Source organism: Dipteris shenzhenensis, chromosome 21 (genome assembly GCF_047967505.1).
Source record: "Dipteris shenzhenensis isolate YYH24624 ecotype China chromosome 21, Dip_SZ_1.0, whole genome shotgun sequence".
Lineage (NCBI taxonomy): Eukaryota > Viridiplantae > Streptophyta > Polypodiopsida > Gleicheniales > Dipteridaceae > Dipteris > Dipteris shenzhenensis.
In genome coordinates, this window is record NC_141616.1 from 35294343 (window position 1) to 35366431 (window position 72089).

The 72089-nt window shown below is 41.6% G+C and overlaps 1 protein-coding gene across 2 annotated transcripts; it reads right to left on the bottom strand.

Moving 5' to 3' along the window:
* Nucleotides 1-980: 980 nt before the first annotated feature.
* Nucleotides 981-17926, bottom strand: LOC147888786 (putative prolyl 4-hydroxylase 9). Of its 2 annotated transcripts, none has more exons than XM_087392992.1 (9): nt 17805-17926; nt 17173-17393; nt 16349-16480; nt 13306-13463; nt 9449-9551; nt 3996-4091; nt 2231-2296; nt 1999-2118; nt 981-1861 (listed from the first exon to the last, which is right to left on the bottom strand). In XM_087392992.1, the coding sequence occupies exons 2-9, from the start codon at nt 17293-17295 to the stop codon at nt 1778-1780; spliced, it is 882 nt and encodes a 293-aa protein (XP_087249118.1). In that variant the 5' UTR covers nt 17296-17393; nt 17805-17926; the 3' UTR covers nt 981-1777. The 2 variants fall into 2 exon arrangements, with proteins under 2 accessions (XP_087249118.1, XP_087249119.1); XM_087392993.1 differs by having other exon boundaries at nt 1829-1886.
* Nucleotides 17927-72089: the final 54163 nt, after the last annotated feature.

A 72089-nucleotide genomic window follows, 5' to 3' on the forward strand; every position in this document is an offset into this window, starting at 1 on the left:
AGGAACAGTGGTGTTCTTTATAGATTAAATGACTAGAACATTGGAAAATCCATAATGCATCAGTCAATTGAAACCATTCAAGGGGCATGTTTATGAAGACACTGAGCTATAGTTGATGACAGGCAAATACTTGAACCTCGATGTATTGAAGTTCATCAGCAAATTGCCACACAAACAGGAAATGTATGTAAAATATTTGGTAAATTATAAGGATCATATGCTAGAGATGATGCTCAATGGATGCCTAAATGATTTTTTTCTTTTTTGGCTTTTCCAAAACTCGTTAGTTCCTATGATCAGAAGTGCAACTAAAGTTACTGAAATTGGTTTTCATTTCTTGCTTACAGCCATATATATTCTCTATGAATGGCCTATTTCTCACTAGATCATCAGTAGCATAAAAAAATATTCTCGAACTTAGTGTATATACAAATCAACGTAGTGATGTTCTTAACGTAGTGATGTTCTAAAGACAAAACCAGGCTAACCATTATAAAGACACTCCATTGAAGTAAGAACTAAATGCAACGTACACAAACTCATTCAACTAGTAGAGAAACCATTTTCATTAACTTAGAAATTAGAATGCTTGCTCACACAAAAACCCCCAAAAAAACGAGAGCACAGAAATGATTGGGAAAATGGACTGCTAACAATGGAAAGGACAAAAACAATTAGCATAATTCAGTAGCCATAATGTCAACAAAAATGTCAGAAGAGCAGTTTGTGATACACTTGGACTCGCCTGCAATATTAAATGCAGCCTACACAAACTCATCCAACTAGACCTTGTAGAGTGACCGTTTCATATTTTAGAATGCTTGCCGCCCCCCCCCCCTCTCCCCCTTTTAAAAAAAAACCAAAAGTGAAACAGTTGCTCGAAAAAATGGACTGCAAACAAATGGAAGGAAAAAAATAATTAACATAATCCAGTGGTCATAATGTGGACAAAATGTCAGAACTATTAAATGCCTTCATTAGCTCTGGGCTCCAGTCCCCACGAATGGTAGATATTTCACCATTAGGCCTGACATGAAATAAATGGCTTATAACTGTCCACATTTCTAACAATATCGTCGAAATGTACAACTAACTGCAGTGCAACATGCAAAAATTACGTACTTATCCCAAATAGAAGGAGAACAGTTAAGATGCCATGACAAGAATTGCTTCAAAGGTCTTTATCTGCTGATAGCAAATGCAAGACCCTTGATCCATTGGATATGGTATTTCTTGAGAGTGATGATTAAGCTAGATTGCTTGTGCTTCTGTAAATGGCAATTAATACATTTCTCTGCTTGAAGTTATCGACAGCGAAGAAAAATGGGATATGGAACTCCAGTCCAAATCTACTGGACTTTTGCCTAACATGTACTAAGACATCATTTATGAGGACTCGCTTTACATCAGCACTCATCTGAAGTTTACATCTAGATTTTGACCCGCCGAGAAAAAATATCATCCTTACCCAAAAAACTGGTATTGCCAAATGATCTCATAATTGTAAATTTATTAAACAAGCTAAGAGACCATCATCGTTATCTGTACCTTAAGCATGCACTGGCCTTAGAATACTACGTATTGAGCCTTGAGATGTTGAATCCCCCAAAATTGAGCACTTGCAGTTAATGATTGAGCATATTTACCATTACATAGCTATTACAAGCCTGATGTAACTGAACAACTAAGCCAGCAACTGTATACAAAGCTTGACCTCTTGACCTCGATTCTCATGCAAGATAGCTGAGCTCCTACCTCAAACATGCAAAGGATCATTTCACCAACGATCTTGATCTCTAATCCACTTAGTGGCAACCCATTTCTCACCTTTGATGACTGGGCAGCTACCATGTAAAGAAGTCTGTTCAAGTGCACGAATCATTGCTCTGTTAAGGCATTAAACAAACCTATGGGAGTATTACATGTTTTTAAAGGACTGCAATTCCTACACTTGAAGCAGCAGTGGAGTTGTGATACTATTGACAATGGTACGCTTACCTTATCAAAAGTTCCATTAGGGAACATTGAATAGAAAAGCAAGGCATCTCCTTGCTGAGGTTTCACTTTGAGTCCAATGCATTGCCTGTAGTCGTAATTAATATTCATATTTTGATACCCCTGCAGATCATGAAAACAATAACACACACTTGATTTTACTTAAGAGGATCATGCTTTGTATCACAGAGGTCCATTTCCAAGAAGTTCTAAATAGAGATACAGTTGCTTTTACCTCAAATGGAAACATAGTCTCTCCTCCTTCCGCTACATCGGAAAGATAAAGAAGAAACGATGCCATCTGTATGGACAAATTCATCACATTAAGACAAAAAAGTCATATTTCAATTACAAAAAGGCCTGAAACATACACATCAAGAGCCCATAATCTCCTTGAACAAGCCATGAGGTGAAGACAGAGAAGATAGGACGGACTGTAAATTTGAAAGAAAAATATAGGTTATTTAGGATTAAATTGACATGTAATTTTCACATGGGTTTCTGGTATTCCATGCATCAAATAAAACTATAGAAAGAATGAAAATCATGAGGAAAATAGTTGAATGTACGACTTTAAAGAATGTTTATGGCAAAATTGAGAGCTATCAAGCAGTGATACAAATTTCCCCAAAAAGCTTCTTAGCTGCAACAATGATGAATTCTTGATATCTCAAACTCCACTAGAACTATGTCCAATGCAAATCAGACTCTGACGAGTCAAGCTCAATCTACTATTTATGAGTAGCAGCTTAAATAAAAAATTTAATCCTTGTCCTTAAGCTCTTAGGTTTTTAAAACCAGACCCTATCTCTCTCAAGCCTGAATCAGCAAGGATACCACGACTTAATTGTACAAAAAGATAAGAGAGGATCTTGGTTTATGGATGGTTTTAGAGGTTGGAAAATGGGCACTTGAAATCTCGTGTGGTTAAGTGAAAAAGACTGTTCTATTCTGCAAAAGTCGACTTTGGACTTTTACATGAATGAATTTACGAAGGGATCCAACTTTTGCACCAAACATGTTGACTTTCACGATACACGCACCTGACATGTTGACTTTCACATGTGTTGTTCTTAACACTCTTTCTAACAGAAGAGACCTATACAGCATTGCTACCTCCTATGTCTCCACTGTCCTTACAATCAGGACCTTACTCTGAAGAATGGTATTCTTTTGTTCTATTACTCAAGATCAATCTTCCCTCTTTCCCCTGGGAGATTTTCTTGTATAGGCAGATGCCTTCAGACTCTTACCCAGATGATCATACATCCTTCTGGAAACCGCCTATAGAATCCTGGCAAAGCCTGCTGCCCTCTGATTACTCCCTTTGAGTCCCCATACCATGTAAGAAAGGCTCAGGATAGCTCTGTTGGGGATGATTTTTAGCACATTTTCACATTCACAAAATAAGTGTGAAAATTGGACTTTAACAAAGCAAAATTTTGGTAAGTTCAGCATGTAATGGGTCCCATTTCTTCGTTCCTGCACTCTATTTCATAGCTTATAAAAGGCACTTTGGATTGGTACGTCAAAACTCAACTCTTCAGTTCATCTCTCGAGATGAATGACCAACACAATGCATACGAGAAGATCTGCGTTACAATAAAACCATATGGCTCACACATGTACAGTAATAGGCCGGCTCCTCAGGTTCCAACACAGGTGAGATGTACCACCATCTGCTAGCAACATGCATCAAATGCTTCCCCTACCACCCTTTTTATGGATAGCAGTTTATATTGGTCCAGAGTCAAGGAAACTTGCCTCAGGTGGACATCAACTTCCCAATCAAGGTAGCCTATTCTTGGTTTAAAGATATTATCAACTTACACATTGAAGATCTTTAACAGTGGCGGACATGGATTCTCATCATCATGCTTACAAACAATGTAGTGTAAATGTCACCTATATTTTCATCACAATTAGATGCTCATGAATGAAAGCTATGGCAGATCAATTTGAGGTGTTATTGAAAAATGTTTAAGTTGATTAGAACTTACCCTTTGACTCTTTTGAGGCCCATATTCAGCTGGGTTGAAAAAATCGTAATGACTGTTGTACTTCTGGCCTATTTCATACCGTAGAACATTGAATGCCTGCAAGTTCAAGTACAAACACAGGAAATAGTGTACAAAAATAATTAATTGGTGACATACATTTACTCTACACAGTAGATTAAGTAGAAACTAGTAGAGTAAGTAGCTAAGTAAGCAGGTCGATTTGTATGTCTCATGTAAATTTATGCACCTTCACAAGACTATAATGTATTCAATCTTCCAAATGAGAAATTTTTTAGAGAACCAGGGCAAGAAAGAAAATACACACACACAAAGAGAATAGAAAAGAAAAAAAGATTGAGGTAGCTTGTATGTCTCATGTGTGTGCATGAGTGCATGCAAACATGCATGTGCACAACTTTACAAGACCAATATATTCAATCTTGTGAGTGACAATTAGAAGAACATAAGCATAGCTTTACTTTCCACTTGATAGATTTTGCATAGATGAAATATTCTAGAATCTTGTATGTATATGCATCTCTCTCTCTCTCTCTCTCTCTCTGAAGCTCAGCTTCTATCGGGACCACTGCTTACACATTTCAGCAGAGGGTTTCATCATTCCACCAGGATACACCCAGATCTACCTACCACATTCACTCAGGATTGCCCTTGGGCAGTTACGTGTGTCATCGCACCGGCTTCGTATCAAGAGCAGGCGTGCAGAGGGGATACCCAGGGAGAGTCGCATCTGCACATTGTGTGGGTGCCATGAGGTGGAGTCAAAGGAGCACTTTCTTTTCCGTTGCCCAGTCTACTATGAGATTCGTGGACGATAACATTGCCTTTTCAAAGACGGGTTCAAGGGCCTCTCCAGACGATGACTCCTATACCCAGACCAGAGATGCCTGACAGCTTTTATTCACGAGGCAGTCCGACATAGAGATCGTCTTATCAGATCGAGGAGACAAGAACATGAGACCGTGCCTCACATAGTTCTTCCAGGCAGAGCAGGTTGCTGTCACGGTTAGCAGGAGAAGCAGAGACCCTGAGACCGAGACGTGACACACCAAGTAGAGACGCACATATCACACTCACTGACATCTCTCTCTTCGGGCCTGGGAGGCAACCGACCGGGGTTACAGTGGCGCTCGTCAGACACCGAGTAGCGGCCGAGAGGACACAACATGTTACTCATCCAAATAGCAGACAACGATCCATTACTCGCTTCCTGCCTACACTGCCTAGTCAGCCGTCGGGTGTATCTTGATGTTCTATATGCCTATTGTATTGTATTGGATCCATAGTTGCACGAAACGCACGTTTCGTGACACGAAACGGAAACGGAAACGCCGTTTCGTCAAGAAACGGCGTTTCGTTTTTGCTGTTTTTCCCAGAAACCCTAAAAACGGGTTTTCTCTGTTTTCTTTCAGAATTTTGCCGCGGCCTGCTCCGTTCTTCGCCGCCTCCCGCTTTCTTTCAGCCTCCTTCCAGAATCCAACCTCCTTCCAGCATCCTTTCAGCATCCTTCAAGCTCTCTCCATCCCATCCTTTGCTCTTGGACCTGCCCTCACCTCCATCCTTCTCTGAGCTCTCTCCATCCTCTTCATCCTTTGCTCCATCTTCTCCATCCTTGGCAGCCTGCTGTCCTGACTCCATCCCTCCATCCTTCTTCTCTCCATCCTCTCTTTAATCTTACCTTCTACCTCTCCATCCTCCTCCTCTCCTTTCTCCTTCACTTCTACCTCTCCATCCTCTTTTACCTCTATCTCTCCATCCTCCTTCTACAGTCTACCTCCCATCCTTTCTCACGAGTCACTTGTGACCTCTCCATCCTCCTCCTCACCTCTCCATCCTCCTCAATGCCGAGAGATGCTTATTGGGTCCATGTCTCCCTCCTGGATAGTTATAAAGGAGGCGGTGGCTCCAAGAAGTGGAGATGCAACTATTGCGGCATAAGCAAGATGGGGTCTGTCACACGGGTGAAAGACCATCTAGCAGGTGTTCCCTGCAAGGATGTAGGACCTTGTGAGTTCGTGCCTACTGCAGTGAAAGGTGGCCTAGCAGAATGGAAGCGTGCGCGTATGGCAACCTTGGCTGCAAAAAGTGGAGGACAAAGGCTACAAGATGAAGAAGAGGATGCTGACACTGAGCCATTGGATGATGCCAGCACATTGGGTTCTGCAAAGAGAAGTAGAGGGGCATCAACTACATCGAGCGCAGGTCCTAGTGCCACAAGAACACCCTTGCCACATGGATCAATTAGTGTGGATGCCAGTGCGGGGAAAAGAGGACCACTGCAAAGGTCTAGCATTCAAGCACGCTTGCAAAAGCAAGCAGTGAAGGAGGCCACTAGTGAGCTCACAAAGCTCTTCATACAATGTGCAATACCCTTTCATGTGGCGAAGACTACACGATGGAGGAAGGCCATGAGAGCCGTAAGCCGCATTGGGTATGAATGGGAAGGGCCTACATATGAGGCCTTGCGGACAAGAGAGCTAAGAAGAGAGAGGGAATGTGTGGAAGACCAAATGAAGCCCTTGAAAGAGACTTGGAAAAAATATGGATGCACACTCTTATGCGATGGATGGTCAGATGCACGCAAGAGGAATGTGTACAATATTTTAGTATCTTCTTGCAAGGGAACCATGTTCTTGAAAGCCATAGACGCTTCCACTGCAAGTACAGTGATTACAGGGCTGTATATTTTGGAGCATTTACGGGCAGCCATTATGGAGATAGGTGTTGAGTATGTGGTGCAGGTGGTGACAGATAATGGCAGCAATTGTGTGTCAATGGGTGCCATGTTAGAAGATGAGTTCCCTAAGATTGTGTGGACACCCTGTGCCTCACATTGCCTTGATCTTTTGATCGAGGACATAGGGAAGATACCTTGGATTGATGCCATCTTCTCCACAGCCCGCAGTATCGTGAAGTTTGTCACGAAGAGACCCAAAGTCCTCAGCATCTATCGGGCTTACAGTGACCTTGAGCTATTGAAACCTCCAACCACAAGGTTTGCTTACATGTTCATAGTGGTGGAGAGGCTTGTGCGAGTGCGCCAGGGCTTGTTGCACACGGTTGTGTCTCGGGAGTGGGGAGATTGGGATGATAGAGGCCAAGCAAAGTCTATCAAATTTTTTCGCATGATCATGGATGAGTCTTGGTGGAATGAGGCGGAGGCATTAATCAAATCGATTAATCCTATCTACACGGTGCTTCGCATCACAGACATGGAGGGAAGCACATTAAGGCTCTTGTACGAGTTTATGGACAAGATTGGAGAGGCCCTCAACAGAAACACTTCCCTATCGCCTGATAAGTAAGACTTTTTACTTTTGTAATATGTATAATTATTGCAGTTACTAAATGGCAATTTGTTATCATGAAGCCTGGAATTTTCAGATATATATTATGTATGTACTATTATCTATAGTCTATGAATTTTGCATGCATAATGCATTCTAATTTCTTGTGGCATGATTTAGGGTTGAGTCCATCCGTGCTATATGGAATAAGCAGTGGAATTGGTTCCACCGCCCAATCCATGCGGTGGCACATGTATTGCATCCGCTCTGGCGCAGTCAAGAGCAATATGAGAATGACGAGTTGGAGGAGGGGATGCAACAATATCTACAAAATTGGACGGGTGGTGACTTGGAGATGCAACGAAGACTGGAGGATGAACTTCTATTGTTCCGCAATCATAGCCTCTCCTTTGGTCGACCTACAGCTAGGCTCCGAGAGACACAGTTGCAACCTGTCTCCTGGTGGGAGAAATATGGCAACTGTACTCCTACTTTGGTAAGAGTCTAAGAGACAAGTTCCAACGCCACTAGTTGGAGCTTAGTCGTTAAGTAATTTGAAGTTTTATCTACTACAAATATGTTTAAAGTTATCAAGTTCCTGATACTTATCTCGGCTTAATTGGCTTATGGCAAAAACGCCTTGCTATACGTGTTCTCTCACAGGACTGCAGTTCCGGTCCTTGTGAGAGGAACTGGAGCACTTGGGCCCTCTTTCACACAAAGAAGAGGAACAGATTGAGCACGGCTCAATTGGAGCGGTTGGTGTTTTGTCATTGCAACCTCCGTCTCCTTGAGTTCACCGCCGGCTGCCCCGAACCTCGCCAAGTGAATGTAGACAAGGTGGACGTGGAGAAGATGGAGGTCATACCAGATATCCCACGGGAGGAGCTGGACATATACACCATGTTGTATGAGGAGCTGTCAGCACCAGCACACCACACACGATCATACACTCAACCATCTGGAGATGGTGCTAGTACTTCAGTTGCACCCGATGGTCCTGATCCTGATGTTGATGATTCTTCTTCAGACAGTGACACAGATGCCTCGAACTTATCTGAGGACGCAGAGGATGACGATGACGAGGAGGCCATGGATGATGCAGATGATCAGTAGTCCTGCTGTTTTTTTATATCATCCATGAGTGCTTTTATTTTGAGTCTTGCATGACTCATGAGTCATGAGTCATGAATCATGATCATGAAATTTGTGGACCATGAATCATGATCATCTATGGAGTCTGGACATTGAATACTTTCAAGTTTCAAGTTTCAAGTTTCAACTTGTGTGCTAAGTTTAAACTTTTAAGTACTTCAAACTTCTAAATTTCAGATTCTTGTAATGCCAAACTTGTTAGTCATGACTCATGATACATGTTGATTTCAGATTATTGAAGCATCATTCAAGAATTTAGAATCATAGAGGCATGAATCATGAATGATGCATTGATGCTTGAAGGCTGAAGCCTGAAGCTTCAGCCTTCAAGTATAGATAATTGTAATTTGTATTATGTATGATTTGCACTCTATTGATAATTATATTATGTATAAAAAATAAATTTTTATACATAAATTGTATCATATTGCCGTTTCTTCCGTTTCCGTTTCGGCGGGGCCCGGAAACTCCGTTTCTTCTGTTTCTTCCGTTTCCGTTTCGGCTGGTAACTATGATTGGATCAGACTGTGTCTCCACATGAGGATGATGATGCCAGGATGGCTGTTTAGGTTTTTTGGTGGACATGTACTATGATATCACTGACTATGTCTACACAATTTTCTAGCATGGGTTAGAATGCTCGCTTAGTAGCTCCACCCTTTTGCTCACTGTATCAGGTTTTTCTTCAATCTCATAGACCCATCGGTCTTTCGCAAACTTTAATAAACTCTCTCTCTCTCTCTCTGTATGTGTGTGTACATGTATGTATGTCTGTATGCGTGGGTGCGTGTGTGTGTGTGTGTGTGTACATAGTGCATATATTATTTATTTATTTATTTGATTATTTACATATTTTTTAATATCTGAATATGTAGCACCTCAAAGAATAAAATCAATGTTTTAAATAAACATTGGAAAGATTCAAACAAAATTCTCAAAATCACCAAAGATGCATCACATCATGTAAATTCAGTCAAAGCACCTATATCATACCTCCCCGTGAGATATGGGAACCATAGTAGCTCTAGCCATCTTTTCTTCTACCCAACGCAAGGTCCCTGTCTTGTCCTGCTTTGCAATCAAGAAAGTGCCTGAGCTGCCATGTAAGCAATAACTAGTGTCAATCTCTATTTATGCAAATCTCTCTCTCTCTCTGTGTGCGCGTGTGCCTGTGCCTGTGTGCATTGATTCTATATAGATGCCATGCTTGGGCTTCAATGCCTCACAAGGGAATATTGGAAGAGAGCAGAAAGGTGTAAGAGATTGAAAATTGGTAGCTAAAGTACAAACACCCTGTACAAACACCCTACCCATTCTACTGGCTGCCACAGGCATGCTACCATTGGAGGCAGAACTACTTTGTTACTCTGTACAAGAAATGGATACAGACAGACTTCTGCACCATGCAATGGAGGCAACTAAAAACAAAGCCTGGTACAGGGCAGGAATTGACTGTTGGAAAGACACTATGGAAGACAGCAATGTCTTAGTGACAACATCTCTCTCTTAAAGAGACAGCTAATACACAATCTAACGACTAGCTCTCATGAACTTGAAATGTACAGGCAGATGGGAAGAAGAGAATAGTGTTTGCACAATATGCCCACTAGAAAACATTGAAGATGAATGTATCATATGAAGGACATAACAGCACATCAGGCAGAAATACACCATATGAGTCCTCTCACCCATAAATCTATACAGCCTTTTTGGGCAGCTAGCCAAAATGGTAGGTACCTACATAATGAAAGCCTTGGAACACTGGAGCAAGATATAGCTCACACAATAGCAAGATCACAACCACATAATGAATGAGGTTTTGAGCTGCAACTTGTAATATTTGATACAGCACCACTCTTGGTCCCATAGGTCCTATTAGGTCCCTAGTGAACATTATTAAAATCATATCATTATCCTCTCTCTCTCTCTCTCACACACACACACACACACGTGTTTGTGTGTGTGCGTGTGCACGCGCGCGTGCACGCACATGCGCATGAATTCAAGAAGATCCAAGAAAAAGTAAATAATGTAATGAACGGAAAACCATTGGGAATTCCACGAGAGCAGGGACCTAACTCTTAAAGGATACCTTAAGGTTATGTAAAAAAAAATTGGTATACCTGGAAGTTCCATACTAGAACAGCTAATGGACAGCAAGAGAGTACGAACTGGCAGGCTTAGTTAAAACAGCTCAAAACAGAAACGCAGACTTGATACATGAGATTAAAGACCTTAAGGCAACTAAGCAGAAGAAAATAATTCAAATGTCTAAACATGACACAATGCAATGGAGGGGGGAGGTGGGATTTTGTTCTCTTTCTCAAAAAGGACAATGAGGGACTCAGCTTCACTCAAAAAAGATTAAGAAAGAGAGCCAGAATTGTTATTTCTCAAACCAATGCTATAACAAGTCGAAACCAGGCCAAAGTGGCTTTTTCTTAGGTGAAGGTAGCCAAAAAGGAGATTAAAGAAGTCCCCCTGTGTATAAATTCAAGAAGATCCAAGAAAAAGTAAATAATGTAATGAACGGAAAACCATTGGGAATTCCACGAGAGAAGGGACCTAACTCTTAAAGGATACCTTAAGGTTATGTAAAAAAAAATTGGTATACCTGGAAGTTCCATACTAGAACAGCTAATGGACAGCAAGAGAGTACGAACTGGCAGGCTTAGTTAAAACAGCTCAAAACAGAAACGCAGACTTGATACATGAGATTAAAGACCTTAAGGCAACTAAGCAGAAGAAAATAATTCAAATGTCTAAACATGACACAATGCAATGGAGGGGGGAGGTGGGATTTTGTTCTCTTTCTCAAAAAGGACAATGAGGGACTCAGCTTCACTCAAAAAAGATTAAGAAAGAGAGCCAGAATTGTTATTTCTCAAACCAATGCTATAACAAGTCGAAACCAGGCCAAAGTGGCTTTTTCTTAGGTGAAGGTAGCCAAAAAGGAGATTAAAGAAGTCCCCCTGTATATAAATATTTCCTCTACACTAGAGGAAGGAGGACTACACAATGTCAAAAGTGGAAACATATCTATAGGCAACTCACCATAAGGAACAGCCATCGCTTTTGCATTCACGAATCGCAGTGTGAGGGGTTACCAAATAGAGAAATGATGGTGGATCAGGAACATCGCCACCCCATGAAGTAAGATGCATCTTTTGAGACGGTTAGGTGGGACACAAAAGATAGGTAACCTTGCTAACAACTAGATCGCGAATCATAGCATTGATTCAAGGTTGCTCCAATAGCTGGAAATCAGGAGGAATCTCTCCATGATTGCCATTCGAAATTTCAGGTGTCAGCCACAGATTGATATTGCTTCCATTGCAGGATGGTGGTGATGAAGGAGCTCGATTCTATAAAGAACTTTGACTGGTACACAATCACTGCTGCACCCAATGTTGCTGGTAGTAAGATAGTCGTCGTTGCTAAGGCTGGCGGATGTTGTTGCTTGTAGCAACATAATCCTTGGTGTTGCTGGGAGATGGTGGTGGGAGGCGAGACTTCGTGTCATAACGTAGTGCCGCAAGTTTCTCATCCAGCAAAGAACGAAGCTTAGCAACGTAAAGTAGTTGCAAGATGAGGTCCTGCAATACGAAATCTTCCTGGAGTAACGTAGCCACAAGTTCCACAACCGAAGGTACTAAGCCGGGATTAGTACATGCATGCCCGAGTCAATGCAACTCAAGGAGTTGCAAAGTTGAGCAGACACACAAGATCCCACTAAAGGCTTCTGACAAGGCATGCATGATCAACACCACCCCTTCATCAATGCATATATCTAGATGCATCCAGGAACATGCCCAAACTCATCCTCTGAAAACACAACATAGTGCAGTTTCAATCTCATGATAGTCACTCATAAGGTTGAAAACCATAAAATTCGATGACCCATAGCAGGGAGTAGCTACTATGACATCCCCATTGGCATCATCAGCGCCCAAGAGTGAGTGTACACCATAGTATAAACTTATGCTCTGACCCAAACAGATCCACACACCCACACATACTTGAGCATCCCATTTATACAAAGTCTTCGTACTGAGTTTCTGTCGGCACTCCGGAGGTGAAGGGCAAACTCAGCCATGACAAAGGCTAGCACTAACAAGAAGGCTAATCAAAAGTAGTCCAAAACCTCTTCATTCAAGCTACAACTGCTTGTGAAGACTAAACGATTTCATTTTAGTCTCTCCTAGACGAGCATCTAAATCTAGCTAATAGGGCTATGCACCACTGAAGTGCTATTGTAATGAAGCTCCTGATGGCTGTGTGCGGTCCTTCATAGATATGTGTAATCAAGGAATGACGTGGTGTAATCTGTGGTTAATCAATTCGGCATTTGTATCTTGGTGTGCATCGGGTTCTATTTTATACGGTTACTAGTAGAGTGTAGGACCAAAGAGAGGCTTTCATCCTGGGATCACCCCACGCAGGCAAGGCTCCTATAACACCTTTCAATAGACTTGATTACTAAGGTCCATTTCTGGAATAATGCAAAACGGAGTAATGCCACAAGATAAACACTCGATTGAATCTCTCTCGCTGATGCATCTGGCCATGACACCCTAAGGTCCCCCTAAGTTCACCATGGAAAAATAATTATGCATCCACAATCAGCATCTAGTATTTATAGACACCACAGTTTCAAAAAATCATCCCAGCATTAAAATCTGTATACAACTGGTTCATTTCCACGAAGATGCTCAAACATGTTTGGGACATAACAGTCCATTGAAACCGGTTCAAACACCTGTCATGCAAGGATGTTCCAAACCTACTCACACACATGACCAACACCGGTCAAGAAGAACAAAAAGGGGGCAAACACAGAACTCAAATACCTTGTTCTTGTATCCTTTGTGTTCTGTACTGTCTCTCCTTTGCGCAATGCCAAAGATGAAGGCGACAACCGTGATCTGGCCAACTTTATGATAGCTTCACATTGCTCCTTACTTGCAAATTTTGGAAATAGCAATGCTCGCGGATGCCAGCTCAACACCTGGCTACAATATCAGCATGAGTCACAGGGTTTCTCCACAGCTCATTACCCATAATCCTACCATCACTCAAATTTCTAATACAAATCTGAAATCAAAGATCAGCATACACGCAAGCAAATAAGCAGACTGATTCCTTGCATTGAAGGTGGGGCGTCTTTAAATAATGAGTTAATCCTTGCTTTTAAAGATGTATGCACAAAAAACGTGTAAAAACGAGTGCATGAAGAAGTGCACCTTTCAGGAAAGTTGTATCCTCTGAGTGAGAGGAACACCCTTACCTGCTAGTCAATAGTTATCTCTCTGATGCATCTTAGACCAAAGAACCATCTTGTGAGTTGATACACAAATGACTTGTTGTATATCTTGTTGGATGAGTAGTGTTAGTCAAGAATAATGATGAGCCTTATTGGCTGTGACCAATCATTGATGTCCACGTATTTAATGCCCTTTGATGATTATATTTGCTTATAAGATGCTGCCATAACAAAACCAATTTCTGCTGGAAAAGATAGCTTCACTGTAATGGTGAATACATCCCATCAATGAAAGATCCGTACCACCACCCCACATTTACCCCGTGGGGGGGACCTTCCACAAGTTCTACCACTGGCACCTAGCCAACCATCAGCATATTGTTTAATTGAGCAGGATATTTCTTGGCTTGAGTAGGGACCATTCAAGGGGTAGCCTCAAGGATGGCTAAGGGGTAATACAATCCATGACCTATTTTGCACAGGCATGCTCTCCAATACCATTAGGCTATTTCCTTGAACTTCATACTGCTGCATGTCTTCAGCACTTCAACACCTAATACATCAAATCTGGCAATTTGGCTAGATATTCAGTGATGAATAGGCCAATTGTGACAAAAGTTAAAATTCTCAGAAACAAGAAATCAAAAATCCCCCTCAAACTTGGAAGTTTATGCACCGGGCTTCGTAACCTAGGCATAAATTTTAAAACATTACTTTGCAGAGAATAATGAAAAGTAGGATGAATTTTTGCCAAGATAGTACAATTTATTCCATGCATTTGAAAAACCGTTCACTACTACAACAATTTGTCAATTGTTGTAGTAGAGTCAAATCTATAGCCAAAGTATCCATTCTATTGGTGCCACTTGAAGGTTGTGCTAATCAAGGCACAGTTTCTGTACTAATGTTCAGTTGCAAAAAGGAGAAGTATTGCATGAAAACGATGATAGGATTGTGAAACTAATAATAGTTGAGGCCAATTCTTCGATGTCAAGCCTATGATATTTGAAAATCATTGGTGACAAAAAAATATATCTATATAACTTAGGAAGAGATCCACTCATGAGTATTCTTTAAAATCCTCCAGCTAGAACAGTAGAAATTTCATGTCACCCTCATAACGTCTGTTGACAGATCTTGCTAGAGTACTGAGATGTTGAGGCATGGTCAAGACTTAATCCATTGGATGCAGATTATTAAGATTTATAAAAGTCTTTGGGTGTATCAACCTTTGGGTGAGAGTGGTAAGTTCACCCCCTAGGATCAAGGTTAGGGTTTCAGCATTAGGCTATCCCTATACTGAGGTGTTCCACTTGCATGGGGTTTTGTATCATTTCCAGAAAATCCCCCCCTTTATTTCACCAAAAAATCAGTTTTTTGTGAGACTTCTAGACGCAATGCCAGGCACACCTTCCTAAGCAAACTCTGAAGCAAATGACAAACAGAACACAGCATTTGCAGGAGGTTTTCCAAGGTGGCACATCTCCCAAGGAAGTGTTAGGCAGTCAGTGCAGTAGACAGGCTCTGCATAACTATACTGTTCCCAAGGTAAGAATAAACAGCACAGAAAATCTGCAAAATCTGCACAGGAAATCGCCAACACCGAAAATATGGACCTTGTACAAAACCCCAGGCCCTACACCTGCTGCTGCATGATTTTTTAACGATCTGACAGTGTGCGCACAGGTAGAAATGGCATACAGGAAGCCTGCACATCGTTGAGGGCTATCACAAATCAAGAAAAAATGCATTTGTACAAATGAGCACATTCCTCCAGCCTAAAAATCAGGATTTGAAGTTCCATTCATTGTCTCTGTGAAAAACAAGGGCTGTATAACATTATTCACGTCTCTACAGTGGGCAGGCTACCCTGCCTACTACATGAAAGAGGTATACAATATGAAGTTTAAGATGATGCCAACCAAAAGTCAGATTTCGGCTTAGAAGCATGCCTGCAAGGTGAGCACATCCATTAGTGTCTTACATTGAGGTGCACCCTTTTGGGTATTTGTGCATTGTAGCCCCCATAAAGCTGCTAATCCAAAATTAGTGTTCAAACGTGTCATTTGGATAGAAGATATCCTGCATTAGAGACACGAGGCTTTATAAATCATTATGGGCCCTGCAGGCTGTAAGTCATGTGTCTTAGTGAGAAGTCACATCTATTGGTTGAGAGACAGGAGCCATGAGTCATCAATTGTCTTCAAATGACTTTCTAGTTGATGCCTGTTTCTGTCATTGCGATTTTGGGAAGGTCCAAAGAAAGAATTAGAAAAGCTTTCAGTCTTGTAACTTGACACCTGGTCTAGATAACAACCCCAGTCAAAATCGTACTACAATATGCAAGAATTGGAAGTACAAAATGAAGTATGCTGCTTGATATCGTCGTTCAGCTTTCAACGTTGCCTCTTAGAATATGTAGAATCCATTGCAAACGCATTTGCCTTTGAAACTAACATGCAGCTTATCTATGAACTAAAAGGAAACAAGCAGCACATAATTTCACCTGCAAAGACTGTGTTGCCACTGATTTTAGCATGAAGTTTGGCACCTAAGAACAGTTTTGAGATTTCAAATGTCTCCATGAATTGAAATTTCAAATGTCTCCATGAATTGAACAAGGTTACTACCTGGAAAGGCATATCCATAATAGAATGGTCGCCACTCTCCCCATGCTCCATAAGATGTGGTTGTTCTTCTTCAAGGACCTCCAAAGACTTTCGACCTCCCACTCCTACAACTTGGGTTTTAACTAACGTATCCTGCCACAGAACATTAAATCATGATCATCTACTCAAATCGAGGGAGCAAAAGCACAGCAAGGAAGAAGAGCAGGAGTATGGGAAAAGTAGTGACAGCACAGGAAGGCATCTGTAAACAATCATAATTTAAAAACTCTATAGGAAAAATAAAAATAATTAGCAAGCAGTCGTAGCATTCTATGGCAGCAAAACAAAAGAGAATGAATGCTTGTATGCTGAGAGAGAGAGAGAGAGAGAGAGAGAGAGAGTAAGACCATGGCCTTCAAATTTTTTAATAAAATGCCTGGAAAATGAGAGAGAGAGAGGAGGGAGAGAAAGGGGGAGAGAGAGGGGGGGAGAGAGAGAGAGAGAGAGAGAGAGAGAGAGAGAGAGAGAGCAGCTTCAAATAGGTATCATTTAAAAAGAGAGAAAGCCAATCAATCAATTATACAGTATTATAAAAATAAATTTAGCTAACAAAATATTCTCCAAACAGCGAAAAATCAAGTACCCTCTAGTGAGATAGTGCCAATAAATATCAAATACGTTTGTGAGTTAGTAGCAACGTAAATTGTGCCCGTAATAGCAATGGCGACTACGACCTTTAGTTACAACGTATCGAATCAGGATTCGCCGCAGTACGGAAAAAAACGATCCCTAGCTACAGCTCAATAGCAAGATAAAAAAAGTTCATAAGGACGGGAAGTTTAAACCTGGGATACGAACGCAGATCCATAGAAACCCGCTAAGAAAAACGCGAGGCAAAATAGTAGCACCAATGGCGTTGGCAAATTGTAACAGGTACCGAAGCCTTTTCCCTTGGTCTTGCCCTTCATTGCGTATATGCTAACTAAGAAGCGATTTGAAGATAGAAGAAAACTTGGCTTCCAGTTTGGGAGCGGACTGGGCGCGACGAGGTGATCCCGTGTAGATCCTGCATTGAAATCGTTTTGTTCAGCTCTTAGCAAAGAGATTTTACGAATTTAGCTAGTCGGCGCTACAATGACACACCAAATCGAAGACGGCGAGAATCGGAGGCGATTTAGAGAATTTTTACGCATACAGAAGTTTGAAATGACACGATTTAGAACCTTTCCACCGAAGGCCGGCAAGATTTTCTACAAACGGGGAGCCAAAAAAATACGGCAACATTGCAAACACGAATGCTTCAGGACAACCAAGCCGTAGCACGTCGGCAAGACAAAGCAGGACAGCGCAGGGATACGGGTGGGAGCGAAAAGCAAGGCGATCCTTGAAAGTGCAAAAGCGATGACAAAGAAAGGGCAATTCAGAAATTGCAAATGCAGATCAAGATGCGCAAAGGAAGAATCGAGGGGGAAAATACCTGGAGGATGGGGACGGAAGGAATGCAGATCCGGATTGGGGAGAAGGGGAAGGTGAGATGGAGGGAATGAAAGAAAAGGAGCAAAATTGAAGGTGAGGAAGGAGAAGCAGAAGATGAAAATTGAAGATGAAGAAGAAGAAGATGATGAAGAAGAAGAAGAAGAAGATGATGATGATGCGATTGAAGGAGATTGAGTTTGACGGCATCTGAGCAAGGACTAAATCTAAGTCCTTGAAAGATTCTGTCGGAAACACCCCATCTCCTCATTTATTATTATTGTGAATCTCTCACAACAGGTTTCATGCATGTATGTGTGTATGTATATTTTCAGATTTGAACTCCACATTTTGAAAACAGGGTTTTTTTTAATCTCTATGTTTTGAGGCCATCTTAGATATATTTTAGTTTCGAAAAACCTGCAAAAGAACCTCTCAAATTTGAAGTTGAAGGTTTTTGTCTCTGTTGGCAAAAACATTTTCTGTGAACACTGCCTGCAATGTTCGGTTCGTTTTGAAGAGCTATGGCGAATGCATGCCAAGTGTACGCAATGCATCCTTTGAGGGCTTCGTCGAACCCCGCACGTGCCGCAACTTCTATGGATTGTGCAATTCGATTTTGTGATAGAATTGTGCACGTGTGGTGCCTAATTTGGAGCGTCGGATTTTAAACTGCCCGGGGTGCATCAAAACTTGGGGGGGGGGGATTCTTTCTATGCAAAGGTCTGCATTGGACAGGCTCAGATTAGATCCGAGCCGACCACAAACCTTTAATTATGCATGTATGTGACACATATCCCCCCCAAGACCGACCCCCAAGCTCCCCTCGCAACCGCCTAAAATTTGACCTGATCGTTGTCAGTAACATGTCCGAATTTGCCTTGTTAAAAAATTTCTATTGTTCTCCAATCCCAACCAACTTCATAAAATAAAATAAGGGTCGTTTATAATGTCACCTATCAAAATTCTCTATTCATTGGGTGCCAATCAAACCTCTATGTATGTATGTATGTATGACACTCCACCTCTTCACTTTGTCCATCTCTAACCTTGCCTCTTTTGTCCCCCTCCTCCAACACAGCATCTGCTTCGTAGCTCACTCATAACTATCGAATTTGCTCACATTCAATCCACACTTGCCATTGGTTTTTTGCTCCCCCTCACCTCCTCCTTATTGCATTTACTTATTCACCTAGTGGACTATGCTTAGTCAATGGATGTTTTTCCATGCATGAGCAACAATTTCTGGTAGTAACAATCTTACTACTTCTATGCAACTAGAGCTACTTTAGCCCTTGTCATTTGGCACCCTTCTACATATAATTAGGAGTCAGATCCCACCAACCTTAGATGCAAGCATTGATTTCATCAAAGGTTTACTTATGATGGAGTAAGGAATGCTGGCAAGTGTTGCAGAAGGGGGGAAAGAGAAACCCCCTTGTACTCTCAACAGAGACATGATTTCCCTCTATAGAGAGTCTACTCTCACAAAATGTGGGTGGGTAGGATATGAGAAATTTGGGTGGGTGAGTTACAGAAAAAGGGGGGGTGAGTAATGATGGCCTCGCCCCCCCCCCCCCCTTCCAATCCCCAACCCCAAATAGCTATTTTATATCATGTGCTCTTCAACAAACCCAATCTTTACATTGTAGGCTCCATGGTGGGCCACTAATTCTAGACCTGCTATTTGTAAAGTGTACATCTTTGACTACAAAATGTACATTGTGGTCTAAGTCATGCCTCTAAATGCACGACGGGTACAAATGTATGAGAATCAACTCCAAACCTTGACTAAAACATGCACATTATAGTCTAAGTCATACCTTAAAAGCAAGGTTGATACATATGTATGAGAATCAACTCCAAACTTTGACTACAAAATGCACATTGTAGTCTAAGTCGTGCCTTCAAAGCAAGTCTGATACATGTATAAGAAAGATACCTTGCCTAATTGAGAAATCCATAAGAGGCATGTAGGTAACTCCCTTCTAACCCAACCAACAAATATAGTTAGTGGTAGTGATTGGCACAAGACACCACCCTCCATGCCATGAATTTGCTCAAGTCATAGAAAGCGAAAATGCTTAGGCCTACTTTGTAGGCAACACTCGAGTATAATACAAGTTATGGAATCTTAGGTGTCACAAGTCACACCATGGAAACAAATAAGGCTTGGAGCACATTTCAACCTTCCACACACATTGTCTTCTTTTATGAAGTTGAATTTTACGCTTCTCATAGTCTCATTTCTCCTTGTAAAAGCACAATTTATGTCTTCTTTTATGGGGTTGAGTTTTACCAAGACTTCTCGTAGTCTCATTTCTCCATGTAAAAGCACAATTTATGTGTCATATCACGTCTGGCACCTCAAGTGAGTGAGGCCCCCAACATTTTGTTCAACATAAAAAGGTGATCCCTAGAACGTCAAGGATGAGATTTGTGGAGGGACCCATGAAAATGATTAGAGCCCTTTCCCCCTCCCTCCTCTCCAAACCAACTCTTCGTCGTCAAAAACATAAAGGGACCCTTGCCGCCCTCTTCCAAAGTGCCACCATGTGACAATCTTTCCCAACCATGTGATTGACCCTCTATTTGCTGCCTCCTTTTGCAAAGAAACGCCCTTGATCACATGAAATTTTTTCCAACAATGCTCCAAAAGACTCATCCTTAATGAGGACTTTACATCTATGTTTAGGTTGGGCTTTGGACTCCTCATCATTGCAAATGTAACCTTCACACCTTCTTCACGATTCCAGAATCCAATGACTTTTTCTCTACAAATGAGTTACCTCCAATCATTGAAATAATGCATCTTTTTACAACCAATGCTCTTCACGCATCCCGATTCCTAATGTCATGCACATTTCTTGAGAAAGTAGTTGTGAATCTCCCACCATGTCCTTAGTCCATATTGAAGCCATTGCCTCATATCAATTGTCAGCCTTGCAAAGAAAACAATTATTTTGGGCCCTTCAACATATCCAATGTATCTCCTTGCGTATCAATGCTACGTGTAGTATTGTCACTCTCTCACATCAAAGGGCAGGACCTTTAGAAAATCTCATCGATATGCACCTAGGGAACCACATCAATGGTCCTTGGGCACCGTGCAAATAGTCTAATCAATTGGACCATAGAATTAAATACTTATTTTATCACATTGAAAACTTCCCTTGCACCTACTAAAGACCCCTAGAGATTTCATGGTTTTGTTTCTTTTGACGATCATGCAACCCGCCATCTCACATGAGATTTGGATATTTTCTCAATTGCTTTTGTCGCATCAAATAGGCACGTTGGCAAATAGCATTCATATATGGAGCTTGCCCTTGTCTTTTATATGTTATGAATCACTACTGGTTTTCTAAGTTTAAAGCAGAATGAGTGCCTAGCCCACTTGGTGCATGGAGCAACATTTCATGTGACTTTGTTATAGAGTTTTCAAACCTCTGATAAAGCATAAGGGTATTTAGATATCTCTATAAAAAATTTCCTCACCCTCAAAAGATATACAAGGTTTGTCTAAAGTAAAAATCTTGAGAGTTCAAGATTTGATTCCATGGAGAAAATTCAATGTGCATCTTTTCATTGTTATCTCAAGGCAATAATGAATCGAATTAGCTTATGCACGAGTACCACCATCAAATAACATAAAGCTTTCCTTGAAAAATCAATACGTGCTTCAACGAGTCACATGAATATGCCTATTTTTTTTAATTTTCACATAATGCATTTGAAATGTTGGGCCTTCTCATGAAGTCATATGCCAACAATATTCGCAACAATATGGGGAAAAGGAATCTACTAATGTATAAGACTCCAAAGGGAGGGCCACATGCAAGGGATCCAAAAAGTTGGGATGGCATGTGTTTCTCTCTTACAATCACTTTCCTAGCATGTCATCTTCTTTCTTTGCTTAAGGGCACAAGTAAACAATTCCAAGTTGATCGATGCCTTATCCAACAAATATGATATGATGTTGGGTTGTATTCCCTTCAACTTTGATATGCACAATCCCAATTGTATTTTATCTAAAGCAAAGTAGATGGCATGAAAGTAGAAAATGGAAAAGCTTATGGAATATTGAGTTGTAGCCACAACTCATGCTAAAAAAATTGGGCTTGGGGCTTGAGATGCAAAAAAAATGTAAGGTAGAAAGTTGCTAAATTTTACTTTGTTAGCATATTGTAGATTAGTGTTACTTTATTGTTGCTTTATATAAGGTTTATAATAAAGAGGTACTTATGCCTTGAGAAGTATTGAATTAATCTAAAATTTGAAAATCTAGCACATTGATAGAGACAATGGGTACTATTTTTGGATATACTCTCTAGAGTTCACATATAAGTCACAGGACAATGTGTTAGAGTGCTATATTGCACACGAAGGTAATTGGACCAAGTGGGCTATGAGACCTTTATCCACTCTATATATAAATAGTCTATTATTCTTTTCCAAATGTAGCACATATTTAGATGAACATTTAGCTCTCTCTCTCTCTCTCTCTCTCTCTCTCTCTCTCTCTCTCTCTCTCTCTCTCTCTCTCTCCCTCTCCCACTCTCCCTATCCCCCTCTCCCCCTCCCCCTCTCCCTCCCTCTCCCCCTCTCCCCCTCCCTCCCTCCCTCCCTCCCTCCCTGCCTCCCTCTCTCTCTCTCTCTCTTCTCTCTCTCTCTCTCTCTCTCTCTCTCTCTCTCTCTCTCTCTCTCTCTCTCTCTCTCTCTCTCTGTGACAGGAAACGCTCATGGAAGCTGTAAATCCTTGAAAAACATAGCAACACTCTTCGAAAATACGCACAAACTCTCAAAACTCACAAACGGAAGAGACAGAACAAGTGTGCTGGGTACAATCTCCCCCCATAGGAGTGGTGCTCTCCTTCCACCTCCTATGTATTTATGTATATTTCTCAAGAAACTTCCAAGCAAAAATCATACAAAAGCCCCTGTGCTTTCCTCCATGCATCCTTTTACAAAAAGCCCATCCACCTTCTAGAATAGCTGGCTTTTTCTAAAAATAAAGCTTTTTCTAACCTTACTTTATACACTTAGCCAAGCCACTAATATTCCAAAATTCAAATATGTACATAAGCTTTTGTAATGTCAAAAATTAGGCATAAGCCTTATTCATCCCCACATCACTGGAGTTGCGCCTACGCACCCAAAATATGGCGGATCATGCTTCCCAGATGCCATCACCTGATCAATTACTCTTCCCTTGGATTCACACGATCAATAGTAATGAAATATTTCAAGCATAAGATAACCTTGGAATAAATCACCACAATCAATTAACCTTTCAGTATTATAGCAACACGAAATTAATAAATCATAGATGAATGGTGCACACATGCGACACATACCATCTCATGGTGCACGTGATGCTACACATGAATAAAATCGTACGGATGGTGCACACATGCTACACATACTGTCATTGCGATGCATGCATGGGTTCCTCGTCGTCAATTGATATAGGTGGCTTCCAAGTTGTCATCACTTGGCGTAGAGCATCTTCAATCTCTTGATGTTGTTGCTTCTCACGCTGATAGCGTTCTCGCCATTCTTCCTCAGTAAGTGTCATCGGTGTTGAACTTCTTCTTGATCGATGGTGATCGTTTTCGACATCCTCATCATGATGTAGATCTTCAGGATAACCTATCTCTGATGGAATATGCCTTCCAGACATAGTAAAGTATGTGCACGGTGCAAAGAAGAAATCACTATGAAAGGAAATACACACAAACACAAGACTTATCTCAATTCGGTTTCCAAGCTTTGAAAGCGGCTATTTGTCGAATAGTATCTCTGTGGGCTATTGAACTCACACGATTCCAACAAGTGAATCTACGTTGCAAGGTACAAAGCAAAGCTCGTGTCCGAATAGCACTTGTAGACTGCCTCCCGCTCTTGTGAATACTTGCTTTTGAGATTCTCCTCTTCCAAAATCCATTGGGTTGCTCCCTTGTTTGCACTTTTGCCTTGAAGGATATCTTTATGACTAGAATTTCAAAGAATAGAGCAACAAAGTGACTTGATCTAGTGGATAGTCACCAATTGTTAAGGGGACTTGAGCTGAGCTAGAACAGTACTGGGACGGGGGACCTCCCAGGAAGTTTTAAGAGCAATCTCCCAAGGCTTCCTCACGCGCAGCCAACGGTGCCTTCAGTGCCAGGTATGCCAAGGACTATGCCTTGGTCATCGCCTTTGTCGTACGCTTGGAGGAGCTAAGGTGTGGGCGTCAGCCGACTTCTTTTGCTGTGATTTTTTTTTCATCACCGCACATTTTCCTGCCTGCGAGTCGTTCTGCGCTGTTCACTTCTGCTCCTTCGAACTTCGTTGCGCTCTTGTATGCGGTGTCTGCAATTTGATGCATGCTGTTGTTTCTTGTTCGAGGACCCTGTCTACGTACAGCCGACTTCTTTTGCTGCGATTTTTTTTCCTTCACCGCACGTTTTCTTGCCTGCGAGCCGTTCTGCGCTGTTCGCTTCTACTGCTTCGAACTTCGTTGCGCTCTTGTATGCAGTGTCTGCAATCAGATGCGTGCTGCGGTTTCTTGTTCGAGGACACGGGGTCATGTCCTTGTGCTATGGCTCTGATATCCATTGCGACGGGAAACGCTCACAAAACCTGTAAATTCTTAAAAAACACAGCAACACTCTTCGAAAATCCGCACAAACTCTCAAAACTCACAAACAGAAGAGACAGAACAAGCGTGCTCGGTACAATCTCCCCCCATAGGAGTGGCGCTCTCCTTCCACCTCCTATGTATTTATGTATATTTCTCAAAAAGCTTCCGAGCAAAAATTATACAAAAGCCCCTGTGCTTTCCTCCATGCACCCTTTTACAAAAAGCCCATCCACCTTCTAGAATAGCTGGTTTTTTCTAAAAATAAAGCTTTTTCTAACTTTAGTTTATACACTTAGCCAAGCCACTAATATTCCAAAATTCAAATATGTACATAAGCTTTTGTAATATAAAAAATGAGGCATAAGCCTTATTCATCCCCGCATCACTGGAGTTGTGCCTATGCGCCCAAAATATGGTGGATCATGCTTGCCAGATGCCATCGCCTGATCAATTACTCTTCCCCTGGATTCACATGATCAATAGTAATGAAATATTTCAAGCATAAGATAACCTTGGAATTAATCACCACAATCAATCAACCTTTCAGTATTATAGCAACGCAAAATTAATAAATCACAGATGAATGGTGCACACATGCGACATAAACCATCTCATGGTCCACCTGATGCTACACATGAATAAAATCGTACGGAAGGTGCACACATGCTACACATACCATCATCGTGTAAGTGGTGCACACAATGCTACACACTCATACAGCCGCAACCGTATATCCAGCCATGTAGGAGCACGCATGCATCACTATGAAACAGCGAGCACACATGCATCAGTTGCGCGACAAATGCTGGATCTCACTAAACTAAATAGTGAAGGATTAAATTAATGGGATAATTCCAATTTTCGTAACACACACACACACACTCTCTCTCTCTTTCTCTCGCTCCTTTTGCAATCTTAAGGAAATAAGATTTCCCCTTGAACACATTCATCCATCTATTCTATCAATTCTGTGGCTCAAGTTTCTAGCTTTGAACATTCAAACAATTCATGATTTTGAGTTCTTACAGCTTGAATTTGCTTTTGTGAAGATTGAGTCTTCTTGGAGGTTTTGACAAAGTTTGTATCCTATTAGAGACTAAGAAAGAGTGAGAAAGAATTTTGAGGGTAGGAAGAGAAAGTTCAGAGGTCAAGAATATTAAGGTACTTCTCTACATGATTTGTAATTGCAAGCAATACTCGCAAGTAAATTTTCACATACTATCAAGTTATACTTGACGCAAGCAAATTTTCACATACCATCAAGTAACTTGCAAGTAATTTTTAAAATACCATCAAGTACTTCAATACAATTATCCTTGAAGTTTTGAGAGGGGTGCGCTTTTTGGCGAGCATGTGCAAAAATGGCAACCACTCTCTCTCTCTCTCTCTCTCACACACACACACACACACACACACACACACACACACACACACGCACATGCACATGCACACGCGCACACACACACGCACACACACACACACACACACACACACACACACACACACACACACACACACACACACATACACACACACACACACTTGGACGCACGCATGTACTATTAACCAGAAAAGAAATCAGGACCAGAGGCTAGAGGCTAAGCATGGCGACGCTCGAGGGCTATAGAGGAAAGGAGAACGTGAAAGCAAAACGTTATCATGGGAGGGGAAAAGGAATTAGAAGGGGAGGGAATGAAGAGGGAGACTATGACACAAGGGGAAAGGGAGAGGGGGAAGAGAAGCATGTACATGATGGGAGGAGGAATGTAAAGATGGAGACATCAAGGGAAGAGGACCACATCTTATTTTGAAAGGAAGGGAAGGGAGAAATCAAAGTACTAGCTAGGTGGCTTAACAAGAATGAGCGTGTCCCATCAAGGAATAGCCCCCTCCTCTTATAGCCAAGAGAGAGGGTCTCTCCCAATAAATGCATCCTCCCACATGCATGGTGTGGGTGGAAGAGTCTCCCATGTGGGCTAGGCGATTACGCACTCTCAATTGTGTGCGATAACGCTTGGCCACATTTTTCCACATATATCAACTCCCATATCCTAAGTCTATGATACTCCCTTGTCTCTTCCCAATTTTATAATACGTTCAAACATCTAGGAGGACAAGTGGAGGGTTGGCACAAGGAATCTTGCCACCTCATCCTACTTTCCCCATTATTTAACTTGCATCCTTGGACTATCTATACCTCCCCCACATGGGCCTATCATATATGGAGGGAATAACCCAATATAATATCCATCTACACCTATTTTATATTACTTCTCCCTTTGAAAGGTAGCACGAGCATTGGTGAGGCCAAATGGCATTACTTTGAATGCAAATGTCCCCCAGGGTGTGGCAAATGTGGTTTTAAGCACATCTTCTTTGGCAATTCTGATTTGATAAAACCCAGAGTAACCATCACAGAAAGTATACATCTCATGACCACTTATCTTCTCAAGAATGAGGTCTTGAAAGGGAAGAGGATGATGGTCCCTCTTGGTGGCTGCATTGAGTTTCTTATAGCCGATGCAGACCTGCCACTTGTTTTTCTTTGGGGTGACTACCACTGGTGAAACCCATTCAGTATTGTGAACTGGAACAATAAACCCGGCTTCTACAAGCTTCTACAACTCTGAGCGCAAAGCATCAGTCTATAGGGGCCCTAATCTCCAATGCTTCTGAGCCACAGGCTTCGCATCAGGCTTCAGCTCTATCTTGTGCTCTATGGCAGTCACATGGCAAAGGTGGTGGTAGCTAGTTGCAAAGAGGTCAGGGAAATCTTTGAACATTTCTAGGAATTCGTCTTTCTCACTTGGAGTGAGGTCTAGGGAAAGCATAGATTCAAGCTATTACCTTTTCTGCAGGTGGCGGGGTCGGAGACACCCCCATCATGTAAACTTCCTCCTCTGAGAACTCCTCCCCCCCGTCTGATTCTTCCATTGATTCAGACACCGAGGATGAGAGAGTATCACTGTCTTGCTCCTCTTCTTCTTCTGGTTTCATGGCACCTGGTTGCATTGGGATCTTCTCCTTAGAAGCACCAAAAGACATGTGTCCTGTCTTCCAATAGTTGACTGCATCACTCTTTCTCAACCATGGTCTCCCGAGTATGGCTGGGTAACTCCTACCTGTATCTTCAATGTCGACTACATAGAAATTGATGGTGGTGGTCAACCCATTGATAGTGATGGGCAAATCCTGAATGACTCCCAAGGTGGCAAGCCGTCGACCATCTACTACCTTGATTCGAGTGGAGGAACAGCTTGTACATTTCAAATTCAATTTCTTCATGATTCGGGGCACCATGATATTACATGCAGCTCCCCCATCAACACACACATTTTTGACACGATAATTATCTATGATGACATCGACTGTATGTGGGTGCTGATCAATTTCTTCAAAGATAGAAGATACCTCTCTTACCTTTCCCTTTTTCTTGTTCCTCCTTGTTGAGAGCCCTTGCTGTAGCTCACGTCTCACCTTAGGGCTTAATGCTATTAGTTGAGGGAGCGTGATGCTCAAAGAACGATGAGCAAGGTCCTGAATGACCGAATAGTCTTCTTGCCCCGAGCCGATGGGAAAATCCGAGCACGACCACTTACTCCTGCGAGATCTTTTAGTCTTCTCTATTGGTGGGTCTGCCATCTCAGCATCTGAGGGCTCTGAGAAGGACACCTTCTTCTAGGGGCGGCTTGGTCCACGGTTTGAAGAGGGGTCCGAGGTGGTACAACTTCTTTTCCCGAGGTCAAGGATCTCTACATTAGAATCGTCAGTGCTAGATTCACTTAGAAGATTCACCCTTGGAATATTGGGACATTCCGTGCGATAATGACCTTTCTGGTGGCACTCGTAGCATACAACATTAGCTCAGTCTCTTGGAGGGCAGTTGGCTTGATTTCTGATGCCCACCATCTCAAGCCGAAGATCATTCAGGGCCTTGGCTAGGTTATTGACTCTGGGTTCTTTTGCAGGAGGGGCCTCTTTAGCTGGAGGGGCCAAGGGAGTAGAAAGGAGGGGGGCTCGTGGGCGAGGCTGGGGAAATCTTCGAGGCAGAGGGTGAGAATATACACCTTGTTGAGGGTAAGCATCTAAGGGAGGACCATACATTTGAGGTGGAGGTGGTGGATACATCCCTAATGAGGGGTGGCTGTATGCCCCTGAGTTAGACCCCCCAGGTTGTTGTTGCAAGAATTGAGGGGGTTGTGGAGGGACAATCGTCTTCTTTGAAGCAGGATTAGAGAGACTAAACTTTATCAAACTTTTGAGCAATCTCATTTGCTAGCACCATAGTTTCTGGATTCTCCCATTTAAGCTTGAGGCAGAATTCGTCACTTGCTCCTGCTACAAGGTAGCCTAGCACATGTTGAGTCATTCCAACTCTAAATTCGGCATTGTCCTCCTATGTGGCAATTAAACGGTCCAGGAGCACGGCCGCTCGATCGACATATCGATGTGCCATCTCACCTTCTGATTGCTTCAATTTGCTACCTGCGGGTACACATTCTCCGGCTCCTTTTCTTTGCTGAAATACTCAATCATCACTGCTGTCAACCTTGGCCAGCTTTGGCGAACGTCTTCGGCCTGCTTCTCATACCACACTTGAGCCGAACCCTCTAGAAATGTGGGAAGAACCAACAGCCATCTGTCTTCAGTAAGAAAGTTGAGAGAAACACAACGGCGCTTGAAGGCCACAAGATACTCATTTGGATTTTCTTCAACCCGTCCACAAAACATGAGAATGTCAGCCATGCTTGGAAAATGGAAAAGAGAGAGATGAAATGAGGCTTATCTATGGGCAAACAATGGAAAGAGGTAGCTTGAACTGAAAATCAAGTGAAGATACATCCACAAAGCACACATAAGTAGGGTAGGGTGTGACTGGTGTATTGTGAAATACTACACGGGAAGAATTTTTAGCATAGAATAGCTCATAGACAATCTTAAAAGGACCAACCCTCATGATATCGCAGCCATCTTTACAAGCGAGGGTTAGAGACGCAACGCTGCATTAGGTTGTTCATCAAGGCAAACAAGAATGCCATGACAAATGTCAACAGTTAGAGAGCTTGCACATCACCTTCAGCTTCTTCCAGTTCTTGTAGTTGCCATGCTATTTCTTCAAGGGGTGTGCGGTCTGGCATCCTTCTTTTGAGAAATCTCCTTGAGGACCTTTCTGATGATCTTTCGAAGTCGGTAAACTCGTATCAAGTATGCCCAACACTTAGTTTCATGATGACCACAACCTTTGCATTCCTTACAAATGATCACCCTCCTTCATGACTTGTAGCTTTTTTGGAGTGGTTCTTCCACTCGCGTCATGTGTGATTGAAGTACAAGCTTCTCGAAATCAGCAGCTATATTTTGAGCTCGAGGGATATGTTGAATTTTTACCTCTTCAAATTGTTGGCACAGTTCCAATGCTTGTTGATGTCGTGGAACCAAGCCTTTGCTCCACACCTTCCACTAACTTGTTTACACACTAGTTGAGAATCTCCTTGCACCTCAAGTTGCTTGATGCGATGCTCTTGTGCCTTTTGTAGCCCAAAAATGAGTGTCGAGTGCTCAGCTTGGTTGCATGTACTTGCAAGTGCAGACTTGCTATAACAATACTCCTCACCACCCGGTGAAGTGAGCTTCACACCCATGCCAGTAGCCTTGGTCGAAGGTTTGTAAGCTCCATCAAATTGAAGGATCGAAGATGTCATCACACCAAGACTAAAATCCGAACATACCAAGTTTCTCGGTAGTCCAAGATAGGTAGAAGGAGAGGGTGGGGAGAATTAAATACTTGAGCCAAACGTTCAGCACCAAATAAACTGGAAATCCTTTGTTGATAGTTTAACTTTAGACCAAAAAGAATTACAACTTGAAGCTCAAAATGAGGCACAAAGGGTTGATTAGGTACAAATGGATTCCTTGGTCGAAACATTACCAACCATAGCCAAGGCCTAGAAACCTTTGTAGTGAGATTGAGAATAAACCATTCAAGATGAGCTTATCCAGAGGAATTAATAAGTAGATGCACCAAATCTCCCCCCAAGCTTGGGGAGCATCCCACCCTTCGAAGAAGGACACCCTTTTAATTACCTCCGAAGCAGCAAGTAGCTCGATCACCGTACAATGAGTAGAATTGAAATCAAAGTTCTCCCAGCGTATCAGTCATCCACGGTGTATCATCCCACCCGTCGTCTCCTTGAGCAATGCACTATACAATCAGTTGTTGCAGATCGACATGAAGATCAAGAAAGAGATCTCGCCCATTGGTAGCCGTAAGGTGCGGAGGACCAGGCACCAAATCCTTGAACTCGTCGAGAAGTGACATAAATATCCGCCCTCTTTGTGTGGTGTGCATCCGTGAAGTGAACTTGAAAAGTTCAGAATCTACGATCTAGTAGGAGATATGAGTAGAGCACGTGAAGTGAAGTACTTTTGCTTTTTATAGCATGTAAAAACTCCCTACGGATAGAGAGTTACAGTTTTTGAGATTTCAATATATAAGCAAGAATCATTACATTTTCATCACTTCTTATCTGTTGGCCCAATGGTAAGTCTCCCTTTTGTGAAGGGGGAGGTCTTGGGTTCAAATCCCACTCTGTAATAAAAAGAGAGGAGAGGAGAAGAAGAAGAGAAAGAGAAAGAGAAGGAGAACAAGAAGAAGAGAAGAGAGGAGGATGCGAGATCTGTTACAGTTTTGCAGAAACCCCAAAAAATAGTTCGCGACCAGAAGACATAGGAGCCCAGAAAAACGTCGCGATTTGTGCGGGATCTGTTACAATTTTGCAGAAACCTGAAAAAACAGTCCGCGACCAGAAGACGCACGAGCCCAGAAAAACGTCACGATCTGTCCGCGATGTGCACGGATGTACACAAGGGATGCGTGAATGCACGCGCGGGGGCGCAGATGTTGCAGTTCTGCAGCTGCGATCGGTACGAGTAGAAGATTCGCTAGCCACAATACATGTGGTAGCCGCAAGTAGAAAGCAGGCCGACTGGAAGTGCAGAAGTAGGGCAGTTTTGCAGCCGTAGAGACAGGGAAGGCACGCAGTTTGGAGGTGCAAAAGAAGAAAACTATGCACGGAAGAGGCCGCAGTCCCGCACCCAGTCATAGGAGTAATAGATTTTATACCACTAGCCGTGGAGATTTTGATCCCAGCAGCCACACCATTTCTATTAGCCGGAAAAGAAATCAAGACTAGAGGCTAGAGGCTAAGCATGGCGACGCTCGAGGGCCATAGAGGAAAGAATGTGAGGGTGAAACGTTATCATGGGAGGGGAAAAGGAATAAGAAGGGGAGGGAATGAAGAGGGAGACTATGACACAAGGGGAAAGGGAGAGGGGGAAGAGAAGCATGTACATGATGGGAGGAGGAATGTAAAGATGGAGACATCAAGGGAAGAGGACCACATCTTATTTTGAAAGGAAGGGAAGGGAGAAATCAAAGTACTAGCTAGGTGGCTTTACAAGAACGAGCGTGTCCCATCAAGGAATAGCCCCCTCCTTTTATAGCCAAGAGAGAGGGTCTCTCCCAATAAATGCATCCTCCCACATGCATGGTGTGGGTGGAAGAGTCTCCCATGTGGGCTAGGCGGTTACGCACTCTCAATTGTGTGCAATAACACTTGGCCACATTTTTCCACATATATCAATTCCCATATCCCAAGTCTATGATACTCCCTTGGTCTCTTCCCAATTTTATAATACGTTCAAACATCTAGGAGGACAAGTGGAGGGTTGGCACAAGGAATCTTGCCACCTCATCCTACTTTTCCCATTATTTAACTTGCATCCTTGGACTATCTATACCTCCCCCACATGGGCCTATCGTATATGGAGGGAATAACCCAATATAATATCCATCTCCACCTATTTTATATTACTTCTCCCATGGACTTTGAGCCATATCTCACTAAATGCAGCCTAGGTGGAGGGGTGGCACATGAAGGAGCCATGCCACCTTACATTTTCATGGATCACACCTTATGGGTCCTCTTACATGAAAGGGTGGCACATGGTCATGCCCTACCACCTCAACCCTGGGCCCTACGCACACCATATTTTATTATACTATTGCCACACATACACACACACACACACACATATTAATCCCTTTTTCCTTAGACAAATTTATCCATAACAGCACACATGCACTCATGCATGCACGTGTGTGCACATACACACTTTTATTGAAATAAATGTTTAGTTTTTTTTGTTAATGTTATGGCACTAAACTTTCTCTCTCTCTCTATCACATCCCATACAAATAAATTATTAGTCTTCCTTATCAATAGTATTCCCTTTGTCTCTCCCCATCTCTTTGCCCTCTCTTTCAAACCCGTCCCCACTTTAACGGCACTCACGTAGCCCGTATCCCTAGGCTGTGTTGTGGTCGTTCTATCCCTCTTGGCCTACTTATGTAGCTCCTTACTCATAGCTCTAGCCTGGGCCCTAGGGCCCTAGTTATCACATTTAGAGACATCAAAGAAACTTGTCCTCTCTCGATACTCAACAAATTAATGTTGGTCTTAGGGTCTATGGCCATTTTGGGTCCTCCTCATTAGACAATCCCCTTGAAGAGATGGTCCACCCCACAGCCCAAGCACTATGGAGCATTCATTCTAGGAGTGGTCATTGCGATCAGGGCTTGGTCATCCTTGTAAGGGAACTCCCTTAGGAAGTGAGGTCTTTGACACTTAAATCATGCCATCGACTAGTTGGCTGGTGTATTATAGGGACACTCAGTGGCTCTACCACCATGGATGCTAGGTCTAGTTCCTAGAGGTCTGAAAACCACTAATGCAATGCCCACACATCCAATGACCTTTTGCAATCCACCCTTAGTGTCGGCCCCACCAACGACGACTCCTGCATCACAAATAGTACTCATTGATGAGGCGATAAGGATCCTAGTGCTAGCACTAGGAAGGGGTGCCATGACACCAACCTTTGTTGGAAGGGATACCAACTCATAAAGGAACAGGCCAGTCACCATCTCCAACTTATCACTATATTCTAGGAGAGGGAGATCCAATGTCCCATGTAAGGAGGTTTGAGCAAATTTGTGACACCTTCGGGGACATAGGTGACTTGGATAAGGTCAACGCATATGACCTGATCCTTGATCGAAAGGTAGGCCAATGGTATAGTGCTTTGAGCGCTGAAGAGAATATCAACTAGGAGGCACTCAAAAATTCATTTATAGTAGGGTTTGTCCCCACTAGTCCTCCTAAGTGGACCCCTAATAACTAGCTTACTCTTAGATGGCAATATGAAAGACAAGGCCCAAACAGAAAAGTCACAATTGGCTTCATCTGGCATATCCCACATTGGTAAAGCTGTTAGTGTGGCTGAAGCCCAGAAGGAACTCCAACTACCAAGGGTGCTAATATAGATGAGGTTGCCACCAATCTCTTGAATCAAGTAGCTCAACAACTCAAGGGGGGATTGACAAAGGAAGGCCCAATCAATCCTCACTTGTTTGCTAGAAGAGATAATGTGTGATGTGGTCTCTGCACGGGCAACCACCCATGCCCCCACCTTAGGGCTAGATTGGCACTCTACTTCACCCATTGTGCTAGATGGGGATACCATGAGACATTTCAATGTCACTATCCCAAGGTTATCCCCTAGCCAATGTACCAATAGAGGCAACCCCTAGCATTGCCTGCACCACCTAACTAGCTCAATCAGGGACAACTAGCTATTCAAGGATCCCCTTTTCCAATCAAGTGCCATATAGGGCTCAAAACCTCCCATTTCCCACCACCTATTTTAGGCCCTCAACCTCCACCACCTTGGATCACCCCTATGAACCAAGTGACAATTGAGAGACACCTAGTGAGTACGAGGATCGGGATTATGCTACTTTGGCAAATGACTCCTTGTTGCCAAACAAGATTTCCTTATACCGATCCAGCTAGATAAGTCATTACATCTTGCAGGATGAACAATATTGGCCAGTGTACCAAACGGCTCCCTCCACTCAAAGATCCGAGGACATGAATACCTTAACATGGGGACCCATGATATTTGGTCCATTACATCTCAAGACTTGGTGTCCAGAAGCTAGGAACCCTTGGCTCAAAGTTCCAATGAAGGACGGATCCCCCTCATAGAACTGAACATGGGGCCCTGTAGGATTCATCGTTGAGGTGGGATACTCTATACACTTCTTGATGTAGATGTTAGTGGATGGCCTCGTGGCTCCTTAGGCTCTCTAGTTTGGCTAGGAAATGGATTGACTATATCAGGGTCAGCAGACTATCCAAACCTCCCCATGAAGTTGGAAGCAAATCCCTAAGCCAGTTGGATGTGGTTGATGGTGTGGGAGATCGGGGATTGATTGAGCTAGAATTAGGAGCCATTGAGGCCCCAACATTTGGATTTTCACTTGCTTCCACATCAAAACTCATTGAGTCTTTCGAGAGCTAGAGTTGTTGACTTGTGAAGGGTTGTGTATGGAGTATGAGCTCAGAGCTATTTCCTAGATGTGGCTGATACTAAAGTGGTCACTTGGTTTGATATAATGTTGTTGGAGGCACTATCTTTCGACCTTGGTTCCGTTCTTAGAGTTCTCCCAGATCTCAATTGCATGTAGGTGGGTCAAGGTAAGTGGATCCCTGGTTCGCTCCCCTGTTTCTGGTTTCAAACTCCTTTTGTCAGTCAACTGGCTACTAGCCCGGCACACGTTGGGCTATTAACCTGACATGTGTTGGGTTTATAACATGGTGTGCACTCTGATATAATGTTGTGTGTTTATTGGATGAACATCTAATGCAAGGGGTTTATAATTTTTGGTAGGTTAGGGGCTCAGCTTGAGTGTCCAGTGATTTTGGCCTATTCCTAGGGATGTTATGAGTCCTCAAGTTGCTTAGTGCCACTTAGTTTGATAATTCCCTTAAACATTTTTCTCTTGTTGATTTTATGAACACAACCACCCCTTAAGTCAATTTTTTGGAAGGTCCCTTTAGTATTTCTAGGTGGTTGGTGGTGGTTCAGATCATTCCAGATCACTAAATGACCAATTTGACTCATAGAACTCTATTGACCATTGACCATTTAACTCGACATGTTCACTAGATTATTAATGACATGCACTGTGTTGTTAATGCAACAAGCTTGCTGGCTTACTATTATTGCATAACCATGTGGGTTAGCAATAGTGACCTAGAGGGGTGTGCGAGGGTAGGTTAGCCTCCAAGGGTTGATGGTTCGGATCTCCAAGCAGTTGGGGTCTTCAATGGCTACTTCTCTAACCATCAGACAATTCTGTACGCATGCTATTACTGGCATTCCGAGGTCATTATGTACACAGATGTTGTGCGAGCTATTGCTCCGAAATACAGTATTCTTCAGTGTTTTGTCATTCATGTGCAGATCTGTATGCCGTTCTCATGGATGTTACGCGTATCATTTGTCTATTGTTTCCCAGAGCATCTGCACGTATTTATGATGCTACCCATTGGTGATCATGATGCGCATTCTTACCATCACGCAAGGAATTCACGATCGAGCAATTGAGCACTCATGTCATCCGCTCCTTGCCATCATTACGGAGGCACTTCACATGGAGGTTTGCATGCAGTTGCACTCACTCCGGAGGAGATTTGGGAGGAGATTGCTGCAGTGAGGAGGCACATCCGTGGATTTCAAGATGAACTCTATCGAATGTAATCTGACCCCCAGCACCCTGCTTATGGTCGGGCGAGTGTGGCAATTCCTGTGAAGAACCTCATCCGGTGGTCGTGGCAGCAAATTCTGCAGTTGTTATCTTCCCAATAGGCATGCATGCACTCACGCTCGAAAGGACCTCCTGATCCCTTAACACTGATGACGTAACTGCGGTGGCACAATAGTGATCCTGAGCATGGAGACAACAGTTACAAGAAGCTTCGAGAGGGGTCGATTGGAGTCAAAGTCCAATTGCTCAGTCAGTTTCATCGCCAAGGTTGTAGGTACGGGTCTCGATTGATGCATGCTGGGTGCCAAGTCGTCTCCAACTGCACTTTCGGCATCTTCTCGCAATCTCTTTGGTCAAGGAAAGCCGTTTGGAGGGGCACCAAACATTGGAGATGCTGTGGTGGTTGCGGTAGCTCCTACGGTTGCGGTGGGTAATGTCAAGTATGCCAAGCTTTTGGAAAAAAAATTCGGACGACCCCAATGCGCATGTTTGGATGTTCAAAAAGGTATATGGGATCAACAATTCGGGAGTTGTGGTACCGCTCCAACAAGAGGCGGTTTTTGAGTCAACCTTATCGGGTAAGGCGGCACGCTAGTTGGTAGAGTACGTAGTGAACCATTTTGTCACATATGATGCGGCCCTCGATGCATTCTTAAGGTGGCTTCGTCAAGAAAAAATGATTCTACAGACTCTGAAGAGATTGCGTAGCTTCGAGCAAGGCGATCACGATGTGGAAGGTTATGCATCCAAATTCAATTTACTCTTGCAACGTGTGCTTGTGGCTCAAAGCCCTGCTCAAGAGGTACTCAATGACCTTCATTTTGGGGCTATCACAGGATCTGCGGACGATGTTGGCCACAATGGATTGGATGTAGACAACGTTTGTGGCAGTCATGGCGCAAGTAGTGCGAGCGAGGGAATCACTGCATGGGAGGACATCTAAGAACTGCAAATCCAGGAAGAGCAAATCCAAGAAGAAAATGTCCAAATCAAGGAAGTCAGATGATAGTGAGGGAGATTCGGATGCGATCATTTTGGATAGAACGCCTGAAGGTACTAGTTCGGAGGATTCTGACTCGGAAGCAAAGTCGAAGTCTCGGAGAGCCTCTAAAGGGGGTAAGGGCGCACCAGTGGCTTCCAGAGAAGGATCTGTCCCTAAAGGCTTGAAGGGTATATGGTGCACTCATTGCCGCAATCCTCGTCACTCTGCAATTGAGTGTGCTCTTAATGCGAATTGGTGCACAATTTGTTTGACTAATACACATAACACAGTGGGATGCCACTACAATGGGCGTGGCCAGAGAGCGGTTGGTCTTAGCAGCAGCAGCAGCAGTAGCAAGATGCAGCTATGTCTTTTGTGCAAGAAGAGCCACAACAGCAAGCATTCTAGTCCCAGCAACAAACGTTCCAACGAGGCGGAGGCGGCGGTGGACTGCGAACGCTGACGTGGAGGTGGGGCTCGTGGATCAAAATCGATCGTAAACCTGTCTGTTTTGCTTGGGCGAAGGCCATTGGTGGAACGAATGCTTGGAGGCTCAGGAATGGGATTGGCAACGCGTGGAGTGGCAAAAGATGTCTGAGAAAATGCACAGCACTTCGATGGTACACAATGTTGATGATCTGCTGGTGTGCTCGGAGATTAGCATAATCACCCGTGCTGGCACCAAGCTGCAAGGATCGATGACTCCCAAGAATGGTGACAAGTTGCTGGATTGGTCAGCTCAGGAACATGTTCGATGCTGTCTGCGAGTTGGTGACGATAGAGCCTCCATTGATGTCTTTGCCAGAGTCTGCAATGACGCTTAGTGAGGCATGTAAGGTGCAATTTGCAGAACTAGTTGTTCAATCAGTGACGGCAGAGACTCAAGCCAAGTTCAAGTTACACTTACTAGGAAATGGTCCGAAGGCGGTCGAAGCAACTCCATTGTTGGTAGTTAACCAAGCCAAGAGGCAGGCTACTCCTCCGCAAAGGGAGCTGGGGTTGGAGTGCATTTTGGAGGCTCTTATCCAAATTCCATTGGGCAGATTGCTTAATATGGTTTTGGGATTCCACCAGTAATTGTTGCATTCCCTGCACACGGAGTTTGAACCACAAGAGGTGGGGCTATGTCAAGCTGATTCATGCCTAGGTCTGATGGTTCCTTTCATTGACATGAGAATTCCAATGATTTCTGCAAAGGCACAAGGTCGGACTTTTGCTCATGTGCTCGTAGATGGTGGTTCGAGGTCAATATTGTCACTTTGAAGGCCTACCAAGAAGTGGGATGGATGTCATGGGAGCCGGTGCCATTCTTAGTCTGCATGGCTAATCAACGCCAGGTTTGACCACTCAAAATCTTGCGGGCCATGGTTCTGGAGGTAGCGGGCATATCATTCATGGTGTCCTTTGTGGTGCTCAATATGGAAGCTGCAACACCAGAATATAGCATCCTTTTGGGTAGGCCTTGGTTGTGGCAAGCAAAATTGGGAGCAAAACATCATTTTAGTGTGGAGAGGGAAGAAGAAAGTGTAGGTCACAATGGGAGTGGCAGCACCATTGGCAGATGCGGTCTGTGTTGGTCGAGATGGTGAACATGGCAGATGGATTGGAGGATGATGAGGAGGAAGCCTTTCTCAAGGGAAATCTGGAGTTAGTTTCTATCTTCACTATCGATGTGGAAGGCATTACCAGATAGTTACATGCATCAAAGTTTCCTAGCGGATGTGGTTAGCCCTGTTCCGAAGGAGTCTGAGCCCCAGCAAGTAGCAATAGAATTGGATATATGGAATCTCTTGCAGTAGAAGAGGGAATTTAGTAGAGTCACACGATTTCAGGAAGATGCTCTGGATACAGTTTGGATAGTGCATCTAAACCAGCCAAAGTCAGCACTTTGTTGACAACTGAATTTCGTAGCGAATTGATTGCCCTCTTGTGAGAATTTTTCGATGTGTTCGCCTAGGACTGTGCAGATATGAAGGGTCTAGATCCAAAGTTTTACTAACACCGGGTCAACCTCAAACCAGATGTCACTCTGACGAAGATACAGAGGTATCGTATGAATCCGCATGTGGCCAAGCAAGTGCATGAATAACTGGAGTGATTGTTGCGGGTGGGATTCATTGCACTGATTGAAAATCTAGAGTGGATTTCCCCGATTGTCATTGTGCAAAAGAAAAACAAGAAATTGCAGATTTGTGTTGACTATCGCAAGCTGAATGCGGCCACGGTACCTGATCCATTTCCCTTGCCCTATATGGATCCATTTCCCTTGCCCTATATGGATCCTTCACATACAAGTGGTGTGGGAGGCGTTTTCATCAGTGGAGTGGCGATGACACAAATTGCTATATCTACACCTATGGTGTTACCAATCATGGCGGAGCAGGTGATAGTGACCAGTGTCCACTGCAGTGGTGATTCCAGGCGGTACTCCGGTGGTGGGAGGTTCCCTTATGTAGCAGTGGATGGAGAAGCTTCAGCAGAGTGTAGCAACAACGACTGAGGTGACTCCTACATCAGTGGCGGTCTTTGATGCGGCGAGGGTGTCGGTAGTAGAAGTGTTAACGGCAGCGATCTCGAAGTGTGCGGGTGTGTCTCCGGTGTCATCTACTGGGTTCAATATTCAGGCACAGCCTATGCATGTGCAGCTACAGTTTTGTTCGCATTCGCTTGCACAGATAGCTTCACAAATTGGTGCGGGGGGTGAGTCTGCTAGAGTGACCCCAACTTAGAGGCAGAAGTCAGGTAGTTGCACATGGAAAATGAGGCTCTACGAGGTTAGCAGGAATGGGCGTGGCAACTAGAGGACCGGATGACAGTCCTTGAAGCTAGAGTTCAATTGGCGGAAGCACATTCGGAGGCCATGCAGCAGCTACATGCGCAATATGCGTCAAGCATTAAGTTGCTACGTCGACGTACTATAGATGCACTGGCAGAGTATTTGCGGGATTTTTTGAGGAATGTGAGTGTTAACATGGAGCAGACGAGCTCGCTCCTAGAGCTCGCTCCTAGAAGCTCTTGAGGGTGATGTGTGGGCGGAATGGGATCGGCAGGTGGCAAGATGGACTAGTTCGGATGAAGAGTAGAACTACAGTGATGGTTGCGGAAGGGCCTCGCAGAATAAAGTGTCAATGTGTAGCTAAGCGCATACATGACTATAATGTTTGCTTTTGGATAGGCAACATCGAAGATGTCCAAAATGCAGGGATGCTTTTGGACAGGCAGAAGAAATTTAAAAAGGACATTCAGACAACCATTATGACTACAGAGAGTGGATTTTTTTTTGATGTTTTCGGAATGAGATGCTTTGTAATTCTTGTGTATTGAGTGAATGGTGAGATTTAACTTACTGCACTTGGTTCTCTACCGAGGCTATGCCTGCACATACACTTTGCACCATGTAAGGCATCTGACTTCAGTCAGGAGATGTGCATGTGTGGTTCACATAGTCTACCGTGAGTGCCATGTGTTATTGCATAACCATGCGAGTTAGCAACAATGACCTAGAGGGGTGTGCGAGGGTAGGTTAGCCGGCAAAGGTTGATGGTTCGGATCTCCAAGCGATTGGGGTCTTCAACGGCTGCTTCTCTAACCGTTAGACAATTCTGTATGCATGCTATTACATTATGAGGTCATTGTGTACATAGATGTTGTGCAAGCTATTGCTCTGGAATATAGTATTCTTCAGCATTTTGTCATTCATGTGCATATCTGTATTCCGTTCTTGTGGATGTTACATGTATCGTTTGTCTATTGTTTCCTGTAGCATCTGCGCATATTTATGACGCTACACTTACTAACCCAACATGTGCTAGGCTAGGGTTGACCTCTATTTTGGCCAAGATTTTGTGCATTAATTATGCTAGCTATGTTGGCAGCTTTTTTTTCTCGGGTGTTAGTTTGTGAGTGGATGTTAGGTGATGTCAGTGTGTCAGTTTACTAATGCAACAAAGTCAACATTAATGTAGCAAAGTCAATGATAAATTGACGTGGTCAATGGTAATGCAACAGATTTCTAACCCATTGTGCACTAGGTTATTGATGTAATGTGTTCATGGTTGCATCGCTTCTCTCTAGGACTGCTTGGCCAATAGAAATTTTAGTATTCTTTGCACTTTTAGGTCTTCTAAGCCAGTGTTTGGAGTTCGTAGGGACTAGTTTTCTAGCTACTCTACCTACTAAACAATATGAAACAACAAAAAGGAACCAAAAATTAAAAAAAACAAGCAAGTATGGATCAAAATGGAAGGTTTCCTTTCCAAGATGGACTGTTTGCCATTCCCAATACCATGGAACTTTAACCCAATCATCACATTCAGCTTTTTTAGTGAGATGGGACTTCATTTAAGGTTTAGCAATGAATATAAGTACTCCATCCTAGATTTTCACACCTTCAATCCTCAAATTAAAAAAAAAACACCTCAAGTTTCTTCCTACATTTCCTCCACCTTTTCACCTCCTTCCTTACACAAAACACCAAAACCAAGCTCTTTGAAATGGGAGATGACAGAAGCAACATCCTGCCAGGTGCCCTTTCAGAGGGAGGCAACCTCCACAACCCAGCTTTAAAACATTCCACAATGGAGATAGCATCACATATCATTGCATGAGCTCCTAGTCCAGGTGATGTAGCTATGCATCCAAAGTTTTCCTTGGCGTGAATTGCAATGCTCCTTTCATTCCTAGCAAGCCTAGAATGGCAAGCATTCTATCTTTAAAAATCAAGCAGTTTTGTCGTGACACCTCAACGACCACCTATATGGGATCCCATGCTCCACCCATCACCACCTCCTTCTCATTAATATCACAGCCTCCAGCCATAATAGTTTTGGCTCATCATCTTCATCAGCAATCTTCCCTAGAGTTTTCTCTAACTACTCTCTAGCCATAATCATCAACCAAACGATGCACTTTTTCTCTATGAAATAGTGTCCAACAACAACAACCAGTGGTCTCTTGCTAATGATGAGTCCCCACAAATTCTCTTCGTCTTTCTTCTTCTTTTGTGGAATTGAAATTATGAGGATGAGTGAACAAGCTTATATTCATCACACATCTGCAAGGTCCATGAATGCCATCCGCTTCCTATTTTAGAATGCTCTAATTTATGGTCCTTCTGGTTATTGGATGGATTTCCACCAACATTGATTTTTTTGCAATTCTGATATCTTGAAATGTCCACACACATTGTATGGGAAAAGATTTGGTCAAACCAATGATCACAAGAATAATGATCACAAGAATAATTTAGATCAGCAATATTTCCATCCATCATAAACTTGTAGCCATACTATCTGCCTACGGGGACAAATCCATCCATGGGAGGAGGATCAAGAGAGGTTTGGGCAGATCCAAAGATTATGGCTTCAAGTGAATGTCTATCTTGTCGGGTTGACAAATTCAGCGTTATCTTTCAAATAGACATTTGGAGCCATTGACCTCATCGATTTTTGGATTGAGAAGTTTCATCCATCCTGACATGTGATCGAAGGAGCAGTTCTCCATCACCAGCTTCACGATGGTCTTGATTGGCCAGTTGCCATCGTGTATGCAAATCTAATCGACACCCTACAGAGGAGGAGCTAAAATCTTGAATACAACAAGCTCTCATTGTAACATCTCCATCAAGAGGGATCAAGTCTAATTCACCACCCAGCCACACGATTCGTCGAGTGCTCCCCTTCCCTTCCTCCGTGAACTCCCTACTGAGTTCCTTGTCCTTTCTTCCTATTGTGGAGCCTCTCTTTAGAATCTCCCCTGAACCTTGTGCATGACATGTGGACCCCTTTTATGCCAAGTGTCCTTTCAAAGGACATTAATCTTTTGACCCCTCTTGGCATCCTTTTATAATGCTAGGCATTAATTCGCATGTCCACCATTGCACTGTCAAGCCCTCTGGCTTCCCACTTCACCATATCCACATTCTCGGGATTATGGCTGACGTAACATTCCCTTCCCCTTAAGAATGGTTTACGTCCTCAAAAACAAAATTGGGAAACCTCCTCTGGAGACAGCTTATCCTTTCCCATGTTGAACTCTCTTCAGATCTATCTTTCCACTTAACCAGACATTCTTGCCATATAGTATGTCGCGTTCTTTTTTCTGGTTTTTCTAAAATTCTTTCTGGTTCATGTGGTAAAGATGCAGGTTCAATGAGTTCAACTAGGACTTCATTTCTAATGAGATTATCATCATCTCCTAATTTTCTTTGTAGCCTACTTACATGAAAAACTGGATGTACTCTACATCCCTCAGGTAAGGCTAATTTGTAAGCAAGTTCTCCAATCCTCTTAAGTATTTGAATGGTCCAGAATACCTAGGGGACAACTTCGAACATTTACCTATCTTTAGAGATTCTGAAGATTCAGGTACCTTAAGGTAGACTTTCTCATATATATGCAAGATTGAGAAATAGAAGATCTCCCTCTTTTTCAAGAAGTGTTGTTTGTGTTTCTCTTTCTCTTTTCCTTGTGAATGCCCCACACCCCCTTTCCCTTTCCTTTTCTTTCTTCATGCTTTCTTCATGCTTCCCCTTCCCTCTCCCTTCTCCTATCCCTCCCCTGCTGTGGGGGTTAAAGGTCACTGTGCCTTTACCCCGGTTATGTACAATACTCAAACACATATATAAATGAATGAAAAAGAAGATTAGGGTGGTTCTGTACCCACCAAAACTTGTGTGGCTCTTTGTCTCTCTCTCTCTTTCTTCCGTTCTTGCTTCCGTTGAGAGCACTCTCAACTGGTATCAGAGCCCGGGTGATCTAGCTGAGCGTGCTGAATGCTTGAAGCTCAGCAGCTCTGTGGGAGGAAGGAGAAGCTCTGTGGGAAGCTTTGTGGGTGACTTTACTTGCATCCGAGTATGCAGAGACCTTGGAGGAACCTTTGGAAAAGTCACTTTGGTTTTGCGAAGTGGTTTTGAGAGCCTGTTAAGTGTTTTCAAAGAAAAAGTCGTTTTTTGAGCTTTTCCATGTTCTGTTCGATGACAGAGACTCCGTATTGACTTGTAGAGGCAACTATTGCTTGCTTTTGGTGTCCACTTCACTTCAGGAGCTTGGAAACACCTTTATTCTTGAATCTGGGATCATTTCATTGGATTTCTGACTCACTATGTCAGTTTTTGCGTTTTTTCCCCGGGTGTTGGAACTCAAGTTTGGAGCAACCATTTATAGATCTGTCAATTCCGATGGACTCAGGAGGTCCTAAAAGTTCTATGTTGCTCATCATTCGCACTCCGGTGGAGTTTACAAACAGCTCTGTTTCAAAAAACGTTTTTTCAACCCGTGTGTTGGACCCAGTGATTGAGACCACGGTTTCCAAAACCGTCTGTCCCATTGCGTTCCGGACGCCCAAAAACCTCTACCTATCAGTTCTTGCGTGATTCAGTGGAGGATTTTCAGAGTTATAGATCTCTGTGTATTTGATTTCGTCTCTCTGTTATGCATTTTTCATTCTAAGGTTTTGAAACCTTAGATTTATGCCACATGGCAGTGGATAAGTGTTGACTTACATTTCTCACTCATCGGTTGGGATTTTGGAGTTCTAGCAGAAGAGAAATATTTGCAGATTTTCTTGCTGAGTCCGATTATGCAATGGTGCCCATGTTTTGAGGCATCTCAGGTTCTATTTTCAGTAGCGGTCATTACCGTGGGACTATGATTTCTTGAGCATACCTTATGCAGATCACTCTGGTTGTAGTTTGAGCAGTGTGCGCTCATTCGTGGTATGCATTGGGTTGCAGTGGATGATTTATAGGCCATTTGGATGCATTACGGTCCTTATTGGATGCGCTGATAGGCCCAAATTGCCTTGTGGGATGCTATTTTTATGGATGCTTTGCACATGGATGCTGAGGGACAGCTTTGACACATTGCAGGTGATGCATTGATAGTGCTATGCTCTCTTGGATGAGATATTATTGATGCATATGCCAGTGTACGGTGTTTATGCTTGAGTCATTTGGCACTTATTGGCATTTTCTTTTGGGCCAGATTTGCTCATATGGATGCATAGTATATGCACATGAGTCAGATGCATCTTTTGATGCTTTAAGCTTTGAGTTTTGGTGATATTTCACTCTATTGTGGCATACACATTTGGGTGCACCTGGTATTTGGTGTGATTCTCTCTTGCAAGCACTAGCATTTGGGATTTCATTTCATTTGCATCATGGCATCCTCTTCCATGTCTGAAAAGGAGTTTTTCAGCATTAAAACTTGGCAGGGATTGAAGCTAAGCCTGCAAATATGTCTGAGGATGATTGGAATGAGTTGGATGCATTAGCAAAGTCTACTATTAGACTTCATCTTGCAGAGTCAGTTTATTTCACAGTAGTAAATGAGCAAACTATAGAAGATTTGTGGAAGAAACTATGTGCCACTTATGAGAAGGAAACTGCCTATAATAAAGTTTACCTCATGAAGAGGTTGTTTGAGCTGTAGATGAAGGAAGGGGACTCCATTGCTTCTCACTTGAATGAATTCAATATTATTTTCAGCCAGCTTCAGGCTCAGAAGATGAATTTTGATGTGGAGACTAAGGCAATATTTCTCTTATGTTCATTGCCATCCTCATGGGATACCTTCCGTAAAGCTATCAGTAACTCTGCACCTAGTGGAGTACTGAAATTTGATGATGTTGTGGATAGCTTGTTGGCCGAGGAGGTTAGACAGAAGTCTATGGATGGCAACAAGCAGGATGCAGCCTTAAATGTGCAAAGGGGCAAATCACAGTTCAGGGGGAATTCCCAAGAAAGAGGGAAGTCTCGTAGCAAATCCAGGGCATGGAACATTGAGTGTTACCACTGTGGCAAGAAGGGCCATATGAAAAAGGATTGCTACAAGCTAAAAAGAGAGCAAAAGGATAAGAAAAAGAATGCAAATTGGGGTGCAAATCAAAAGGAAGAGAGTCCAAGGGAGGACAAAGGAAAAGTGAAGATCGAGGAGATCAATGCAATCACACATGATAGTGACAATGATGTTCTCTTCATGTCTAGTTTATCTGCAGAGTTGCTTACCACTTCAGATGATGCATATTCCCAGGATTGGATTTTGGATTCTGGTGCTTCATTCCATGTTACTCCCCATAGGGAATGGTTCTCCACTTATGACAGTGGAAAGACAGGTTGTGTGCATCTTGGAAATGACTATGCATGTGACATAGTGGGAGCACGTGACATAAAGTTTTCTTTTGCAAATGGGTCTGCATTTGTTTTGAAACATGTGAGACATGTGCCTAAGCTGACCAAGAGCCTTATTTCAGTGGGTCAGCTTGATGATGTTGGTTTTCACATCACTTTTGGCTTTCAGAGTTGGAAAATTCAGAAGGGCTCTATGCTTTTGGCCAGGGGTGCCAAGTGTGGGACTTTGTATCCCTTACATGTATCAAGGGTATTTGATCATGTTGTTGCAATAACCGAGCAACCAAGCACTTCTTTGTGGCATTGCAGGTTGGGACACATGAGCCAGAATGGAATGAAACTCTTATGCCAGCATTTGAGTTTCTCAGATTTTGAATTTTGTGAGCACTGTCTCTATGGGAAGCAGACTAAATCAGCCCATAAAAGAAGGGGAAAGAAAGAGTTTGAAAAGCTTGATTTGGTGCATTCAGACGTATGTGGTCCCATGCCTACACGGTTATTAGGCGGGGCTGAATACTATGTGACATTCATTGATGATGCAACTAGGAAAGTTTGGGCTTATGCTATAGCTCGGAAGAGTGATGTGTTCCAGGTATTTCAGAAATGGCTGGCCTTGGTTGAGAATCAGTCAGGTAGAATGCTTAAATGCCTACAGACTGACAATGGTGGAGAGTATCTCTCTCATGACTTTCAGCATTTCTGTGATACACGTGGGATTAAGAGGGAGCTCACATTCCCTCGTACTCCAGAGCAAAATCTAGTTGCAGAAAAGATGAACCGTACCATTCAAGAAAAGTTGCAATGCATGCTTTCCAATGCAAGTCTTTCTGGTGGTTTTTGGGCTGAGGCAATGAAGACTGCAGTGCATGTGATCAATAGATCACCTAGTAAGAGTTTGGATGGTGGTATTCCTGAAGAGGCATGGAGTGGCAAGAAGCCCTCTTACTCTCATTTGCATATATTTGGGTGTGAGGCATATGCACATGTGCCAAAAGAGCTTCGAAAGAAGCTAGATCCTAAGTCTAGGAAATGCATCTTTCTGGGTTATGGTAAAAGTGGAGAGATGGGCTATCGTCTCTGGGATCCAGAAGCAAAGAAGATCATACGCAGCCATGATGTAGTCTTCAATGAGAAGAAGATGCATAAGGCACCCATGAGGGATGTGGAAATGAGGAGAATCACTTTCCATGATGTGAATCCACCTGCATATGTTGATAGACAGCAAGCTATCCATGCACCAAATGTGCAAGAAATGGTACCACCAAGTACTCCCACAGGTATACAATCAAGGGTAGATGATGGATCATCTATTGGTGGAAATGATGAGCCAAATGTGGCTAATATGCAGGTGGGACAGCAAGCTGAAATGCCCTTGAGAAGATCTTCTAGAGTGTCTAGACCGCCTGATAAGTTTGTTCCAGGGGTAGACTATGTGATGCTTACTGATTGCGGGGAGCCTTCTTGCTATAGAGAGGCTATGATGCGTGAGGATCAATGCAAGTGGGAGTATGCTATGCAATCAGAGATGAGTTCACTTATGAAGAATAAGACTTGGGACTTGGTTTCTTTGCCACATGGAAAGAAAGCATTGCCATGTAAATGGGTCTACAAAATGAAGGTCACAGGTGATGATGTGCCTAGGTACAAGGCCTGTTTGGTTGCTAAAGGGTTCAAGCAAGAGAAGGGTGTGGACTGTGATGAGATATTCTCTCCGGTTGTGAAGATGACCACACTTAGATGCATGCTTGGACTAGTGGCATTAGAGGATATGGAGCTTATGCAGATGGATGTCAAGACAACTTTCTTGCATGGGGATTTGCATGAGGAAATTTACATGGTGCAACTGGAAGGGTTTGAAGAAAAGGGCAAAGAGCATTTAGTTTGCAAGCTGAAGAAGAGTCTCTATGGTCTTAAGCAAGCACCTAGAGAATGGTATCAGAAGTTTGATGCTTTCATTCAGTCCAAGGGTTTTAGAAGGAGTGAAATTGATCATTGCCTCTACACTAAAAGGGCTAAGGATAATAGCCTGATAATCTTGGCACTATATGTGGATGATATGCTATTGGCTAGCAAGAATACTTATGAGCTAGATGCATTAAAGGCCAAGTTGCATGAGGCCTTTGATATGAAGGATTTGGGATTTGCAGGTCATATTCTTGGTATGCGCATCACGCATGATCGGAGTAAGAAACTCCTTTGGCTTTCACAAAAAGAGTATGTTACAAAAGTATTGCAGCGTTTCAATATGGAGGGGGGGAAGGCAGTGAGTACTCCATTGCCTCCATATGTGAAATTGAGTCATACAGATAGTCCCAAATCAGATGAGGAGAGGGCCATGATGGCCAAGGTCCCTTATGCATCAACAGTTGGGAGTCTTATGTATGCTATGATAGCTACTAGACCAGACATTGCATTTGCAGTGGGAGTTGTTAGCCGGTATATGGCTAATCCAGGAAAGAGGCATTGGGAGGCAGTTAAGTGCATCATGAGGTACATGAAGGGTACCAAGGAGATGTGCATCTGCTTTGGTAGAGGAGACATGCGTGTACTTGGGTACACAGATTTAGACTATGCAGGGCATGTGGATAGTAGGAGATCCACTTCTGGTTATGTGTTCACCTTTACAGGTGGTGCAGTGTCGTGGATGTCTCATGCACAGAAGTGCGTTGCTTTGTCTACCACAGAGGCTGAGTATGTTGCAGCCACAGAGGGTTGCAAGGAGGCTATATGGCTTGATCGGCTAGTGGGAGATTTGGGGATTCATACAAGTGTACCGACATTGCATAGTAATTCCATGAGTGCTATTCAGCTAGCACGAAATCCGGTCTTTCATGCAAAGACCAAACACATTGAGGTCAGGTACCATTTCATCAGGGAGGTACTTGAGGACAAGCGCATAGAGCTTGTCAAGGTTCATACAGATGATAACCCTGCAGATATGCTGACAAACAGTCTACCTAGTCAGCGGTTTGAGTATTGTCGTGTATTGATGGGCATTGGATAGTATGCTCACTTGTTGTTCTCCCTTAAAGGCACATTGTCCTTTAAGTGGGAGGTTGTGGGGGTTAAAGGTCACTGTGCCTTTACCCCGGTTATGTACAATACTCAAACACATATATAAATGAATGAAAAAGAAGATTAGGGTGGTTCTGCACCCACCAAAACTTGTGTGGCTCTTTGTCTCTCTCTCTCCTTCTTCTGTTCTTGCTTCCGTTGAGAGCACTCTCACCTGCTTCTCCCCCCTTCTTCTTTTGAGGATTCCCATTACTACAACTACGAAAGCCATTACCGTGACACTCTTGGACTGCATGTGCTTGCATTACTCCCACAAGGAGTAGGAGGAGGAGAGTTCACTTGGCATACCTTCAAGATCCCCAATACATGTGAGTGACCCCCAGAGACCACACATTTTTGGCACCATTTTCTGGGAGATGGACAATGGTGATGGCATGCAAGGCATCCTTTCAGTAGCAATGAGCGTGGTGGAGTGATGCATTTGAATTTCGAACAAATTGCACACCTTGAATCACAAATATGAGGAACTACAACTAGGAGCTTTCACAAAGAATTTAGCAATAGCATGGAGCTTTCATTAAGAATTGATTTGCCGAATTAGAACTGATGAGAAAAGCAATCATGGAGGAGAGGCAGGGCTAGACACTAGAGGAACATGGTAAAGAGCTATCCCAGGGGTGCGGTAGACCAGTGGTGTTGGCATGGAAGGTGAGCTGAATGTTAAGGTAGTTCATGTAAGGAGAGAGCTCGTCTTTGATGCAGACCTTAACGGTGGATTGGGAGCTGGGATTTTGAGGTAAAAGAACGATGTGGGAGATAGATGTAGGATACAATCAAAACAAATATAATGAGAAGAGGGATGGGAAGAAGGAGACCGCAAAGTGATGGATTCGAACAGCTTGGCACGAGGCAGGGGCAAGCAAACCTTGGAGAAGATGCCATAAGGATTAGTGTAGGCTCCAATTTCATGTTCAAGCTTAGCATAGGCTACATTGCAGGCTTCAAACTCCATTGCAAAAATTGAGATATTGGAGTTCTTTACCACCGCTTTGTAGGTCTAATGGAGATGAGGCTGTGCTAGTGCTAGAAGACTCCATTGACTATCGTATTGCCTGCCCACAAGTGAATCGTTCATCATTCTGGCAACAATCCATGGTTCTGGCAAGTAGACTCTACAATGGTCATCATTCTGGTATTCATCCATTCCATTGTCTCAGCAAAACATAGATCGTCTATCAAACTGGTGATCATGACCGCAATCATCCAAAGACATACTTTTTTGTCACTTTGGCACTACATAATTGTTCAAATTGTACTCCAAAAATGCCTTGAACAATTGCTGCAAATCATACAGCAAACTAAAAAAGAAAGTAACAAAAACTTGGCATTGGCAGATTCCAGGTCACTCTTTCTCCATGGGAAAAGCAAAAAAAGTAAAACAAAATTCTACGTATATGTCCCCTTGTTAAGTATTAGAGTATTCCATAGAACCCTCTAGTGCTGGCGAAGTAAAAATCAATCTATAATGTCAATGTACTTAAAGCAAAAGTCAATCTACATCAACATACCACATTCATTACACGTGGCTCAAGGAGGTGGAAGAAAACCAAAACATCTCTTTAGGCTGCCTACTGTAAACATGCCTTGAATGTCTAAAGATGCTTGCAGAGAGTTTGATCATGATCTGTGATTTTTTATTCTCAAGGTCAAGCATTGCTAGCCCCAACTGCAATAGGTTCTTCCATGTGTGGTAGCACACTTATCTTTTTGCATCTACTTATGCCTCCTTGTTTAATAACAAGGATTCATTTGCACATATATGTGGGGCTACCACTACTCCAATTTTGAGAGCTATATAGGCTAGCCTTATGGCCTCATGGCATCCTAGGAGGGTTGCATAAGTATTAAATTCTGGGGTTGTGACTAGAAACGCATGGTGTGAGAGACTTCTTGAGTTGTCTCCATGATTTTACTCCCATGACCTTGAGTATGTGCAAATCTCTTATTGTACTATCTTTGTTTGTTTGTCATTTAGTGTGTTGCTATATGTGGAGAAATATCTCTTTGCTGTTGACTTTGGCGTGGTGCACCGATGTTATTAGTCCCTAACTTGAGCCACAATTTCCTTGTGGAGGTCAGGGGTTTGCTAGTCCATGTCTCGTAGGAAAACTTATGCACCATCAATGGATCTTGACACATCTCCATTAATACTTGCAAGAAAACTTATCATTTGAATCCATTTGGGACTCCCACCTTACAAAATGGATTTTGGAAATGCCATTCATTTGGTCCACCTTTGTTTGGATGTACTGGCAAGGTGTTGTTATTGGAGCAAATGGTAGATTGGATTGTTTTATGCAATTTTGAATTGGATAGGTTGGAGCCTTTTGCCACATCTATTGAGGGGATGGTTTTGAGAAAAATAAGGTAGAATATAGTGAGTAGCAAGAATATATGGGGGTGAGAGCATCTTTGAAGTGGTAAATTGAATGAGGTTTTTTAGAAATGCAGTCATAAACTATGTGTATAGAGTGCTAGTTAAGGATTGATAGTCATAACCACAAATTTAATCATCACATGCACTCTAGCCATGCAAACTAAGAGAAACCACTATAGCTCAGCTTGACTCATCCCAAACTCACATCTACAAAACCTTGAAAAGATCTCAAGACCTATAGGGCCTTCTATAGTCTAAAAAGCATCTCCAACTATGCAAATTTAGCCCCTAGTAAAGCCCATGAGCCCCAAACTTAAATCTTTTGAAATGAAGTCATCATATATGCATCAAATATAGCAAAGGATACCCAAAAGATTCATTGCCTTGGTATTCAGTAGAAGAGAGAAAAAAATCCACTCAAAGATCATTCTCTTATAGGAGACAAGGATATAGGAGTGGAGTAAGGCCAACATAGAAACCTACGTGGATTCTTCAATGGATAACACCAAGAAATCTTAGATTATTGCCCTTATCTGTGGCTCCCATTGAAACCTTAAGACCCACCCAAACCTTTCACCCATCATTCTACAAGACTTGATAGTCTTTGGGAATCCATGGCTTCCAATCACTGATAAGCAACTCAGCCCTTCAAGTTTTGGATTCCTTATCTCCTCTGAAACATTTTGCCCCATCTATCCTCTACAACAAGCTTAAAGTATACCCTCTAGTCCACCACTTTTGCCTAGCTGAATGGGTTGAGGACATTGGTCCTTTTATCTATAAATCCACCACCCTTACTAACTGATTAGTTGTTTGCTACCAACTAACTCTAAGATTATCTAAATTATTCACAAGTTTACACATCAGCACCAATGCATGGACATGACCATTTTACCATGCCCCAATATGTACACTATGCATCACACAAAAACCTATCACAATGGTTATCTTTACTTGTGTGGTTAGTGCATGTCCTTTCTTCATGGATAGTTAGCATTGGCTGTATGAATGGATAAGAATTGATGAACAAAAAATAGGAAAAACATCATCTATGTAGATTATCTAATAGGCTCTTGATATTTAGAGTATGATCAATTCAATCAAGATGACTTAAGAAAAACTACTTTCTTTGTGTGGCTACTTTTCTTTTCATTCATGTTATGTGTTGTTTTGGTGGTAGTCCTACTTTTGGAGATCATGGCAACCATTGTTGTCTGAGATTGCATTGCTTTATAATTTAAGGATTTTTAAAATCTCTCTAAGAAATAATATATCTACACTAAGGGAATTATAAATTGATAAAAATCTACAAAGGGGTGAATAACATTTCTTAAAATAGGTTACATAAGGGTTTATAAAAGAAGCCTTGAATGCACGTGGTATAATGACTTATACATAGTGAACCCCCCCAATATTTAGATTGATTTTGAGTTCATTGTAATATTTTTTATAATATATTTATTCCTTTTGCTATTATAAGTATTTCTTTTATAATTATCTTCAACTTAACTACTCTTTAACATAGTTTATTTAGAGAAGTTCAAGATATATAGATATATGTTTGTCTTAATTTTAATGCAAGCATCATATATTCTTTCTTTTATAATTCTCTTTAACTTAACTACACTTTAACATGGTTTCTCAGAGATCTAGTGAATAGAATAAGAGAAAAGAAAAAGCCCAACAAAAGGGTTATGTTGGAATAAAAGAAGAGCTTGTAGTTTTTATGTTTTTATTTTCTTTCATAATTCATGTTTTTATAGTAATATTCTTTTATCTATCCATATGTATTATTATAATGCTATTTATATCTCACAAAATGTTTTAAATATACATATTTCTCAACTTAAAAGGTCTCCTTTGTATCAAGAGGTGATTTTAGAAGCCCATACATCAAAAGGATATGGGATAAAAGGAAGAAGAACATTATTTGATTATGCATCTAAAGGGAGCAATGGTGTTGATTTATTAGAGGTATTTTATATTATCTTAGTTTTATGAATTAATTAATTAATATATGAAAGATAAGCATGATTAAGATTAATTTGAAATATTTGTGGTTTTTGATTGTATACAAGTGATTTTGGGGATAATAACATTTTTATCCAAGATTGGTTGTACCCACCAAAAAGACTACTTGTGTGGCAAAAAAAAATACAATTGGTGATTTAAGCCTATTGATACATGAGAAGACTGCTGAGTTGCAAAGAAAGCTTCTTGAAAAAGATAAGGCTATGGATGCCTTACAGAACAACTTGGCAATTTGAGAATAATCATTTCTACTTGACCTTTGGAAAATTTCATACTTATTTCTATGATAATTCTTACATATGAAAGATGGTTCACACACACACACACACACACACACACACACACACACACACACACACACACACACACACACGCCCTTTTTTTGGATGAGGACGAAAAAGGGAGGCTATGGATTGGGTGCACTTTTTGAATGTAGATGAAAAAATGGTAGCCAATCCAAGGCCACCCTTTATTGGAAAAAGGGGGTGGTCAATAGTTAGCGTCCCTTTAATTAAAAGGCACCTGGGTGGCCATCAAGTAGCATGCAGCTTGTAGAGGGTTGCATGCTAATCCAATCCTTAGGATAGGATTAGCATGCCTCTGCAAGCTAATCAGATCCCTGGGATCGGGCTAGCATACATCTCTTGGCTAATCCAATCCCGAGGATTAGATTAGCAAGTCGGGTCAAGAGGGGAGGCTACTAAACTGATCCCCGAGATCAGATTAGCATACTTTTGTAGGCTAATCCAATCTTGAGGATTAGTTGTGCTTACAAATCTTGGTAGATAGCATTTCTAATCACAAATATAATCCCTTGGATTGGATTTGGTAGAATTTTTACATCTTGTGACCCTAAATTTGGTTTTTTACAAAAATATTTTGGGGTATCTCTTAGTGAATTTTCTTTGGTAATATATTGTTTTATGCTAGCTTTTATGATTGCTTTCAGCATTTAAAAGTCTCTTTAACCTAGAAAATTCAAACTGTTCTTGCTTTTTTATCTTTCTTGCGCATAATTTTGTCAAATGTTTGTGACTCACATGCTATTTTGTCATGTATCTTGTTGTAAGAAACTCAAGCTCAAAATAAAATGACCCAAGGTGACCAAGGGGAGAAAGGAGACTCTGATCCTTTGTTTTCCTTTTCTAAAATAACTCCTTCTACCAAAGCCCCCAAGAAGAGCATGACAAACAAAACCTCTCCTCCTGTTTAGAAGCAACTTTTGGTTTCTGGTGGCCAGCCAAGGGGTTTTCTCAACTTGAAGCCCCAAAGAAAACATAATTTACTTCTAGCACCCCAAGGAGGCTCCCAAGACATTATTGTTGCCACCCATGAACATCTTTGCAACAGATGGTACTTGGAGCATAAGGGCAATCACCTTTTGTTGTATTTGGCAAGGGGTGTCATCCTCTCATACAATGAGAAGACTTACAAGTGATGTGGCCTTATAGGGTCACTCACTTATAGCAAGGATGTTCCCAGTGAGGTTGTCACCTTCTTCATTCACTAAGGCACTAAGGGTGTAGGCTCTATTGTGAAGAATATCTCAGTTTTTGAGATAAATTGTGAGACATGTCACATGATATATCATGTTGACCTGAGACAACAAATGAAGGAAGCAATAAGGACCACCAACTCCAACCTTTTCCCAGTGTCCTCCTAGTTCTTGTGCCTTACATTTTTAGTGAGAGGATCTCCATGGAGATTGAGAGCAAGAAGACAACAAAGAGTGAGAGCAAGAAGAGGACAAAGATAAACTCCTCTCTTGGGCTTGATATAGAAAGCAGTAGAAAGGGTACAACAAGGAAGAAATAGAAGTAGAATAGACCACAAAATGCTTCTTACCTAGAAGAAGATGATGATGATGATATTGTTGCTCCTGGTATGCTATTAGCTTCTGGTATAGTTTACTCTAACTAGAATAGCGAAAGGGAGTACATCAGGCCTACAAAGCTTGTTAAAGCCAAAACCTTATCATTTACCTCAAAAAGCTTCATAGGTCCCTCATTGATCCAGAGATAGGTAGAAGACCTCTTGAGGTCAGACCACCCCATAAACTTCATGTTGCCAATATAAAGGCAAAGATGAAGATTAAACCTATTGCCACTGTGGTCCTCTTTTTTATCATGGTGGATCCAAGTCAGTGTCCAGACAACAGCATTTTGTATAGAAATAGATTAAAGTATCTATGATTATTTTGTTATTGTTGGGTGTCACAATACAGAGGCTAGGAGACAACTATGCACTGAGTATCTTGACCCCTGCTACTTCAAAACTACATAATGTAAGATTTGTGTTGGTCTCGCAAAGGATGAGAGTAATCTATTGGCTTGGGACCACAACACTGACAATGAGTATAGACAAGCCATGACATTTATACAGAGGACCCGGTTTCTTCCACAATGAATACTTGGATTTCGTGAGGACTAATGAGAGAAGGTTACCCTTCAATTGAGGATTCGTTGCTGTCAAGACACAGGTCCAATTGCTCTGATGCCATGAGGAGATATGACCGGTTCTTTCACTGACATTTAGATCAAGTCCAATCTGTGACATCCAAGAATAAATATTTAATACGTGCAAAAAGGGAGAGGTGAAGGGATAGAAACAATGGAAGGCCAAGATGACCCCAATACTATCCTTAAAGGGTAGAGCAAAAGAGAAGATGTTATAGTTAAGGTCCTTTTAAATGATATGAAGATCACAATATGGAAATCTATGTAGGGTATCAAGGATGAAAAGGTCATCCTATCTACATTGGCCTGGGTCAAGGCACGAGAGCTCTCCCTTGATGAGATGTCTTTGTTTTTTGAAGAGTAAGATTCTATACTCATTTTTGAATGAGTATATTTTCATTTATGTTTTTAAGATGTTTATGTATAATTCAATATATTCTTATTATTGTAGCCATAAGACTTATATGAGAATGCAAGAGCAAACAACTCAATGTACAAACTTGGGAGTAGATTACCACAAATTATCTAGTGTCTAGTGCATTTGACTCTTTGAAGCCTTTCTTTATTGAATTCAAGAAAATAGTAAGCATGTCATCTAATTAACTTTTTGCAATTGTTATTGATTTAAGCATACATAGTAGTGATATTCAGTATACTTAACATTGTTTAATTTTCTTTTAATTGTGATGCAAAAAAATAGAGCAAAATCAAATAGCTTGGACATCCCTTGTCTAAGCAATCTTCTTACACATTTGAATTAGCAAGGCTTGAAAAGGAAAGGCAAGAAGGTCTAATTCAATTAGAGAAGGGTGATAACATGAAAAGCTTTAGCCCTTGCTCTGATGCTTTAAGAGTCAAACACTATGATGTTTTCTGTTATGACATGAAAGATTTTGCAACAAACATTCCCGGATGTAAATTCAACGATATTTCTCTCGAACATAAGTAGATTTATGCCATGGTTTTGGCATCCAAATATCATAACACAACTCTAGTCTAGAGCTTCACTATTTTTCACTCTTCTACCCAAGCAGTATCAGCTAAAAAAGCTCTCATGGATCATTGCCATTCTTGGGAGAACATGATATGGTAAGTTCTATAATACTTTACTGAATAGTTTTTATTCATATTAAGATTTATTTTGGCACATTTGAATATATTATAATGTTTGCTTTCATTTATTTGAGTAACAGGGTGAAGACCAATCTGAAGGATGTTCTCGAAAACAACATGATCCATGCTTTTGAGATGATGTCTAATGGCTACTTCTTTACATTTGAGAAGTCTAAAATAGTCTTGCATTGTCCACGTAGGTATGCCAATAATGCATTTCATTTTTCTATTTTACTATGACTAGGAAGCTTAGGTACAGTGATGGTAACAAAGCCATCATTAACCCGTACCAGAAGCCTCAACATTTGATCACTGAGCTTCTGGATTTGTTTACAGTTCAAGATGATTGGGTTTGTGACTTCTTTGCAGCAACAAGAATAGCCATTGTGCGTGCTGTTCAAAAGAAGAGGAACTATATTGCTATAGTAGAGAAAGAACCTTTGAAATCTGCATTCATCTTGCAAAGGGTCTACACCATCAATGATCTTCCTGATGCTAATTAAAAAGTTGGTGCTAAATCTTGTGCAGACAATGTAGTAGTACAAATGGACTCTAGAGAAGCCCAACCTACCTTCAATAATGAAGTATCTAAGTTGGCAAAGTTGTTTGAGGATTCAGCACCCATAGTGGTTGAGCCAAACCCTATAGAGGAAACACCCCAAGAATCACATGATAGGCAGCTATTGGATATTTGAGATTTTGGCCTTTGAACTGATATAATACCAGTCTGATCTAATGACATTCCTCTTTTATTTAATATGCGCTCTCTTTTCTTTATTTCATAGTATGCAATTGTTATGGCAATTGTTTTTAAATTTATTATTTTTCTTTAGTTTTTAATGTTTTTGTGCTATTACAATCTATATTTTTTACAAATCTAGATTATAAAAATTTCCTTATTTTATTATATTGTTTTAGATTTGTTTTGTTATAATGTTTTGAAATATTAAATTGAAGTACGTTTATTAAAACATTATTTAGCAATATTATTATATACTTTTAAAGATTATAATTATGTAAATAATAAAATATGTTTCATATGATCTTTGTTCAGCATTTTGAAATAGGAGGCTTCCTCTTCAAACATAATTTAGTTCTTTTGGGTTTAAGCCTCATAGTTAAAATACCTAGTTGATGAAGGTTTCCAAATTTAAAGTGTATTAAGTTTCAAATTTTAAAGAATTAAATAAAGTAATATAATCAACTCTCTTTGTAGGTAGAAGAAGAGATTAAGGTAGCACCGATTAATTCAATGAAGAACAACCTTGAAACATATAGTGGTTCTCATCTCCAAGATTGTCTCCCTATGAGAGTATTAAATGTAAATTGTCTTATTATATAGTCCTATATTCATTAAAGTGTTCATCATACCTTGTATAGTTAGTCATGAATTCCATGAAAATAGGAATTCTCAAGCAAACAATCTTGCCGCCTATCCAAAGTCGCAGATATTTATCTAAAAAGAATAAACGTGCATCACAAAGTACATCTTATTAATATTTTGGTTGATAAATTGTCAAGTATTTTAAACTTATCTATTTCTTTGTAAAGAGTTAATTTTAAAAATCAATGCTTTTTTAAATTTAGAATTTCAAAAATTATCCCCAAAACAAAAGTCTATTTAAAACTTGTGTGTTTTTAAATGGATAGGTGTAAATTTCACCTCCATTTCAAAATTCAATTAAAATTTAACACTATTTTGAGGGAATCTTAAAAGTGGGTAACACGTACTAGTTCTCACTTAATGCACAACAATGTTTGATGGCAAACCTAACATTTGTGGTTGCCATAGTTGTCCTTAGTATGGAAGATATCAGTAATGCCTACCCAATATTTATTGGTAGGCCATGGTTGTGGCAAGCATGCATAAAACAAGCTTGGCAATATGATTGGATCATGATCCAACAAGGAAAAAATAAGGTAAAGTTATATGTGAAAGCTCGGAGGCCAATTCATACACGCATTCTCCCATAGGTAATTGAAGGAGTAAACATGATGAAAGGACTAGATGATGATGAAGTAGAAGAATTCCTTTGGAACAACCTTGACATCGTGACTCTCTTTGAGGTGGACGTAGTCTCCATCCTTAACAAGTACCATTTCCCTAAGGGGGAGATGGAGGGGGGAGCTTGACGAAAAAAGGGGTGGTGGTGGTAGTGGAGATGGTGAGTGGGATGTGGAGGGGATGGAAGTGATGGTAGAGGGGAATGTTGGAGGGAAAAAGTGGTGGTGGAGGGGGGAGGTTGACAGAAAAAGTGGTGGTGGTGGATGGAAGGTGGAGATGGAAAATGGAGATAGATCAAAAATATGGAGGCTTGACGAAATTTGGAGATGGAAGTGGCTTGGAAAAGTGAGGGGAAATAAGTTAATGGCCGGGGAGGGGGGGGGGTATAGGATGTTTGGGGTTTAAGGGTTAATTTTTTGTGATTAGCATATTAATGTGCTTAAGCAAGCCAACATTGTTTAGGAGGTAAATCTCATCCTTCTGCACCAATTGGAAGCATTTTTGCACTCCTTTGCCTTGAGGGATGTGTCTTGAATGGTTTTTCAAAGGGCGTTCTTTTTCACACATGCAAATACATTCTCCACTTTCACTTCAAGCGCTAACCTCCCTAGCAATAGTGCCAAAATGTTGGCACTATCTCACCCAAGTCTAGGTTCTGAGGGTGTTGGTCACCTACAATTGTGTCATTGCTTGTTGTAGCATAGGTGTTCACAATTGTAGCATAGGTCCACGGGTCATTTTCTAGTGAGGTGTGTAGGATTAAGCGTGGAAAGGAGTTCTCATAAGGGCATGGGTGAGAAAGAGGGTGGCATGTGAAATTCCCAATTTGTGCACATGCATGTTGCATAGGTGCAAAAAGGTCTCATTCATGGACTATCATGGTTTGTCAAGTGTCAAAAGGGCATTCAACTTTGCACAAGAATTAATTAAACTAATTTTTGTGTTCTCACAAAGTTTCATGTCCATCATAGACTGTTTGGATGGATGGGCATGCAAAATTCCCAATTTGTGCACATGTGTGTTGCATAGGTGCAAAAAAATTCCCATTCATGGACCATCATGGAAAGGTTAAGTGTCATATGGACATGCAACTTTCCACAGGTTCTAAATTAAATAATTTACATATCCTCACAAGGTTCCATGTTGATTAGAGACCGCCGTTTGCATGGATGGGCATGTGAAATTCCCAATTTGTGCACATGCATGGTGTACAGGTGTGAAAAATCTCAATCATTGACCGTCATGTAGTGTCAAATGGGCACATTTCCATGGGTATTTATTTGACTATTTTTTGTGCCTAAACAAATTCTCATATTAATTAGAGATTGTTGGGATGGATGGGCATGCGAAATTTCCAAATTGTTCATATGCATGGTGTATAGGTGCGAAAAATCGCAACTGTGGACAATCACAAAATGGTCATATAGAATCAACATCCAACTTTTTATGGGTATTTATTTGAATATGTTTTGTGTCTTCTCAAAGTTTCATGGTGACTGAAGACCATTTGCATGAATGGGCATGCATAATTCCCAATTTGTGCACACATGCGTGGTGTATAGGTGCAAAAAATCACAATCATGGACCATCATGGAATGCTCAATGTGAGATAGGCATGCAACTTTGCACAAATATTAATTTGACCATGTTTTGTTTCATTGCAAAGTTTCATGTTGGTTGGAGACCGTTTGGGTGGATGGGCATGCAAAATCGCACATACGTGGCAATCATGGAATGGTCAAGTGTCAGATGAGCATGCAACTTTGCATGGGTATCTATTTAACTAATTCTTCTATCCTTGCAAAGTTTCACATCCATCGGAGACCATTTGCGTGGATGGGCATGTGAAATTCTCAAATTTTCCACATGTGTGGTGCATAAGTGGAAAACAAATCCATTCATGGACTGTCATGGAATGGTTACATGTTAGATGTACATACAAATTTGCATGGTTTAGAATTTGATTGATTCTTGTATCCTTTCTAGATTTCATGTCGATCAAAGACCATTTGGGTGGAAGGGCATGCCAAATTTCCAACGTGTGCACATTTGTGGTGCATAGTGCAAAAAAAATGCAACTGTGGACCATTATGGAGTTGTCAAGTGCCAAATGGGCATGCAACCTTGCATGGGTAGTAGCATGACATTGCTCATAGTCGATTGGTCCATGCTCTCCACTGCCATGGAAATGCATGAGCTCCTCCAATGCATGACCACATCATCTACCTCCAAGAACACCACACCTACAAAGATCATTTGCCAGAAATACCTTGGCACATTCAAAAAATTTCACAACCCTAGATTTTACTTACATGTTAGATGGACATGCAACTTTTCTTGTATCGTAATTTGACTAATTTTTGTATCCTTGCAAAGTTTCATTTCGATTGGATACCTTTAGGTGGATGGGCATGTAAAATTCCCTATTTGTGCACATGCGTCATGCATGGGTGCAAAAAAAAAAAAACCATAGACCGTCGTTGAATGGTCAAGTGTTAGATGGCCATGCAACTTTACATGGGTATTAAGTAGACTATTTCTTATGTGCTTGCTAAGTTTCATATCCATCAGAGACTATTTAGGTGGATGTGGATGCCAGATTTCCAATTTCTACACATCCGTGTTGCATAGGTGAAAAGAATCCAAAATGTGGACCATCATGCACAGGTCAAGAGTCAAATGGCAAAGAAATTTTTCCTAGGTGTTAACCTGAATAATTTTTGTCTTCTCACAAAGTTTCATGTCCATGGAAGACTGTTTGGGTGGATAGTCATGCGAAATTCCCAATTTATGCACATGTATGGTGTATAGTTGAAAAAAATTGTAACTCTAGACAATCATGTTTGCCAGGTGGATAGTCATGAAAAATTCCCAAATGTGTGCACATGTATGTGTATAGGTGCAAAAAATTACAACTGTGGACAATCATGGAATGGTCAAGAGTTAGATGGACATACAACTTTGCATTGGTATTGATATGACTATGTTTCGTGTCATTGCAAATTTTCATATGCTTGGAGATTGTTTGGGTGGTTAGGCATATGCGATTCCCAATTTGAGCACATGTAAAAAAACTCATTCGTGCACCTCCATGGAATGGTCAAGTGTTAGATGGGCATGCAACTTTGCATGGGTACCAATTTGACTAATTTTTGTGTCCTCACAAAGTTTCATGTCCATTGGAGACTATTTTGGGTGTTCTCAACCGTGGACCATCATTAAGTCATATGGGCATGCAACTTTGAATGGGTATTAATTTGACAGTGTTTTGTGTTGTTGAAAAGTTTCATGTGGATTGGAGACCATTTGGGTGGATGAGCAAGGAAAATTTCCAATTTGTCCACATATGTGGTACATAGGTGCATAGGTTAAATGTTAGGTGGACATACAACTTTGCATGAGTCCTAATTTGACTAATTTTTTTATCCTTACAAGGTTCCATGTTGATCAGAGACCATTTGTAAGGATTGGCATGCAAAATTTCATGTATCAGTGAGAATGTGTGGTGTATCAATGCAAAAATTCTGAACTGTGGACCATCATGTAATGGTCAAGTGTTAGATGGGCATGCAACTTTGTATGAATATTAAATTTACTATGTTTTGTGTCGTCGCAAAGTTTCATGTGGATTGGAGACCGTTTGGGTGGATAGGCAAGAGAAATTTCCAATTTATCCACATCTGTGGTACATAGGTGTAAGAAAATCTCATACATGGACTGTCATGGAATGGTCACGTTTTAGATGGAAATGCAGCTTTTCATGGTAATAATTTGACTAAATTTGTGTCATTGCAAAGTTACATGTCCATCAGAGACTATTTAGGTGGATGTGGATGCCAGATTTCCAATTTCTACACATCCGTGTTGCATAGGTGAAAAGAATCCAAAATGTGGACCATCATGCACAGGTCAAGAGTCAAATGGCAAAGAAATTTTTCCTAGGTGTTAACCTGAATAATTTTTGTCTTCTCACAAAGTTTCATGTCCATGGAAGACTGTTTGGGTGGATAGTCATGCGAAATTCCCAATTTATGCACATGTATGGTGTATAGTTGAAAAAAATTGTAACTCTAGACAATCATGTTTGCCAGGTGGATAGTCATGAAAAATTCCCAAATGTGTGCACATGTATGTGTATAGGTGCAAAAAATTACAACTGTGGACAATCATGGAATGGTCAAGAGTTAGATGGACATACAACTTTGCATTGGTATTGATATGACTATGTTTCGTGTCATTGCAAATTTTCATATGCTTGGAGATTGTTTGGGTGGTTAGGCATATGCGATTCCCAATTTGAGCACATGTAAAAAAACTCATTCGTGCACCTCCATGGAATGGTCAAGTGTTAGACGGGCATGCAACTTTGCATGGGTACCAATTTGACTAATTTTTGTGTCCTCACAAAGTTTCATGTCCATTGGAGACTATTTTGGGTGTTCTCAACCGTGGACCATCATTAAGTCATATGGGAATGCAACTTTGAATGGGTATTAATTTGACAGTGTTTTGTGTTGTTGAAAAGTTTCATGTGGATTGGAGACCATTTGGGTGGATGAGCAAGGAAAATTTCCAATTTGTCCACATATGTGGTACATAGGTGCATAGGTTAAATGTTAGGTGGACATACAACTTTGCATGAGTCCTAATTTGACTAATTTTTTTATCCTTACAAGGTTCCATGTTGATCAGAGACCATTTGTAAGGATTGGCATGCAAAATTTCATGTATCAGTGAGAATGTGTGGTGTATCAATGCAAAAATTCTGAACTGTGGACCATCATGTAATGGTCAAGTGTTAGATGGGCATGCAACTTTGTATGAATATTAAATTTACTATGTTTTGTGTCGTTGCAAAGTTTCATGTGGATTGGAGACCGTTTGGGTGGATAGGCAAGAGAAATTTCCAATTTATCCACATCTGTGGTACATAGGTGTAAGAAAATCTCATACATGGACTGTCATGGAATGGTCACGTTTTAGATGGAAATGCAGCTTTTCATGGTAATAATTTGACTAAATTTGTGTCATTGCAAAGTTACATGTCCATCAGAGACCATTTGGGTGCATGGACATAAGAAATTCCCAATTTGTGCATAAGCGTGGTGCATAGATGCAAAAAAATTACAACCGTGGGGAGTCATAGAATGGTTAAGTGTCACATGGGCGTGCAACTTCTCATAAGTATTGATTTGACTATTTTTGTGTCCTTGGAAATTTGATGTTTGTTAGAGACCTTTTGGGCGGATGGGCATGCGAAATTCCCAATTTTGCACATCCGTGTTGCATAAGTGCAAAAAATTCCATTCATGGAACGTCATGGGATAGCCAAGTGTCAGATGGGAATGCAACTTTGCATGAGTCTTAAATTGAGTTATTTTGGTCTCCTCACAAAGTTTCATGTCTATTCAGAGGCCATTTGGGTGCATGGACATAAGAAATTCCCAATTTGTGCACATGAGTAGCATATAGGTTCAAAAAATCACATCTGTGGATTGCCATGGAATACTCAAGTGTCAAATGGGCATGCAATGTTTCAAGGATATTAATTCGATAATATTTTTTGTGTTCTCAAAATTTCATGTCGACTGGAGACCGTTTTGGTGGATAGGCATGCGAAATTCCTAATTTGTGCACATGTGTGGTGTATAGTTGTAGAAACTTGCAATTGTGGACCATCATGGATGGTCAAGTGTCAGATGGAAATGCAACTTTGCACATATATTAATTTGACTATGTTTTGTGTTTTCTCAAAGTTTCGTGTTGATTGGAAACTGTTTGAGTGGATGGGCATGCGAAATTTCCAAATTTGTACACGTGTGGTGTATGGGTGCAAAAATCACAATCGTGGACCGTCATGGAATGGTCAAGTGTTAGATGAGCATGACGGGTATTATTATTACTATTTTTTGGGTCATCATAAAGTACTAGAGGGGATGAGCATTTTTCGAGCGAAATCTTCCGAGCATCCAAGCGAAGGAAAAAAAAAGCTTCCAACTATGTAAAAATATGGCAAAAATAAATTGGAATAAAACGTAGTTTCACTTGGAAATATGCAAAGTATTTATAGCAATGCCTATTTTATACATAAATCTTTACATGAATCTTGGGAATGTGGTGAGCAACATAATGGGATGGATTTTGAAGAAACCCACATGTAGAGTAGACTTCTTTATGAAAATTCCCTTATGATCCTTCTTACAACTTTTACTTAATAGGGAGTGATTTTGAAAACCCTCTCTCAACCTAGCTTCATGAAAGGATTTCTCCAAAGAAACCTCATTGAAGCAAGCTATCAAGGTAGTTTCACCCAGCGAAACCCCTTTGAAGTAGGTCTTTTAAGATAGTTTTGCTGGTGAAACTACCTTGGACAACACTTTCAAAAGTGGCATAACTTTCACATCCAATGTCCAAATATAGTCATTCAACCACTCAAATTGATCGAAAAACCCCATTTGAGCAAATCTATGGGGTTATATTTTAAAAAATCTTGCATATATAATATTAAATATTACATGTATTTTATAAGAGTGATATATAAGCCCAGGTTAATACTTATTTATAGTAATTTAAACTTCTCTAGAAACATATCCATAAATATCTTGTTATTTATGCTATTAAAACACTAGAAAGCTCTTGTCATATTGATATAAATGTGTTTAATAAGTAATTATATATGTATAACATTATTACATTGAGAGACTATGAGGGATATTTCTTAAAGGAATTATTTTTCAACACTTTTTTTAGGTAATAACAAGGGTACAAAGGATGTCTATGAATAAGAAAATTTATGTTATGTAAAAATGAATGAGTTACTATTATGTATATTTTTATGGTAAAGGAATCTAATTCTAGTGAGAATAAAAGTATAAAAACCATGTTTCCTAAAGAAATACAATTTTCTAAATCTCTTGAAAGACATGCTCCGTATAAACCTGCTCATAGGTTTTTGCTCGTAAATTGACGCATCCGAAACTCGCAAACCCCTCTGATAGGATGAATAATGCCTATGAGCGCATTGCAAGGTCTCTCATCATTTTACCGACACGGATGACGCATTCGCTAGTAGATTTGGTAGGATATTAAGTCCCTCCTATAAAAGTGTAAAAACCATGTTTCCTAAAGAAATACAAATTTCTAAATCTCTTGAAAATAAAAGTGAGAATAAAAGTGTAAAAACCATGTTTCCTAAAGAAATACAATTTTCTAAATCTCTTGAAAGTAAACCCGCTCATAGGTTTTTGCTCGTAAAATTGACGCATCCGAAACTAGCAAACCCCTTTGACAGGATGAATAATGCCTATGAGCGCATTGCAAGGTCTCTCATCATTATCGACACGGATGACGCATTGGCTAGTAGATTCTGTAGGATATTAAGTCCCTCCTATAGCTGCTACCCATGAATTTTGATAGCTCCAAGTGCAACCCCATCACTTGAGATTCTAATGCTTTTTTTTTTTTTTGCGAGGCAAAAAAAAAGAATTTCTTTATTGATAATGCATTTTTGAGATATTACAAGATCAATCTCGGCGTATCACTGCAAACCAGCTGATCAGAGACAAAAGATTCTCACTCTTACCATTCTTCTTCTTGATCTGGCTCAATGGACTAATAGTGACTGAAGTTGAAGGTGTGGCAGTTACAATTACCAATCTGCTTCTTAATGTAACTGTCTGAGTGGTCTTTAACTCTTTGTTCTTCATGGGATCCAATGGCTTGGCTCAATCATTGTCTGAGCTCTCAAGTTTTCATTTATCTCTTTGTCCTTTACAGGAGCCATAAGCTTGACTTGGTCATTCACTAAGTTCCCAAGCATTTCCTCATCATGGGCTGAGAGTTCTGCCTCCAATCTTTTTTCCCAGCTAGTGCTGTCCTCTCCCAAGATCTCCATGAGTTCAGAGTCATCCTTTGTCATGGTTATGTGTGTTTATGTACAAAACAATATATTTATCCTCTTCCTCTAGACGTTGCAGCACATAGAACTTGTTGATAAAGGGGACATGAGAGGCCCGGTCACCTTGAACCTTCAATTTGCCCTTCACTCCTGTGAATAAGAATCAGCTGCAGTCTTAGGCATAGCAGCCCGTCCTGCTTTTATACTCTTCAAAGCTGTCTTCTTGGCTTTTGTGAGCATCCTGCACATTTAAATTGACTGTTTTTTTAACTGTCCTTCATTCATGAGAGGAAGGAGTACTTTGCTAAAATGAAGAGGGCGGCGCGTGCCCTGCTATACCGAATAAAATACAGAGTTTGGCAAGTTCTTATACACGAGAGGTTGAACTCTGGGATAGGCAGAAGACTTGGAATAAATCAAGAACCTCCTCTGCCAGGTCCATCAGAACACACACCTGTGGATGGGCTCTGGGATTGATGAACTTCTCTCTCTCAACACATATGACCTTACCCAAGCTTGAACATAATTTCTCTGCTAAGGGGAGATTAGGCAGTTCAACCCACACCGGAGCCTTGGACGCTCTAGGGGCTTTAGGGTCAAAGGTAGACGACCAGCTTTCAAGGTACATTGGCTCATTTCTAACAGACCAAAGGAGTGACTCTTTATTTATCACCAAAATCATTTCTCGCTTGTCAAAGAGAAGTGCAAGGTTCCACTATCCAGCCCTTCTTGACACAGTTCGTTCTAACCCAATTGTCAAAATAAAGTGCTAGTGGGTGTGGACCATGCAGGAACCAATAAGAGCATGTGTTTCCTGCCAATGCATAGATTTGCAGGACTTCCTCATCTAAAACAGCAATGGCTGGCTTACCTTTACCAATTCCCCCTGACTTGGCAGCAGATTCATCCTGAGCATTTGCTTCTGTTACACTTGACGACCCTTGATTGGTCTGAAATCTGCCAGCTGCAAACAGGTGATGTGCACTAGAGAAGAAACTGAGCAGAACCAAACGCAGTGCTCGGAGGGGATGCATAAAATCCTTTGCTTGATGCTTGATGCTTGGGCTGAGAAGCAATCTTGAGCCCAAGGAAGGGAGGAGGATTGAATGTCAGGTTCAGGGGGCCCTGCTGGATTCTAATGCATTCTTCTCCACATAGAGATCACTAAACTAAGCACTCAAGTTGCACTTGTAGCTGTTCCTCAGAACTCTGCCTCTGCTTCAAATTATGATCCTAGAGCTGCCGTTCGATTGATAACATGGGCGTCATGGACTATCATTCCTGTTGGGGTTCCTACAGACAGATAATAAGCTCTTCTTCATCCCTTACTCTTTCTTGCAAGGTTCTAACCTTGCATTTGAACTGTGTAGGCTTTGTAACTGCCTTGGATCCCTCAGATGGTCCAGCAGTGCTAATGAAGTCACCGTAATACTCAATTTCTGCTTCTAGTGCTTCGGCCCTAGTTGTCCTTTCCTTGCATGATCCCTGTACCTTGAAGCCTTTGTTCTTGACTAAAAGCTTCGTAAAAATAATGGAAATCTTGTCCACTTAGAAATGCATAGATCTGCCTCATTATATCAAGATATTGATACCTAACTAAAAGCTGACTAGAGAGAAGAGCAACAGAATGATCTTATGAGGTCAGTTGTGGAAGCTACCATCACTTACAATTAGGACACAATAAGGTCCAATAATTGAGACAAAGTCGGGCGTGAGCCAAGGAATCAACCGATTCATGAATCGAAGGAGGACAATGCACTACCCTGTGGCTTTCTCTGAGTTTTGAGTACTTCTTGTTGATTGTCATTTGTGGGTTGTTCTATCTTGATGGTCGAGCTATGGGACACTGGTCGAGATCACGAGAACAATAATTTAGCATCACTAGAAACGATCGGACTATCACGTCGATCTAGAAATTCAGGCTCTATGAAAACCTATTCTTGCCTTGATTTGGTCAAATTGGAGAGGAGGAAGGGGCTCAACGGGATATCCTCATTCTGCATCGACGCTTCTTTCTCAAGGGTCTTCCTCATATTCTTCCAAGTTGATCAACACCTCGTCCGCCTTTCTCTATTTGTCTTTTGCAATTTCAACTGGTACTTTGATTTGCTAGTGCTCAGTTGTTCTAATGATTAAACTACGGCTTTAGAAACTTCCTAAGAGAGTTACCTACATATGGCAAGACCCATTGAAATATTGCTATGTCTCGACGGTACACTTTTTGGCCTGCCGTGGGTGCAGGTCATAGTGAAGGCCACATCCAAACAGGTGAAAAAGATTTTAGGGGGATTTTCCTTTGGGCTTCCACCCACGTGGGTGCGTCTCGTTGGCAAGCGGCGCTTGCCCCACATGTCTGAAACAAGTGGCAATCACCTGTTGGCCTGTCGTCCGCATGCCATGCACTGTTCGCCTTCTTCACACGGATCTGTGGACCGATGGCTCCTTTTTGTCAAGCAACGTCTGTTGCCCACGCGTCTGCCTCTTTTGTTCTATCCACTGTCGAACCTAATTTGCCTTCATACGAGAAAACGATGGGGTCCCTGCCCACGGTGCTTGCGCTTTCTTCGTTTGGGAGTAGCGCTAAACTGTCTAGAATAAGAGTATTTTCGGTTTCGATCCTTGCACGGTCATAGTTTCCCTTTTCCCAGGAAAACGAAAAATTATTCCTGTTATTCCTATATGTGTTCGCTCAGATTTAGACCCGCTTTATGCGATGACTGTCCCCGAAGACGGCCGTGCTCTTGCCAACAAAGGCTACGTTTTTGTTTCCGGAGGCTGCCTCCTAAAAACTACGGCACCTGGTCCACCGTGCTTAATTGATGTCCCTCTTGTGTTGACATCGAGCAAAGGCCTTCATAAAGACGGAACTCTTCTAAAAAATTCGAAGATAAAGAAGAGCACCCCGAAAACTTTGAAAACTGTTTTTCACGCTGCAGTTGAACAAGCGTATGCGGAAGGGGAGCACTTACTGACACAACTCATTGCTCTTTGGTTAATTGTTGTTTTGCCTTGCTTATAGCCAGTTTGTGCTTCTGTCTAGCTTGGAAAGAGATTTAGAAAAGAAGTTGTCTTCTGAAGATGCATTGCAGGATTGAAATCGATATTGGTCCACCACTTGTCGAAGAGGATAGTGAATCAGAGATCGCAACTGAGTAGCCTGTTAGGTCGCTGTTTTGTTGTTGCTAAACTATTCCAGCTTGATAGTTAAATTTTGAAGTAGCACCTCACCGCGTCATTTTGAACTTGTAATAAGGATTATGGTTTTGTTTTCCATTTACAAAGTCGTAAAGCAACATGCTACTTAAGAAATAAACACTAGCAAGAGTAAACATAGTCATTCGATGGTCTTCTGCATTTGCAGATCTCCATTTTTTTAATAAACTGGCACGGAAAGTCGTTAATGACATAACAAGATTGAGGATCAAGGCTTTTGAGCAAGCTTCGCTCACGCTTGATCGTACATGCTTTTTCCCAGCTAGTTCTACCGTGCCACCTGGGATCGATCAAAGTAAAGGCAAAGCCCTCTGCAACATAGGAAACACAACAACTTTTGAAGCGCAAAGCCTGAACGCTGTAGTGCCAACAGATGCAATCCTCTTGCACTCAAAGTGCAAACAGACCCAATCTTCATGCGAGCAGACTTGACAGACTCAGAGTCCTACGAAACTGTTACCATCAATGTCCCACACGCTTTGTTTCGCAACTGAAGGACGTATCATTACGAAGAAAGTTGCTGGGGAAGGATGCACTGCTTTCATTTCTTTGCGCGTAGATGCAACAACTACAATCTTGAAGGGTGAATCTTTTGATGGCGACATATCCTTTGTCCCTGGGAAGGCAGTAAGAGTCTTTGCACCATGGGCAGCCAACGAAGTGGAGACCGCCAAAGCATCATTTGTTTCATTAATGGCTACCTGTGGCATTTGTTGTTGTTAAAGTGGACCTCAATGGCCTAGCCTCGGACCAAATCATTGTTGCGAACGGGCGAAATGCAGAAGACCACACCACGATAAGAAGAAGCATGTACGCGCTTGAGCTTTGAGAATCTTTGGCAACCATGTTTGCCTAACTTAAACTCTTGTTCGTGCAGTTGACATTCGTGGCAGAGAGAAGACAGCTTGGCTCAAGAGTTTGTAGACGACGGTGTGGTCATGTATGTTGCGAAGAACATATCCTACATGCACGCCAGGCATGCCTTGGGGATCTTCAACTTCACCATACTTGCACCTATTCGAGTGGTTTGCCTTTGCACAGCGTTGGAGGAGACTTTTGCTAGCCAAGTGTCTCAATTAGGCTATGGGAAGAAGGTACCAAAGCTGAATATAGCTTCTTGCATGCACGCAAACATTGTCGTTTACAAAATGTTCTCATTTTACTGCAGGTCAATAGTGTCTGCATTTTGTTAGCCTGAACAACCCACTTGTCAAGTTCCAGTGCGGCAACTAAAGTGGGACAAAAGTCAGTAGGGACCCACAACGTCCTTTTTGCTATAGCTGTGACAGTGTTGCACAACTTGTCCATTATGTACCATGTTTGAAAGGTTGTGTTGTGAATCGTGAGACGGGATCCAAGTAGCCATACAAATCCTAGGAGCCATGTTGATGATGTGTTGAAGATTCGCTACTCGTTTATTGAGTTTTACAACCAAAGCATTGTCGCCACTAGGAACCTGCTGTTCGAGAAGAAACTGTTTGGAGAGTTCACTGTTAACAGTGCCGGTTATGTGACGGATTCACAGCCAACGCTTGAAGTTACCACTGAGGGATGTGACCCTACACATGAACGTTTGTTTTCCACTGTTTTGTACATATTTGTCCCTCTTTTGAGTGCCACTTCCGCGAAGTGTGTGCCCCTTGCAAGATAACACTCACCTTGTAAGTAAATCCGCCAATAAGCAAAGCCGGCCACTCCCTCTTAGTTTGTT

What these genes read in the sequence shown, in the direction of transcription:
- LOC147888786 (XM_087392992.1), bottom strand. Translation starts at nt 17,295, where the DNA reads ATGAAGGGCAAGACCAAGGGAAAAGGCTTCGGTACCTGTTACAATTTG. An exon ending in TTCCCATATCTCACGGGGAG is followed by an intron (nt 4,092 to 9,448) that starts GTATGATATAGG and finishes TTGAACTTGCAG; the next exon opens with GCATTCAATGTTCTACGGTA. An exon ending in AGACTATGTTTCCATTTGAG is followed by an intron (nt 2,119 to 2,230) that starts GTAAAAGCAACT and finishes CATGATCTGCAG; the next exon opens with GGGTATCAAAATATGAATAT.